Raw genomic sequence first — 63,704 nt, 5'->3', positions numbered from 1 at the left:
ACACAATATTGTGTCTTTTAGAGCTTAGCAGATATTTTATCACCACCCCAGGGAGCAAATGTAGCCTTTTCTACAATTTGTTGTTAGTATATGAGCAGTCCACCACTGATAGTCTGCAATATTGTCTTCATTCACCCACACTTTCCCTCCTAATTATTTTGCTGCTGTCAACGATGTTGTAACCAACTGCTTGAATACTAACTGTGTGTCCAAACAGATTTCTGCTGCGAGTGATTCATTTGGTAAATATAGGGAATGACAGCACTGACTTTCAATTTGGGCTCAGCTATTTAGCAGTCTAGTTGGAACACACAAACACATAAACACATGAAACACACATAAACACACACACACACACACACACACACACACACACACACACACACACACACACACACACACACACACACACACACACACACACACACACACACACACACACACACACACACACACACACACACACACACACACACACACACACACACACACACACACACACACAGCTGTCAGTGGTTTGGGTGTTCAGAGAAGACATTCAAATGCTGCAGTGCATACATGTAGGATATGAATTTGCAGCGTGCAAACATGGCATGACATGAAACTGTGGTGTGTATATAGGTCATATCATAGGTGGTACAGCGTTTGAACTGCCTCAAGTCTTATTGCGCCAATGTATCAGTAGATGAGACCTGCTTTAGTTCGACAGCCCGAAAGGCTCCCCAGATGGTAAACAGAAAAATAAGATTATGCCTCGACCATTCCAGATTGTTATTGTCCTCTAAAGGCTGTTGGTTCTTGGTGTTTTTGTGGGGCTGAGCTACAGTCAGAACCAACTTAAGTCTCAATGTCGTATTTACACCTTGAGATCTGTTTCTGAGAAATCCTGCCCAACACAGAAAACTATATGTTTACTGAAGAGACGCATGTTAGAGAGAACAGACCACAGGTATACGTGCATGCATGTGTGTGTGCACAATCTTCGCCTGAGTGCACGTGCATGGGTGTAATGTTTGTTTGTGAAGGGGAAAAGTGTCACCGGGTGCCTTAGCCCCGCCACAAACGCGACTCCTCCTGACATCTGTGAGTCAATTAGCTGACTGAAGAGAAAACATCCCTGCCCCCTCTCTCCCACACCCTCCCTTCCCTCCATGCATCCCTTCCTCCACAAAACAACCCCAACCAACAATCCATCCAGCCAGTTAGGTAGTGCAGCTAGCAGCTCCTGTCTGCCCTGCCTGGTGTGAGGCACTGGGGGAGGGGCGCTAGTCACGGCCAGGGGGTGGGAGGGTAGTGGGGGTGATGAGGTTGGATGTCAAGAATGTGGCTCATGGTCTGCTCTTTTGTGTGTTTTGTGCAAGATGAATAGGCCCATGGCAGGCTGGGGTGCTAGCCGTCCGCAGTGCTCCGTTGACTTGTGTGTTAGAAAAGCCTGAAGGCCCTGTCCTGTCCCTCTTGAAACAAGACAGACGGATAATGAAGGCTGCTGGGTGAACAACTTAAACGCCCACTACGTATAGACATAACTATTTCAATGTGTGATTTCCTCCATGGGTCACTCTCGTCTCCCTATTACGTATGTAGCTTCATTATCTCTCCTTTCTTCTGTCTACCTCTATCGCTCTGTCCATGCCTCCCAGAGCCCCATATCAGGTTAGTTATTGTTTGCTAAGCTGGTGTGGGGGCTGTTCTTCTTATGCCTCGTGCATCCTATATTCCCTTCCCCTCTGGTCCCCAATGCCCTCCACGTCCTCAGGCTTCTGCTATGGAAATATGCTTCAGTCACATTGCTAATTATTTAAGAGTCGTCACCTCATTAACAGTGCTGGGAGATAATGAATGATTAATAGGTCATTCTTCACATCGTCACCGTGTTCTCCCACTCTCTCTGACTTCCTCCTTCCATATTGCTACTTGTTTGACAGGTTTTGCAGACTCTTGTTGTCCATCTAGTCTGTATGTCCTCCGCACTGCTGTGCTAAGTATGTACGTTCCTGGAGGTAGCTGGGAACGTCATCAGTGGCTGTAAGGCAGGAAGTGCAGCGAAGGGGACATGATTGGTGTTTGTGTCGACAATGATCCCTCAGGCTAGTAAATGCTGGAGAATGGTGTTGCTTAGAAATGCAGGCGGTGGGCTAGTGGTGCTGACTGTAAATGACTGACATTGCTTGGTAATGAGCCAAACTTGGAAACATGAAACCAGGGAGTCAACTCCAGTCCTATTTGTATAGCTTGCATGAAGTCAGCGTTGGGGTGTGTAAGCACCTGCAGGCACTAATACTGCTTATCATGTCTCCGCTATCATATTAACTATGCTGGGAATTCTCAGCTGGAGTAAGGAAGTTGTTTCAGTTGTTATCTCTAGCCTCAGACATCCCTGCATGCTCTCGACTTTCTCAGCTAACATGGACTTTGCATTTATTGCAGTTACAGTTCTTGATTTTTGTTTTACGCAAAACAAACACATTGCGTTCTCTCACTGGATTGTTTCATAAGAAACATCTGTACTTTGTAACTTGGCGTTAACATGGTTGAGTAAATATCATGTGACTGAAAGTGCTTTGAGTGGAAGAATGCTGTCCATTTAATGAGGAATAAAGTGATCTATCTTAGTTAATGGCATCTGTTTTCTTCCCAAAGTATGTTTATCTGTGGTATCCCACAAGGAAGTTGCCTTGGACCATTATTTTTTTAATAATTCCTCCAAATGATCCGTCCCTTGGCCATTTAAAATGCACATATTTTTGGGAATGATACAGCCACCCCTGAGGTATCCATTTCACAAACTTCTGGAAGCCGGATGCATGATATATATCAAGGGGTGGAAAACAATACATTTGTATTAAATGTGATTATATGTACGACAAGACAGAGGAAGAAACCTAAAATGGGCAGTGCTCAAATTAAAGAGGTTACAGAAATTAAACTATTGGGAGTTACAACATAAAACAATGTTTAATGTGCAGCTCATTTTACAGATATTACTGTAAGACTGATGAAAATGGATGCAATATTTGGACAGAATAGGAGTTTTTCCCTTAAGACATTATTATGTTAATATGTCACAATCTAATTGACAGTCACATTAATTATTACTGTGCATATGGGGCAGTGCAGCTCAGAGAGAAATGAGTAGAATGCAGATCACATTAAACGAAGCAGCTAATATGTTATTATGGTGTGGGAAAGGATTTAATGAACAGCGCGAGACAAAAGTCTATTGCAATAATTTCCAAAATGTAAGAGTTTAAAGAGTTAGTCGGTGTCACAGACAAACTGTTATAGGATATAAAATATAAAATAAATGTATAATATACTACCAAAAACTGAGTTTTATTTTCAGAACCTTTAAATTATGGAGTTCATTCATACCATTTTTAAATAATTTAATCTATCATATTAAGGCAGTTGGATTGTTGATTGCAATATCCTATTATTGAAAGGACATTTTCATATAGGTTTGTATTGGTTGAGTATTAGTTTTGTATGTAAGCACATTTAGATGAATAGATTATAGAATATGAATTATTGTATGCTAAAATATTTTTAATAATAGTAATGTAATAATGAGGACTCTTGAAAGATAATCCATTTATATAAAAGAAACCAAAAGAAAGTACCATGTACTAGTTTCTCTGCAACACTGTGGCCAATGAAAACCAAAGAGGAATTTTACCAAGTTGAGTCAACTCTTGGATCTTCCTTATTTGTAGTTTGTCAGAAGTTATATAGAGATCTACCCATCACGAATGTTCAAGATGCTCTAATGAAGTGCATCACCGGCAAACAGTGACATACAAAAGCTGTATTAAAAGGCCACATGTTAATTAAGCCTCACATGGAGCAGGCACAAAAGTTGCTGCAAAGTTGCTTTAAAGTGGCACATTCCCACCACCCCCATCCAACCAAATCACTACTTTCACTCAAGCCTCACCCCCACTTGTGGCCTCAGGTCTGTGAGTGGCAGTTACCAAGTTTCTCCCCCTCTCTTTCAAAGTCCCTCACCCACTTCTCCAGCACAGTTTGTTTGAGTCAAACCCTCCCCCGTTAGCCTTGACTCAGGCTTATTGCCTCCTCTCAGCTGCTCGGCCTAACAGAGACAGTTGATTGGTGGCTGAGGCGGAGAAGGAAGCCTTGGGAGTATTTATAGAGAGTCTCTCATTTACCAGAACAATAACAACCCTCCCCCACACCAGGAGAGAGGCAGACTGACTTTTGGTTTCACATCTCAAATGTGCATATTAGGACACATGTTGTGTTGACTGAGGTGACTCTCCATTCATGTTGATGCTGTGCAGCAATTATAAAAGAGAAGGTAAAAGTCTGAGTGATGAGAAATATCGAGAGAACCAGCTCCTGGGATGTTTTAAAAACGAATTCACCATGTCATTTGTAATCATAACCTAAGTGACCCCTTTTATTCTTTAATTCAATACATTTAAATCATTAGAAGTCGTTTGGAGTACTTATAATTCAATTTAACATGATGTGTCCCAAAACACAAACACATTAAAAACACATACAGTGTGTGTCTATTTTAACAGTTGAGTACACCAATCCAATGATGCAAGTGAAACCAATTTATTTTAAGGATGTGGCAGCACTTCCTGAGTACTCAGCCTTATGTCTGTACCAGTCATTGACAGTAGTTACTGGTAGAGAAAGTGTAGGGTGGATTAGTCAAGTAGGTAGGATGGAGTCAGCTGGTTTTAGTTGATGGTGACAGAGATTACAAATAAATTGGATGTTTAGTTCAGTGTCCCCTTGCAAGAGTATTACTGTAACACATGAGCTGCCCATCGTTCTGTCCATCTAATCTTCTGTAGACATAGTCATCATTACAGACTGCAGAGCCAAGAACAAGTTCAAACCGATTAGCAATTATATTATGAAGAAACAACGCTTGGTATAAAGCTTTGCAGGAAGTACTAATATTGCAATGTACATGTATTATAAACAAGATGGAGCACTTCCCATAGGTTTCTTCCACTTTGCCCCTTTAATTGCAAGGTTTCTTTGGGAGATTTTCCCTGTGCATTGTGAGGGTCTACGGAAAGAGGGTGTCATAAGCTGTGCACACTTTAAAGTCCCCTGAGACAAATGTGTAATTTGCTTATTGGGCTGAATAAATACAATTTCATTGATTGATTGATTGATTGATTGTCCAACAGGGAGCCACCAGAATGTGTTTGCTGACGAGCTGCCACATTGAAGAACATGTTCCGCCATTTTCTTGTTCTTTGGTTTTAGGTGTTAAGCTTTTAAAAGCATGATACTTTATATGCCACCTTACAGAACCAGGGATGAAGCTGGTAGTATATGACTGATTCTGCCGGCAGTTCCTCTGTGCAGAACATCATACTTCCACTCCACTCCACTCCAGTGAGTGCCTTTGCTCCAGGGGGGCTCTAAACACACTTCAAGACCCTGGTGAGGAGCAATAAACATTGGCCTCGTCATCTCTACAGATTGTCGGTTCCCTTGAAGTCTGGCGTACAGCGCCTGGAAGCAGGAGCTGGATTTTTGTGATCCTTATTGTAACTTCTTAACTGCTAGAAGGTTGCTGGAGTTAGTAACGTTGTCTCAGTCGATGGGAATGAAATGGAGTGCCGAGGCAGATGACGCACAGACAGATTAGGCTGAGTTGTGCATAGTCCTGACGAAGCAGATATTAGCTCAATTGTTGTCTGCTCTCAGTATTTAAGAGTCAAGAGGAGCTCATGCAAGGTAGGATAGCTCTAAGAACACAAATAAGTGCTGTTTGGCTAATATTTTTGGGATAATTTAGACTGTGTTTGGAGCATGAAATCAGCGTGAAATTGACCTATCATGCAACTGCAGCATTTTTTATTGCATTTTATTACAGCCTGGCACAGGGGCGTGTCCAAGCTGGGAATGGAAGCAACACTTCCAGCCTTTTGCTCCTATAAACACAGTCGCATGAACTCTGTCTTGCTCTTTATCCCGGGAATAAAAAAAACACATTCACACAAAAGTCAATAAATGGCTCAAGGCAAGGTGTGTGGAGGCAAACCATAGACCACAGCCAGAGATGTGAAACATAACATACAGAAAGACAGCCTTTAAGGGATAAGACTGCAGTATCCACCGTCTAATTACAACAACGCAAGGCTGTTCAATGGATATATAATTACAAAATGCATATCTTCCACTACAATCATGGCTGATTGCGATGTCATGCAAATATATCTTGGGTTTTAAACAGTCGCAGTGATGTGATTGTTGAGCTTCAGAAGGTTTGGGCACATTGTAGCTGCGCTCTCTAATGCAATGACACCATTAGTAGCTTTTGGCCCTGGGATAAAAATAAAGTCTGCTTTGATGCATTTTAAAATGCTTGTTTGTCATATTGTCTCAGATTGCAGAAACCTTGCAAAGACCACACGCTCCACTAAAAGAGTGCTCATCAGAAACTTATGTTGATTGTGTGTTTTCTTTGGACAGTCAGGCAGGGTGAGTTTCTCCGTACCCACACCTAGGAGAGGCTCATTAGCACTAGATTAAAGTGGCTGGACAATGTCAAACAATGACAAACGCCTGCCAGTGGTTGCTCATTTATAGTTGAATTCCCAGGACAATGGATTGGCTTGCTCTCCCAAAGTGGTTCTATTCATTTGCAATTGCAGGCAAGAGACTGTTGTCCTGAAGTGGGCAATCAAGAGACTTGTGCATCTGCAGAGTGGAGGCACACAGAAACATGCCTGCATCCACAGTCAATGCACGTAAACGGGCCGAACACACACCCATGCACAGCAGTAGTTACACTGCCGCTGCAGCCTCTGTGGCCTAGAATAGCACACAGGCCACATTCCTCTGCCCTCCCTCTACCGCCTCTCTGGGGCGAACACTCAGCAGACCGGTGGGTCACATGGACCAACAATGATCTCGGAGGTGAAGTGTACATTCACATACCAGGGCAACACTCTCGCTACACATAGGCCACAGAGATAAGTAGGTGCAGACAAGTTGGAAACATGGATTTCTACACTAATGTTATGCTGTCTAACACACACTGGCAGATATGAGCAAGCATTTTGAATTCTACATATGCATGAAAACATATACTGTATATTACATAACAATATAATATATCTATCTGATATATTTTATATATCAATGTATGTAAGTATCTATGTATCAGTGCACATATTTATCTATCTGTCTATGTATGTAGGCTATCTATGTATGTATCTATTTCTATGTATGTATGTATGTATCTATCTATCTAAAATGAATACAAGTTAATGACTGCCCTTGTATTCACACTACATTCAACCACAGGAGCAGCAGATACTTATGAAGACAAACAAGACGTCCAAATATTCTTTCAAAAAGAAACAGTGGGGAGGAGGGTATTTAAATTGGCTACTGTGTCACAGTTCTCCAACAGCCCCTGTTTTTCTACGCCCATGCACAATTCTATTAAGTAGGGGCCAATAGGAACAAAGAAGAGGCAGGACCGAGGCTCCACCTCTCCCCGACTGCCTTCCTCTGAGCTTTTTAGATGTACATAATCCCTGAGTTGACCCAGAAAATAGGCAGTCGTTTCAAGATCTGATGCGGCAGTCTTTGTGCACACCGTCCCCGCTTGAGCATGAAGCGTAACCCTGTGGAATATATACTGTAATTCAGAGGAGAAGAGGAACACAGTTTAAATAAACGGAGCCGAAGCAAAGTCGCGTAACTTTGTGAAAACGTAGCGGACACGGGTAAGTGATTTTTAACGGATGCATTTGTAGGAGAATTGGGCTTTTGGTCTGTGGTGGTCTCCGGGGCTGCTGCTCCATTGTTTGCATTGCCTTGTTTTAAATTCGCGACTAAACAGATGAATAGTGTTAAGCTACAGGGAACATGATGATTGAATACAAAGATTTAAACCAATCGTTTAGAAGCAATCGTAAAAAAAACGAAACCTTTGTTGGATTCGGTGCCCTGTTAGAAATGTGGTGATTCAGCTGTTGGGGAGATGTTGCATGATGTCAGTGTTCTTTGTTGCAACCTTACGTGCGTAAAATGTAACAGATTTTTCCGCCTCAGCTGACATGCAACAAAGATTAGGTTTTAAGCAATGCATTACACGATGCATGTATTTTCCTCCGTTTTGTCGATCCCGTCGTGCATGAATTATCTGGTTTGAAAAATGCACCCAAACAATGTATGTTAACCTGTTATTCCGACCTGGGCGTTCATTCTTTGGCACAAAGACGTGAGATTGTTAAGAAGACTAAACCAACGAGTTAGGTTCTCAGTAGTCGCCAATTGGCACAACAATAGTGCATATATCTTTTTCCGGAAGCGTTTAGTTGGACTTGTGACATTACATGGAAAATATTATCGTTTTCAATGAAGACGAATTGTGTGGTCACTATAGGAAGTGGGAATAAAATTGGTTTGACCCACAGCAATGTAACATTTCCTGCACATCTCACACATGGTACTATTAATACGATTATGTATGTGCTAGTGTTCTAGTAATACTGGTTCACATGGTCAGCTGCTAATGCTACATCAGTCATGATCCAGTAGCCGCCCCCTTTACTGCTTCAGAACATCTTCCACTAACAGCTTCTCCTCTCTGTTCCTAGACAGGAGGCATGGCAGACCATCTGATGATGCCCATGAACCACAACTCAGCAGGCGCTAGTATCCACGGTTACAGGATGGGCATGAATGGCGGCCTGCAGGCAGGTCACCAGCAGCATGCCACCCAGCAGGGCATGCGGGCGATGCCCAACGGCCAGATGATGCACTACGGCGGCGCCCAGGCCAACATGGAGACGGCCATGAGGCAGCGGCAGGGCATGGTGGCTGGACCCATGAACGGACAGCTGAACGGGGCCCAGATGGGGCACCACCAGATGACCTCTGGTAACATGATGTATAACGGTCAACCCCAGCAACATCACCCTCAGCAGCAGCATCACATGCATCCACAGCAGCACCCACAGCAACAACAGCATCCACAACAGCACCAGCAACAGGCCCAGCACCCACAACAGCAGCAGCAGCACCCACAACAACAACAACAACAACAACAACCACAACAACCACCACCACCACAACAGCAGCAGCAGCAGGCGCCGCATCCACAGCAGCAGGCACACCCGCAGCAGCAGCAACAGTTCATGAATGGAGGGTTAACGTCCCAGCAACTCATGGCCAGCATGCAGCTGCAAAAACTAAACACCCAGTACCATGGGCACCCACTGGGACCTATGGGTGGGAACCACATGGGGCCTACGACCCAGTACCGCATGAACCCGGCCCAGCTGGCTAACATGCAGCACATGGCCGGACCCGCTTTGGCCCTAAACGGCATGGACGCAGATATGATTGACGAGGAGGTTCTGACCTCGCTGGTCATGGAGCTGGGCTTGGATCGGGTCCAAGAGCTGCCAGAACTCTTCCTTGGCCAGAATGAGTTTGACTTTATTTCAGACTTTGTCAGCAAACAGCAGCCCAGCACTGTCAGTTGCTGAGAGGAACTGAGTAACGAAGGAGCACATATGGAGACAGAAGAGTGAGAATTGTCCAGGATGGACGCAGAGTGCTTATCACTTTTTATTTAGTGAACACCTCCCTGTACAGCCAAGCCCAGTTGGGTCACAGGGTGCACAGAAGAGAACTCTGGATATCCACAGGGAACACACAGTGCTCGAGTCTCACATGTGCGAGTGGCCAGAGGGCGGTTGGCTTCAGACAGAGCTCCACCTCTCCCATTTCCTGGACATGAATGTAACAAAGAAATGCTGAAATTCTTTAAAGCCACTCTGAACAATGCTATGACACTGTGTAGCCTCCTAGCCCGGACTCCAAGACAGTTTAACAGTAAAAGGGTGTATTTATTTATTCCTGTCTGAGAAAACTGATATAAAGAACAGCCACCATCTCCAGTTTGGGAACCAGGTGGTCTAAAAAAATAATTCTGAGAGTCGGATGGGGGAGAACATTTAAATGAAGTTCTCAGCTCAAGTTTGTGTTCCCATTCTATTTGGCATAGTATTTAAATGAGCTCAGATGGCAAGGTCATCTAAAAAAAGAGCCTGCATTTTATCACAAGTCAGACACAATGGAAGTACAAAGCTAACTCATTTGAATGGGAGCCTCATCCCTATTTTAAAAATGGTTCACTTTTGGTTAAGTGCTGCCTTTTTTAGATGTGATGTTCTCTATGAAATCTACTGCTTTTTCTGTATGAAGCTGTATAACTCCAACATGTCCACACTGTTGTGTTCTATTGGAGATGTAGAACCGCCTTAATCGCGCAGATTCTTATTTATTGGTTGTTTATATTGTCCCCTTTTTTTGTGGTCAAGATGGGGGGATGGTCTCTGTGAAGGGGGTTTGAGGATCAATAAAGATGGCCTGGATAGAAATGTGGCCTGCTTTTCCATTCATTGCACAGTTCTTCCCCCGGGCAGTGGAGCGCTAGCTAAGTGCTTAAGTTAACCTGCGGGTGAAGGGAAACCTCAGTTTCTTTCTGGGGAAATGTTTATACAGCTACAATATTAATGCTATTTGAAAAGGATATATATATCTACTCCACATCTCCCGGTGTTCCAATATCTTTTCCTTAACTTGTTATTTCCACTATTAATGTCACTGATAGGAACGTGATTGACACACAGCGATAATGACTGACGGTTAGCAAGCTGTATTATATGTCACATCTCAGGTAAAAACAGTCAAATATGCTTACAACATTTTATCCTGCTGCTTATCTAAGCAAATGCCATGCGCTGACATTATAGGTTGCAAGATAGCCGGTTTAATGGCAAGATATTCATTCAAAGGTTGGTGGGCTCACAAAAGCAGGATTTGAATAACACTGGTTCCTCTACAGCACCACAAACATTTGTTTCTTTTTCTGTGTGTAAAGAGTAATGTGTGTGTGTGGATGGGGGAGGTGAAATGACCAAAGAATGCCTACCTTGATGGGGGTTTAACTGACTTAAAGCTTGTAAGCCCCGACTCAAAGACAGTACTGCTTTTTCCCTTCTCCCCCAGTGAATGGTCAGAGAATTGGCTTTAAATAATAATACTGTAATTCAAATTCAGAAAAAACTCCAGTCTCAGCTACAGATATTTGAAGGAGAAAAAACAATTTTGTTCATATAATTGCATTCATTATGAAATGAGGGTAAAGAGAATCTCTGTGGTGGATGACTTAGTTGGATTGTTATGTGCCTGCGGGCTATGAAAATGCTTGATTGAGGTCATGTTGGGAATGTCATCACCGTGTCTAGCTTTTCACATTGTCAACAAAGGCATCTTTAGTGAGTAACGCGGGGAAAATGAGAGCACGGCTAGAAATAGGAACTACCGATTGCTCAATTTTTGAGTCGACTCTGCCCTTAAAGCAGCCTCAACTCTTCATTTATCCAATTGTGTGATGTGCTCAATTGGAAACACGGCATGATGGATGATCCAAACTGAAATACTAGGGCCTGAATACTGTGGGCTTGTTTCAAGTAACTAGCTTAAGGGTGTGTGTGTGTGGATTTTCTTGGCTTTGCACTGTCAAGAGAATAGCTCATAAGTAGGCCAACAGCCTTGGCACACTGCTTAGTAACGGTTGCAGGTCCATTGCTCAGTGCCAATCTGGTGAGATGGTCTTCTGGTGTGTGGCACATGGGGCATGTTGGCACGCTGTCAGAACTCTGTCGCCTCATATATCTCATAATTGTACGCTGCACTGGGAGCTCCTTGTTTAGCCCCAATTAAATGCAGAGGTTTTGTTTTCTTGATTGTGACTCCATAGACGAATGGTTAACTTTGCTAAACAGCCCTGTTTGCTATCCCAATCCCTTGTTATGACTGCCGCCCGCCTCACAGAGGCCAGTCTAGACGCATGCTAAGCAGGGTGGGACACTCGGAGACGTTTACAGTTACTTCTGCTCTTCTTACTCTCTTGTTTTTCAGCCCACCCACATCAACTGCTCAATGCAACACTGTCTTCCTGTGGCAGCTTGCCGGTTTCTCCATATAAGTCAGAGACCAAAAGCCACATTCTGAAAGAGAGGCAAAGTGAAAGAGACAAGAAATACAGAGATGCCGAGAGAGAATGTTAGGATCTCCCTGGTTTACGATTTAGAAATTAGGTGGTGGGTTTTTCCCACAACACTTTTATGATTCCATTTAAAACCCTTCAATAAAACATCAAGCGAGGTATGCTAAATACACTTTTCTGAACTGTATTAGTCTATGCATTGAGCGCTGTCTAGTGGTTTTTTGTCCAGCTGGTGCGATGCCTGAGCTCGTGGTAACTCGGGCCCTAGCGCCAGTGATGGATAGGTGGTCATTTTGGTGTTGTCACGCATGGCCAGGTCTTCAAATGCACACACACATCCGCACACAACCTGATCAAACAGGCTAACAGGGATACCTCAATATCAGTGTGGAGTCAGGGCGAGATAAAGGATTCATGTCTCATCTCTGGTCAATGTGATCCTTACACCATACATTATCCATGTAGATAACGGTGGATCCATTATTTAAAATCAAATTAGTACATTTGGAAATGACTACATACTAAAGATGTGCTGGAAATGTGTCATCTTGAAAGTGAAGAGTGAGACTGAACTGTGTGCTATTTCTGAGATGCAAAAAAAAAAAGACCAAGAATCCCCAAGTGTGAATGACCTGATGGTGAGTACAAAGTGAGAGGAAAACTTGAGTTTCCAAGATGAGTTATTTATTGACAACAAGGGGCATGTCTCCATCTCTGTGTGAAGATTGTGTGAAGAGGGTACAGGTTTGAGCTTGTCTGCTTTAACAAGAGATTTTGGAGGTTTTTGGCACGTTTTGTAGAAACCTTGTGAATGTTTGTATGTGTAGTGGTGTATGAGTATATGTGTGCTGACAGGGGGCAAATAAACATCAGCTCCCTCAGGGCAGGGTTCATCCAGTGGACACGTTGCTCATGCCGAACTTCCTGATTTTCTCGCTGAACAGTCACCTCGTTTCTCCATCTGACATGAAGTCATATGGTTCCCTCCCTTAGCCTCATCTTCCCATCATAAAGCACTATCATATAAAAAGATATGTGAATGCAACAGGCTTGGAAAACATCAGTTGTTGCACTGTGATTCTGCTCCGGGGCTTTTTAGTAAAGCTCAGCATCTTCGAAGCAACTTTCCCTTTTTTCACACAAGGGAAAAACCATATAAACACATCACACTCTTTTCTCAGCATATTTTAGCAGCGTCTCTGTAATTGTTTGGTTTTCCATATGAAATCCTGCTGAGGAGGCTTGAAATGCCGCCATGTACCTCGTGAATGCAGTCTCCAGAGGTGAGTTGCTGATTTTGGCATGTCGGGGCAGGTGACACACAGGTTGCTTAGTGACTGGCAACTCCTCCTCCGGCCCCCCCTCCCCAAATCTGAGGTTGAATGGTTTGCCAGCGCTTTGAAGTAGAAGGAGGGGGTGTAAATAATTTATTTTCCTGCACACAGCTGACACTTCTCCGTCGAGCCGGCTCAAACACATCGAGGTGTCCCAACAATGTCTAACGCTGGTAAATATTTAAGGGTTGTGTGATTTGCACAGTGGAGCCAAACTGAGCAGAGCTGCGGTTTCGCAACAGTGGCACAAAGTTAACCTTTGTGCCAGCACATACCCAGGAGAGATGAACTTGCAACACAAACCTTTTTGTCTTTTAATTTGTTAGTTTTTCAACTGCAAGGATTAGCAGATGGAAATCATGCAATTGTAACTGATTCAGTCATAGAAATTAGATCAAATAAACTCTCAGTTTTAAGAGATAATAACAAAACTTGTGCAATGTAAATAAATCCAAATCCAAAGCAAATACAACCCATTCGAAGCTTACATTTCTTTGATAATGTGTCAGCAAGATATCTTTGCCATGACACTGTACACGTCAATAGAATGTAGAGGTGAATCTGGCAGTCTTAATAACATTCAGGTTCATGTTATTGCGCTCACCTCTTGTACTCACAATTTGATTTGACTTGGCCTGGTTTATTGTGAGCAGGGATATACTGTGGGGAGAGTTACAGGTTTGTAGCTTGGAATAATGGGAAACAGTATTAGCACAGACCATGTTCAGTACACAGTGTCTTTGTGAGCGGGGTTTTAAGCCTGCGTGCTAATCTGGTGACAGTGGCAAGCACATGCTACCAAAGACAGAGTAACAGGCTATAGGCTGGGGGTGGAATTAATACAAGAGAGCAGTTCTTGTGAGGCTTTGTGTTATCCTGCAGCCGGGGAAATATCCATATATTCTAATATCAACGTGTTAATGCCAAGGAAAATCATGCATGTCATATTCATCCATGTATTTAGTTTTGATGTGTTTATATGTGATCCGTGCATATTTCTCTGCACTCTGCACTCGTGGATAGATAATACCCGTGCTGTCGTGTGACCAACATTTTCCTGGTAGGAAAATCCTGACATTATCCGGCCCACACCATCTGTAGGCACGAGGCTGGCTGGGTGAGCGTGTTGGGGTGAGGGCTGTCAAGACAACTGTCTTAGCAGATATTATCTCCCAGTCAAAAGTCTCTGGAGACAAGCAAGCAGAGCAGGTCAGCAGCCTCATTTATACAAGGTAATGATTTAAGAATTTCTAAAAATATGTAGCTAGACATGGCTGTCAGTGTTATGAGGATATCAAAACATATTTTGGGTTTAAAGGTGGCTTTCCCTGAGATGTTAGGCTTCCTCAGAGGTGTGCTTTTCATTTTTCAATTCCTCATTATTTGGTTATTTGAACCAGATGCTTAGTTCTACTGGTGACAAATACAAAACAATGTAGTCCAAAATGTTGTGTGGAGCTCACTAGAGTTAACGTCTATTATAATATATAAAATGAATGCAAATAAATAAATAAACCTTACAGTAACAGTTTGATTATATCCATGGTCCTCACAATACTGTACTATCATCTACAAAAGAACAACCTGACAAAGAAATTAAAAGACACCATGTTGTGCTCCGAGGCACGAGGCCAGCAGGACCCTCACCCCAAGGCAACTCAACTGTCAGCCCAAAGGCATGCTGGGTATTCTGGTGAGATCTGGAGATAAAGTGGCTGGCGAGCATCTTATTTTTCTATTGCTTCTCCTAAACTGTGCCCACACTTGCCTGCAGAGTGCAAAATGCCAGGCTTGTTCTGCAGACAAAACGGTATTTCTCTGCATAACACGACAGCTTCAGGTGTCACGTTATGGGAAGGCATTAATTCTGCAGAAATCAAGACCTAAGAAAGTCGTTTTTTTCTAACAGTTATGAGTGATCTGCAGGCCCGCAAAACTCCCATTTCATACCGAAACTGTCTCTCTGCTCGACATGCTGTACGGCTGCTGGGGCGAAGACAGTGGATGCAGATGACTGCTCAGCATTGTTGGTAAATATCAAGGGGAGAATTCCCCCAAAGTCCCCAGTATCACTGTGTGTCATAACAACAAAAATAATCTATCACTCAGAGAACTCAGCCAGTCATGTTGAATATACAATACTAACAGGCCTGCTGCCATATCAGCCACACAAGAATGGCACCTGATAAAAAATCACACTATAGTGTTAGATGCCTAAGTAAAAGCTCCCTTCACAAACACAATATGCAGCACAAGGAGCTGTGATTTCTATAAATAGCGCTGGCTTCACGCACAACACTTTGGCTACCATTAGGCCTACACATCAACAAGCACAGGCATCAGCCACGAGCTGTGAGCCTGTCACATGTGCCTGAGCAGAACACACAAACACAGCACAGATTGTGAGTGTGTGTCATATGCTCGCACACAGACAAGTGCATTCATACTCATCCATGTCAGTTAGAAGCACTGGGTTTGGTCCCTGCAATTGGGCGAGATGTTTTACTGTTTTCACTAGGAGGATGTGGTAAGATTTTCAGTTTAATGCCGAGTCGCTTCAGTACACACAAATCATTTTTTTTCGCCCACAAGCCTATTAGCCCACTCATGTACTGACAGGAACAATGACAGCAATATTTACCAGAAACAGCATGGACAATAGGCTGACATAATCAGAGAACAGAGGGGTTTCAACTCATGGAAAATACATACAATTACTAGAAAGCAATTCAGGAGAAATGCTGACAAAAGAGCAACAACAAGATAAGAAATCTTAACGTGATGTTAAAATATCTCTCAGATTATCATGCAGAGTCTACCAGATGGAGATATGGCCACCCATGGCAGTGCATCAGTGAGTCCCAAGGAGAAACAGCAAGGAGACACGACTGCCAAGAGATACACGAGGCTGTGGTGCCCCCTGCTGGTGAGCCATTGGAACTACATGGAATATAGTTGGCGCTAAATTGACTATTCTTCTAATTGTAGTTCAGAATGTAATAATATCTCAGAATTAAAGCCATATATATACATTTTACAGCCTTAAAAGACCAGACTTTTAACACCACATGTGTATGAGGCATATAATCAGTTTGCCACGGGATAAAAAGGACAAATATAAAACTTTAGTAATAAATAAAATGACGTGATCAATTTCTCTACTGTAAACAATACAACTAAATGTTATCACAAATAGTGGCTTTGCAGAACAAATAAACTAGATGAAATGAACCAAGATTTGAATTATTATATATTTATTGAACAATGTTAAGCATGATAGGGCTCTCCATGTAGGAACTCTAATAATATAGTATAAAAATTAAAAAAGTACAAATAACAAAGACAAGACAAGGCATCGTAAACAACATCCAGAATAAGAATTAATAAACAGATTTCTTCATGGCAGTATTTTCAGAATAGTGTTTTTCTTTTACTTTTATAGCATTGGTTGCAAAATGTTTCCTCAAATTGAGGAGTTAACCATAAGCATTCCCAACTATTGGGATGAGTATCGTTTTTTCTTGTCTTCCTTTTAGCATTTCTGACACAAACCGTTGAAAAAGGCAACAATTAAAGTTGATAAATCCATGAAGTACAAAATATGAAATGTTCAGAATAAAATGTAACATTATAGAAAATGGCCCAAAAAACTTGTACAGTTAACATGGCCATAGAGGACTTTTCAAGTTAAACTGAAATGCGAAACAGATGGCGGACAAGTGTGTGATCCTACGTATCCCATGCTGCCTTAGGGCTGGATTGTGCTACACAAAATAAACATTCCTCATTGGATGAGGTCAGTACAGGGTTTGTAATACCAGATATGGTCGTGTGATGGAGCTTGCTACATGTAAATGGTCAGTATAGGAAGTGCATGATATACTGATCCTAGAACAGGATGATTCAGTCCATTGGGAGCTGGTCAACTGACCGCCTCAACCCCGTTTGAGTTTGTCGATGTGGAAGAGGAGTTTTAGAGAGGGGCCGAGCTTTAAGCCCATGTACTTCATCATCATGTCGCTGCGGAGCAACAGGAGCGCTTTGCCGTCAATCTCCTGCAGCAGAGAGAGGGGGGGGGGGGGGCATTTTTATTATTTAAGGTAACAAAGAGAAAGTTAAGTTGTGCTAATGTACGAACCAACATCAATGACTGGTATAATAAAACTAAAACAAAATATATAGGTTTTTTTTAAGTTATGAGAGAATACATACATGTTTTCTGAAGAGGTCAGCATGTGGTGCCAGCACTGGGTCGATCTCTCTGATGTACTGCATCACTTCCTCCACGGTCCACAGGTTGGGGTCCTGACCGCTCGGCCTGGGGCTCTCCCGAAAACTGCCTGAGCCTGAAAGTACAAAAGAGCAAACTGAAAATGACTATTATCAAAATGAATGACCTGAACTGTAAATGCCAACTCCACATGACACAGAATTGTATTTAAAGTGAAAAATCCACTGTTACACACTAATATTATCCATATGTATCTTTATCTAAAGATATAGTAATACAAGTAATTCTAGCTGCTCTGCAAGCTTATAATCCAAAAGTGTAATTCATCTTGTAAAGATACAACTCTTGCAGCAACAAAATGTTATTACTATTAGTCACCTCCTATGAAGATGAGACACAAATGTTCAAGTGCAGTATTATCAGCCTCAAAAACTGTATTGGTTAAAGCCTACTTACAGTTCAGTCTGATTTTAGGATTTTTGGACAGGGCGCATATACGCAGCCCCCCCATTTCATTTCTATAGGGTCTGTCCAGCGACGCAGCAGAGGTGCCAAAGTAGAGGAATCCACCCAAAAAATGCAGTGTCGTCATCCGGCAAAGTGCAATGTTGACGAATTCAATATGAGCAAGTGCACAATGCTGGTAAATTATTTTGTAGCATGGCTGCCATATTTCAACAGTTTACCTCGCAATCTTTTGCAAGTGTTGCTGGGTTAACTTTGCAGCGTTGTGAAATCCTTTGAATATTTCATTATTTTTGTATTTATTTGGTGTCTGACAGCCTTCAAACTCATCTTTCAAGTCCCCTGCCTTTTTGTTGTAAATACCAGGACTATGTTTGGTGTGGTCGTACCATTCAGGAGTGATACAAACGCTGCACTGAAGAACTCAAATGGGGTTCAACAGCGACTATTGCTCCTGAATCGGCGTCTCTTCCTACCTGTAGAGTTGTTGTGAAGCAGCAGCTTGGAGGGAGACCGCAGGCCGGGCGTTTGTACCGTGGAGTTTGGAGAGAGAGGGCTCTTCTTTAAGTGCTCTGATGATCCAACGCTGTTCTCCATGAAGGACTCACCTGGGGACACAGAAGGGTCACAGTGAGATCAAATGAACACATAAAGACTTAAACGTTACTATAACGGGGCACTATCATAACAAAAGGGGCCCCCAGCCTAAAACACCAGACCTCTGAAGTTGCAGTTTACATCAGTGTGTGTCCAGATTACTAAAACGTTTATATTAAGACGTTATTAAAAGGAATAAAGTTGATTTTTTGCTGAACATGTGTGTTACTTATTTGAAGTTTTAGTATAGTATGTATATGTTTGTTCTTAAGTTTGCCTTTTTATTACATTTAAGCAATTGTTTGAACATTGATCTTGAGTTCTATATAAAATTGTGATTTTTAACATTATTTAAAGTGGACCTATCATGCTATATTATAATAATATAGTGTAGGACCATACCTATATAAGGCATATTTATACTTTTTTTTTTTCAAAATACCAAACAGATCATGCATTTTAGCCATGCCTCATTTCGAAAATTTTTAGCTCTGTTTTTGCAAGGGCTGATTCTGTGAGAACAGCACCACCTACAGGCCTGGCATATGTACTACAGCGTCTCTAGCGCTTTCGAACGGCAATGGCCGTGGCTGTCTCCTCCTGATTGGTGGAGTTGGCCCAATAGCCGTAGCGCCACCGTCCTGACGTCAGGACAGTGTTCAAATCTGGATCAGTTTTTATCAGATCCGTTGCAGCCCCTTTTTTAGAGATTTGGGTATGGAGGAAAATAGAGAGGGTTGTGTTTTCTGACACTTGGTGAGTTCCCTGGAACACAGGGGACACATATTCATGTATAAAAGACGTACAAAAGTGCATTTTGCATGATAGGTCCCCTTTAAGTAGCCGGGTATTTTGCCTCTTCCTGCAATGTTTATCATTTGTTATCTGTTATATCTATTTTCAAATTGTGCAAAACCATAACAAAAAAGAAGAAAAACATTTCCATTGAGGAACATCCTGTCTCTACTTTATCATTATTATTTTTGCAGACGTACAAAACAACTCTCTCTCGGAGCTCTATATCAGAACAACCATTGAACAGCAGCTCAATGTCCTGCTTGTCGTCCAGGGAGAGGAAGTAAACAAGGGTGGACTCGTACGAAAAGTACCTCTGGGTCCAAATGTGTTCACATGCTTGGCTAATAAAGCTTAAAGAACATCATCAGCTGTAGCCGTGACAGTGGACAATGCTTCAAATATGGGTGTATGTCCATCCAAAAAAGCTAACATTCTTAAAAGTGGGTTTTTCACACAAATAATCAACTTGGCAGCAGCAGAAGAAGAAATGTACAATCAAAACAGTTTCAAGATGTGCACGTACACTTAGACATAATAACCTCTATGTTGAAAATGATGATGATATCATAGTGACCTTCGGGAAACAAAATGTCATCATTTAATTGTCTCCCATTAGACATTTGTGTGAGATTTTGGCATAATTAGAGTTCTTTTTTGAGTTCACATTTGACTCGACCTTTGAACATCAGAATAACATTTGTTCATCATTTAGTCTAATTAGACTCAAGGGACAAATTCCCTCAAGACCTTTTTGAGATATCATGTCAGGGATGGGACAGGGCGGACACATCATGCTGGCGCGGACACAAAATAATAAAATCTAACAACAGTGATTTAAAAGCACAATGGGCCTTATTCTCATGATATCGATCACAGAGAAATGCCTGGAACTGTAGGGAAGTATAACATTGATTTTAGTATGTTCTGGAGAAGTGGAAGAGCCTTTTAAGGGAACTCTTTTACATAAATCTCTTTTAATGTTCCATTAACTTAATTAAAATCGAAGGAAATCGGAAGAAGATGAAATGATTAACCTCCTGCCCAGAACGTAATACGACTCGCTCCTGAGCCAAAAGCTTCTTCTGATTTACTGCCGCCTTTTATATGATTACATAAGGCTTTACTAGACAACTCGGAGCAGTCGATTACTAGAAGTAAATGTCCCACATAAAAGGCGGAGCAGCATTAGAGTTTATAGCAACTGATTATAGAAGCAAACACTATACACAGCAGGCGAGAGCTTTAAGCGAACTTCCCTTTTTTTTACTCACAAATAAACAACATAGGAAAAAAAAAATGATACAAAAGCATTTTTCTTTTTAAACAAGACAACATGACTAGCAAGGAGTCAGATCTGGGCACTGGTCATATCTCAGAGCGAATGTTGTGGTGCACTACAGCTCATCATCTAATATAAAGGTGAAATAATGCACTACTGTTCTAATAGTAGAATTAAAGACAATTTATTTCTTATTAGGGGTGAGCAATAACTACAACTGTGTGGCAGAAACATCGTTTTATGTCCAGATTAGGGTAGCCCATTTCCGGTAAATTTCCATGGGAAGTTAAGCTGGGGAATTTTGGAAATATTCCATATTTGTGGGTTTTTCTCCAGATGTTTTTCCTTGTACGATGTGAGGGTCTACGGACAGAGGGTGTCGTTTTCACATACTGATATTCTGCACAAACTGTGCTGTTGTATTTGCTGTAAAGTGTCTTTACTGTAGGGTATTTTTATTATATGTACAGCACTTTGGCTCGAACAAAAATCGTTTAAAAATGTGCTATATAAATAAAACTTGATTTGATTTTTGAAATAAATAAATACATTTAAGTTTTCCGCACTCTCGCGGGAATATCTCCGCGAGCGAGCTTAAGTTTCACTTTCGATTGCATGATATAGCCCAGCGCAACACCTTCGTCACACATGTTGCCACTTGCTTGTACCATTTCCAGGCGATTTGTAATCTGTTCTAGAAAAACGTTTTTGGATATTTGGGGAGTTAGGTGTCCGTGGTATGAAAAAGTTTGAGAAACACTATACTATACGAATACATTTGTATGTGATATTTGCAATTTAAACATTAAATAAATATATTACCCCATAATATCATCAAAATGTATTTCACTTTGTGTAGTCCACAGGCTCAAATGTGTGGCTTCATTTGTCTTGTGCTTTGGGCTCAAAAGTGTGATCACGTCTTCTAGAAATCATGTGTGCATGTGATGGAGGAATGCACAGTGCCTGTAGGGGGTGTGGTCTCAATAGCCATGCAGTAAGCAGTGTGCTATGTGCATGTGATTGAGGAATGGCATGGATATTCAAGTGTACTTGAATGGCATCGGTTTGTTTTAGTCAAGATTATGCTAAAATATACTTTCCCCAACTATATTTAAGTTCCCTACGAGGAGCCAACCTTCAATTTAGAAACTTCCCAGTTTATTCCCATGGAAAGTTTCCATCTTTGAAAATGTCCAGAATTTTGCAACCCTAATCCAGATATGCAAGTATCTTTCAGTAGCTCTGTGTGGCAGGAATGAGGCCCAGGGTGGATATTAAGGAAAATGCATGACAATAAAAAAGTGACATACCATCAGTGGAGTGCCGGGGGGTTTTGGGCAGTTTCTGAGGCAGAGGGCTGTTGAAGTCCTGGAGGAAGCGCTTAGTGCCTCGACCCGGGCCCGTCGTTAGGTTGTCCCCAAAACTCCTCCTCTCTAAAGAAGATAGAGCCACGTGTGAAACATTTAGAAAGGACAAAGGTGGACCACATTTCATATGATATGATGGCAGTGTAAAAAACACAAATGTTTCTATTTTTGGTACAGAAATAAGGAACAAGAGGGAATTTAGTTTGTGTCAATGAATACTTTGACATGTAAAGGCCCTGACACACCAAACTGACACCAAAGAACACGTCCCGACGGACCCGACTGTTGTGTCGCCTCACGTCTCCTTGGCCAAAAAGTCGCACTGGAACACACCGCAAAGACTTCAGCCGACGGCCAAGTAGCACGTACGCACTGCGCATGCGTAAGGGGCAATAACTCTCCTTACCAGCAGGCGGCGGTAGTGTGTATTCGTCCTTCAAAAGAGGCAACTGGAAGACAGACTGTGTGATATATACAAATAACAAATAGCGTGCATTCCATTTTCACTCTCGTCCATCACAGACTGTTTCACAGAATGTTTCACATAACGACTTATAATGGTGGGAGGCGTGTGGGGCGTTGGTGTTCGGATCAGGGGGTCACAGGTTCAAACCCCACTGCAGTCAGCATGTCGTTGTGTCCCTGGGCAAGACACTTCACCCCAAATTGCTCCTGTGGGGATTGCCCACAGTATTGATTATGTAAGTCGCTTTGGATAAAAGCATCTAACAAGTGACATGTAATGTAATGTCATCGAAAACATGTTTAGTGCGGTACTGGAAAATGAAAAATAATAGCCTTCTTCACTTCTGTTTCGCTTCTCATGCACTGATTCGCTAAGCTGAATAGCCAATCAGAGTGATTTATTTTGCCGACAGCCTCCCAATTCAGGAAGTTGTCGGCACGGCCGAAAAGACACGACGGAGCAGGACACACCAATCTGAGTAGCGCGACAGGACGCTCATCGGCGGCCGAAATCGGTTCGGTGTGTCAGGGCCTTAACATGTTCAAGCATTGTTCATGAATTACATAGATGACTTAAAGGGGACCTATCATGCAAAATGCACTTTTGTACGTCTTTTATACATGAATATGTGTCCCCGGTGTTCCAGGGAACTCACCAAGTGTCAGAAAACACAACCCTCTCTATTTTCCTCCATACCCAAATCTCTAAAAAAGGGGCTGCAACGGATCTGATAAAAACTGATCCAGATTTGAACACGTTACTGACGTCAGGACAGTGGCGCTACGGCTATTGGGCCAACTCCACCAATCAGGAGGAGACAGCCACGGCCATTGCCGTTCGAAAGCGCTGGAGACGCTGTAGTACATATGCCAGGCCTGTAGATGGTGCTGTTCTGCCCTTATCTGCCCTTACAAACACAGAGCTAAAAAATGTCAAATTGAGCAAAATGAGGCATGGCTAAAATGCATGATCTGTTTGGTATTTTGCACAAAAAAAAGTATAAATATGCCTTATATAGGTATGGTCCTACACTATATTATTCAAATATAGCATGATAGGTCCACTTTAAGGAAATGAAAACACATCAGCAAGAAGACACACTGTAACAGTTTAACCCTCAACATGATCACACTAGTACTACATCATTTATTACAAACAAGCATTATGGCAATGAACAGCATATTAATTGCAACCTTGTTTTCTCTACTCCAATAAAGAACCTCTTTGTGAGCACACTTACAAAATAACTGGTAGCCAAACAGATGTACTTTATGTCTTATTTATCTTATCTAAATTCTAGGCATGGCAGACACGTTGTGCCTTTTGTAGAGCAGTGTAGAACATACTGTGCAGACACTCGGGGGGGGGGGGGGGGGGGGGGGGGAGTCACATGGTGCCCTTCCCTCTCGAGTATTTACAAGATTTGTGTCTTAGAAGGTTACTGCCAACAACTCCCCATGAGTGAGGCAGGCGATAGTTTATTTTTTCTTCAGGGAATTTGTGTTTTTTAAGAACTTACGAACACTTAGGGTGCCTCAAAGTTTTTTTTAGAGAAGAATATATATTTTGTCTACAACTGTTTTATTCTTATATTCTTGTCAACTTTAACAATATGTACACTAACAATCTGGAAAATATTTTTCTTTCCAGCATACTAAAACTGAAACTCCAGGTATCTGATCCGTTTCCATAAATGACGACAACATTCTCAACAAAGCTGCTGTAAATGAAATGATGTGTGTGTAAAGTCACGATGAGAGAGCAGGGCACTGACCGGCGGTGTGTGTGTGTGTGTCGTAGTGCAGGCCTCCTCTGGCCACAGGCTGGCTGCCAAACAGAGCGTCGCAGTGCAGGTTGTGGCAGAGTTTCTCCAGGAAGCGGAGGACGTAGGTGACGCTGCTGACCGTGGGAAGGGTCAGGGTGTGCTGCTGCTTCTCAAAGTAAGCTGCACAGGGAGAGAGGATCAGATGATGTTCAATAAAATGTACAGCAGTATTCATTTAGTTAACAAGAACTATGACTACATATGTTCATGACCTTTTGTTACAAGGACATTTGACACAGGACTAAAACTAACTGAAACTAAATGCTGAAACCGTTTTGTTTTACATGAAACTAATTGTTAAAAGAAACATGTTTGCTGATGTGAGTGTGAGCTTTAAAGACATTTTTTTCAGACCTCAACAAACAATGACAATGGAACAAATGCTCCATATGCTCTGGTTGTATTTAGGTGGGGGATATTTGACTAACTTCAGGTAATTAAACAAAGATGAGATAACCACAATTTAAAAAAGTAAACAATTAGGCCTTTTCAAATGCTTTTTCATAGGGACTATTTCTAGAAGCAAGAGAGTGAGAGAGAAAAATGATATTATTTATTAAATTGAGAGTTTGATCCCCACCCGAAATGACTTCCCCCCCGTGCCCAGACTTGAGGCAGGAGAAGACGGTGCCCTGGTTGTGGGCCGAGTCCACGCAGGCCTGAACACACTGCTGGAGGACCGAGGAGGCCCGGCCCGGCCCAAAGTGATCGGGGAGCTGCTGGATACGCCGCGGGTCCAGATGGGGGCCCGCTTTGCCGTACTTGTTAAGGTACACACAAACTGTGGAGGGAAGCACAAAGCAGAAGAGTCAATGATGAAGGTTATGTGACTTGTTCCACGACGCATTTTACTGACTGTCCTTTACTTTTATTTTTTATTCTAACCTTTTTTATATTACCATATTTTATTCAATATGCTCCTTGGATAACTTTATATTTTTATCTTTTTTATTTTATTTTCTCCTCATAGCATTGTGAAGCACCTTGAGATGACGTTGTTTTTAAAGTGTGCTATATAAATGAAATGTATTATTATTATTACTATGGCTTGTTTTATTATTCATAAGACCTTATTCTGTGGTGGAAACAACTCTACATTGTCTGTGGTTAAACATTTGCAACCAACTTATGTGGCCTTTTTGTGATGTTTTACAATCACACTCACATAGTAAACCGTTGGACAGTGTCAGTTTGTTACTATGGAAACAGAATGTTCATAGCAGAGTAACATAGCAACGGTTGTCCCTCTAGTTTTTCAGCTGTGTTAATAAATGACAAACATGTTGTGTGGTTAAAAAACAAGTGGTTTGTCTGTACTCTATACTCACTGCTATTTGTGAGTGACAGCTTTACAAACAGCCAGGACATCCCAGGCATAAATAATAATATGCTTTATGTCCAGGTGTGTGGGTGTTGTGTACCTGTGGGGGCCTGTAGTGCAGAGTTGGGGATGGTGGCGTTGTCCAGAGGCACAGTGCTGGTGTCGGGCTCTGGGGTGCTGGTGGTGGGAGACGTGGGGACCGGATTAGGGACCACCCGGGGTTTCCTCTGGAGACAAACACACACATTTATATAACATTTGGGTTTTTGCTGGTTCGATACCATCTGTACATTTGTGTAATGTCTTTAATAGCTCATTATATAGCATCATTTCAAAACAAAGGGCCTACCGGTGAATGTGACATGGTGTTTTGTCAGTAAACAAAAGAAAGACAGTCATGACTCTGCCAAGTATTACCATTCATTTGTCTTCAGTACATTATTTGAACCTGATGAGTGAGGCTGCCTGTTTTGCCAGCATGAAACATTTGTTGTGGACAGCCGCTTTGTTTTTGTAATAATATATTGTTGCCTTTAAAATGGAAACCAGCTCAATCTGCTTTAACTGAAGAAAGAAAAAGGTGGCAAACAGGATGCCTTCATGCTTTTTAATCTAACACACAACCAACAAGTTTGATCCACCCTTTTAAAAATGTGCTTAGGATTTTGAAACATATTCCCTAAAAAGGGGCTCGCTAGTCTTATTGGTAGAAAAGGTAACAAAACAAAACGGTAAGGTAACAACAAAGAGGAAAGCAGGATGTGGCGAGGAGAGATAATAAAATATCCCAAGAGACTTTTAAAGTACTAATAAACTGTCACTGGTAAACACATCCTGCTAACCCCTGAAATGCTAATGAGTGTTTTCAAGAATAAATATCTCTTTTTGATATTCTGTGTTTCAGTGTGTGTGTACCTTGCTGCCAGGCTTGGGCCCTCTTTTCTTTGGGATTTTGACGGGTTCTTCGGCCTGAGTCTGGGCCTGCTGCAGAGCGATCCTCTGGGCCCAGTTAGCAGGCAGGCGGCCCCTGGTTCTCCCGGGGCCCGTCACTGGCCTTCCTGGACCGGCCATGGCATCTTCCAGCCAGCCTGCTCTCTTCGCCCAGCCCAGCTGAAAAACAAAAAGAAGAGACAAAGAGTCAAGTGGGGTAACTTTCCTTGCTGGGATACTACACAATGACACAAGGTCAGACATGTTGAACAGAGGCCCATCAGAAGATAGCATAATCACAGAAATAAGCAATCATTTTTGAACGTCAGTCAGTCTTTGGTTCCCTAAACTCGTTTTATTTTACCTCCAATATTAAGCTCTGTAGAAACAAATACATACATAATTATGACAACTTTGCCCCTGAGATTTCTGCAGACACTTGAATACAGTAGAATGGAATTGATGCGATCACCACATTGAAAAATGACCATGTTTTATAATCTCTTAAACAAATTTCAATAATCCACAGACCTCACTTTGAACAGACATGGTCCTATCAGAATCAAATAAAAAGTCTAGCATTGACGTCGGTGTATCGGGGGAAAAGGCGGAAATCTTATGCACAGATACCACAAAACCTGAGAATATAAAATCAAAGCTATCTGCAGGACTAGATTGACATCATTTATATAAATGCAATAAATGTGTTTTTTTTAAATCAAGATAAACTGACCATGCCATGATCAATAAAGATAATCGTCTGTCCCTGATGGTCCCTCTTCACCTCCTCATGCCTACCTTACTGCCAGGCTTGGGCCCTCTCTTCTTGGGGATCTTGATGGGCTCCAGGACTTTGACAGGCTGGAGGCTCTGCGGCCCCAGCGCCGGGCCCTTCTGGTTCCACAGCGCCGTCACCTTGGTTTTCCTGCGGCCTGGCTTTCGTCCTCTCTGACCTGGAGGCCTGCCCACTGTGGGCGGGGGGTGCATGGCCGGGCTCTCCACACTCCCGTCTGTCAATGGCCCGAGGCTCTTAGGCAACACTAGCGCACGGGCAGAGATGGACAAATACACAGAAAGAAGGGGAGATGAGTAAAAAGCTGTGGCTTAACAGTGAAATATAACAAATGAACAACTATAGCTCCAGGCTACCCATTTAATCACAGGGGGTGCACAGTAATGTAATAATGTTTGAACAGTCAGAGTAGTTATTTTCACATTAAAAGCATTTGTGATCCTAGAACAGAATATTCTCCACATAATAAGTCATTTAAAACCTACATGATGTGGTTATGTGATGTGAATGGCAGCTCCTAACACCAACACACAGCAGTGTGAGTCATGTACCCGACTGCTCACTCATCCATGGAGCCTTTACGCTGTTGGCTACAGTCCCCGCTGACTTTAGCTGCAGCCAACCAAGAAGAAAGTGGTGTCATGCACACACATTATACACTCTCCATGCATGTGGCTCATCAGGTATTAGCATTACTCACCTAGGATAAAAATACTTCTGTCTAATGCAGACTAAAACATGTACAACTTCATTTCATAATCTGTAGCATTTAGTTATTAAAAAAATACAGCACCGTTCAATGCAAAAACCTGAGCTAAAGCAGCAGAGAAAGTCCACCATTTCCTTACTTGGTGGTTATAAGCAAGAGGTCACAAAGCTACTCCTCTCAGACGGTGAGAGTGCTTCACAGAGAGAGAGGAGAGGGTGAGAGGTGACATCACGAGGTGCATGCTCCACTTCGCTCCTGAAGATTGCTCATTCTTTGAATTTTAATCTGCCAGTGAACTCAAAGGGTTTATTTGGCCTTTTTTCTGCATATAAATAAGGTCAGAGAAGTCAGACTCTTGAGAAATTCTCTGCAATATAATTTCTCTTCATGGGAGTCAGGTTAAAGGAGGGGAAAATAATAGATGCAACACTTACAGCGATACTTTGTTTTGCGGTAAGACATCAATACACTGCTTAGAGTAATTATGGTAATTTATCTCGCAATACTAAAGGTTGGTTTATCTACATAACGGAAAAGAAACATGTTTCCCACTATTTCCCATTCTAATGGTATCTATTTATGCATTTAGTTTAGGTTGTACTGCTCTGGATGGACAGAAAACACAACATGTAAAGAAGTACTATGCTGGATATCTGGTGGAAAACCATATATTCTTTCAGTATTATATTTAAAAAAATCTTACAAACACACACTACCTGGATAAACTGTGATCTGTAACTACCACAAAAAGTATAAGGCAGATGGAAAACTAAAAACTGAAAGAACACAGGCTGAAAGGTGAAGGGAAAAAATCTGTTTGAAAGAAAGAAAATCTTTTTTTCTGGCATACCTTCAACCTCCTGCTGGAATGAAAATGAGAAGAAATGTGTGAACGCCTTAAGCGCCTGAGGAATAAACCCTAATAAAGAAGTACGCTGCTGACAGCTAAGAGACGGTCTTAAGATGTATCTCTCACACTCCCACCCATGCACACACACCCTGCCTATCTTGACGGGAAACATTTCACAAATCACATTAACCACTGAGGGAACATGCACATGGAAATATCATTTAGAGCCGGGCCTGCTCTAAATACATCAAAATAGCCAAATAAATAAAGCCAACACAGCTGGACAAACCCCAGGAATGTGTGCATTAAAACAACAGCCACATAGAAGACTTCTCATGCACCTGACACACACACACACACACACACACACCCACACACACACACACACACACACACACACACACACACACACACACACACCACACACACACACACACACACACACACACACACACACACACACACACACACACACACACACACACACACACACACACACACACACACACACACACACACACACACACACACACACACACACACACACACACACACACACACACACACACACACACACACACACACACACACAACACACACACACACACACACACACACACACACACACACACACACACACACACACACACACACACACACACACACACACACACACACACACACAGAGATTTACGAGTGCAGCAGCCACATTCATTAACACAGGCCTTGGCCCGAGGAGCTTTATTTATTAAACACACTCTCACACGGGACCACCAATCAATGCAAAGCTCAGTCCTCGGGGCTACTGCAACTTTTCATAAGGGAGAGAAAAACAAGACACCTGATTGACCCTAAACAGATTGGTTGAACCTTAGATAATGTGTTTAAAAGGTTCCAGCTCGAGGTTACATGTTCATTGATCAGTGCTTGTAAATACAGCCAAACAAACACGAGGCAAACCCTTTTTTTTCTCTCTCCTGTGAGTGCACCGAGTTCATTGAGTTCACAAACTGTTTCCAGCTTCTCATTACAGGAAGATATCTACTGAAAAGCGTCAAATCTATCACTCCGACTGCATTTCTGTAATTCCGTTCATCTTTACTCACCTCTCGTGCCCAAAAAAAAGTCAAAAGTGTGCGGTAGTCTGCACAGCTGTCCTCAGATTCACCCTCTCCTCCTGCCCTGTCCTCCTCTCCCACTCTTCCTCTGCCTTTGCTCCTCCTATTTTGTATTTCTTCTTCTTCTCTCCTCCCACCATCTGCTAACAATGTAAACAATCCTCCTCTCACGGCATACGTCTGTCTTTTCTCTTGGTTTCTGTCCCCTCTCTTAACTAAATTCCCTCCTAAGTGTCTAATCAGAAGCTGTTAGCCGGGGTGCCAGCGAGAGGCCTGTGGAGGGAAACCCGGGCTCCTTTCAACCACGTCAGGGCCCGGCTCTGCCAACTGGGGGGGTGCCAGGCCTTCATAAAACACCAGAAGGCTACAAAGGCATGTCCTGCATCCCTTACATCCCTCCTTCCTTTTCCACTCCTTTAGATACTATGAACTCTAACTGAGGAGTACAGCTGACCTTCTGGCTGATAACCCCTGTATCCACTTTCTTCCTTTTATGTTTCCTGTATGACAAATTGCTTCCTCTGATTCCTCGTGAGGAGACATTATTCATGGCAACTTCCTGCTTTAGGAGACACTAACTGGGGAAAAGAAAAATCCTTGTTTGCTAAATGAGAAAAGACTGACAGTGGGAAAATGACTGGTGTGCATACTGCAACTTTTTACAAACTAGACATCATTTTATTAGATACTGGAAGCAGAGTTTGCAAACAGAGTTATAATTATATCCGCAGAGAGCTCACAGCATTAGCAATAAAAAATAGCAAACTCATGTAAATGACTTGATCAATTGTTGCTAATGATGCCTTCAGGCAGATGATGATCTTCCGTTACACAGCAGGACCAAACAAACCCATAAATACTATGAAAAGCAGAACTCCAGCTCAATATATTGAAGAAAGCGCCTCATTATTGTGGCAAAAATGTACAAGCAAAGAAGGAAAACAAATCAAATAAATACCACTCAAGGGTGTCCAAAAATAAGAACCAAAAGTGATTTTAAAGTGCTTCTTCTTAAAATATATCAGCATGAGTTTTGAAAATACACTGACTGTAATGCAATCAAAAGGAAGTGTAAATATAATACCCGTTTTGTTGACTTAAAAAGGTCATGGATGTGCCAATGTAACTATGATAATTACATATTCCATATATAAATATATGAAATATGAAAATGTCTTACAAACTAACTTATTGGAATGTGTGTGTCCAACTCCGTATACTAATTCATCTCATTTTAAAGTAGCATTAGACACCTTCTTGTGCTTTACCTTATCATCGTGAAGTAAATGCTGATTGCACAATCTAACGGCTGTAGAATAATGACACCATCTGCGTTTCAATTGGTTCCCTGCAAGCCTCGCTTACAATATGCAGACCTATCTGCCATAGGGTTGCAATCTCACAGGAAAACAAAGGCTTGATTTATGGCACACAAAGAATGAGTATAGCACTTGGGATGTGTCTTAATTATGAAAGTAATAAAACAGCAATACAAGGCTCCGTAGTCTGAACCGATACAGCAGAATCACAACGACACTCCATCCGTTCTTACCTTCACAATAAAAGCCCTACACATATACACTGCATCACTGCGTACCAGAGAGCATTTTGCTACGAGGCAACTCAACCAAATAGCTAACAATAGTTATCCCAAAGTAGTAGTGGTGATTGTGGAAACTTTTCCTGAAAAAGAAAAAAGCTCCATACAAGGAGGAGGCAGGAAGGCGACAACGGGATAAAATGCTCCTTCTACTAAGCTAGATAATGAGGTAACACAATTTGCCTACTTGGGTAATGTTGTCCTTTCTGTTTTGAAAGACCCTGCACACCAATAAAGGTATTTCATGTTAACCACAATGATTGGATCTCTGCTCATGTGAAAGTTGGTGAAACCTATGAAGGTCGTTTTTTTTCTGTGAATGCTGATCTTGACATACCAATTGGAATAGTACAAGTATAAGTTGTATCTGGAGAGACAAGGACATGTCAATTTGTACACTCTCACTAAGAAAAAGACATCCAATCAGGACAACAAGTAAAAACCATGAGTAGGTGGACCATGAATGTTTGTGTCTTTAAAGGACCAGTCTTCCTAAACTACCAACCTACGCTTCAAAACCACCTGTTTTGTGTGTTTCAGCCTCCTTAGCAATACAGTGAAAACGATTTTTGCTGAGATATAACACCCTTTTTTCACAAAACATCCAGCCATCTATTGAAAGATACAGACCTTTGGTTCCAGGCGACTGCAGGTTGTCCCCTGTGAGGGCGCACCAGCCCACGGGGAAGATGTCCCTCGAGTCGTAGCGGCAGTAGTAATCGAAGGCTCCGCGCCAACCATCGAAGGTGACCAGCACCTCCACACCACGCAGCGCACCAGCTGTCGCCGGGCAGATGAAGTGGGGATTTTTGCGGTCAACCGCCTCCAGCTTCATGCCCACCTGGAAGGAGTTCTGCTCCGGGGCGGGAGGCTCCTGCTGGGGAACATGAAGAGAACGACAGGGGGTCAGGTATGAAGTTGGCATGTGTGCATTTATTTGTACCAGGTAAGTGCAGGTAAATCTACTAAATGCTGGTGAATTGTTGTTAAGAGAGTACAATCTTACTAAGAATAAGTAATGAAACATGCTTGTGTTCCCCTTTATATGGGACAGCAAGTTGTTTTTAGAGTGTATTGAGATTGTGAGCCATGCACAGGTACCTTGTGAAAGATGCGCGAGGGCGCCATCTCCGCTCCATTTAGTGTTTTCAAAAGGAACATGGGCCAAGAGGACGCATTGAGACGAAAACCTGCATCAGATAACAAATGTTGTCATTTCTACAAAATCGTAAAATCTAAATATTATATGATAAACATGGTGAGATTGAAGAAACAAATCATGGGAACACAAATAATCACTCTGTCAAGTGAATACAAATGACCTGCAACCATTTTCATAATTGATTGATTTGTTATTTCAGTCATCATTCAAGCCAAAACTCTGGTTCCAGCTTCATGTGAACATGGTGATGCTTTTCTGTGTTTTGTATTACCGTAATATAAATATATTTTTAGAGTTTGGGACTGCTGGTCGGTCAAAACACATCTTAGGAAATTAAATTGACTTGAAATTAAAATCTAATGAGTTTTTAGCACATTTGGACATTTACTAGACTAAATTATGAATCAAGAAAATAATTAGCAGATTCATAAATAATGAAAGAGTAATTAGTTGCAGCCCTACAGATATATAGGCAGACAAACAGAGTGTTTGTGTCTTTTCCCGTGGGGTTTTGATACGGAAATGACCTAGATAAGAGGCTTTCTACGTTGTGTCAGGAAGTTATTTATAGTCAACAACATGACACATTGACTTTTCGGTGCTGTTAGTCACTGACACCTAGTGGACCCAAAATGAAAAAGAGACACTGTGTCCGTAGAAAGCATTTGTCTGTGTCTTTACCAAGCGGGGGCTGCAGCATGCCTCCGCTCTTTTCACAGTTGCCGATTGGCTGGATCTCTGAGGAGTCCACGAGGCGCCAGAAGTCGTTCTTGTTGTCCGACCCGTCGAGGCGCAGCCGCAGCCGCGAGCCCGTCAGGCCCACCACTGTGGCGATGCAGGTGGACGTGGTGTTTCGGGGGTCCTGGGCCTCCAGCTTCATCCCGGCCTTGAACTCGTTTAGTGGAGGTGTGAGGCTCTAGATGGTGATGACAGACAAGTTGGAGAGTGTCAACATATTAACAGCAGTGGAGAAATAACTGAGTTGAAGATATGCTAAGAAATAGTTTTGAGTTGAGAGTGCACATTTAAATCTTGCTCACCTGTCTGAAGCAAGAAGAGGGAGCGCTCGAGGCCCCTGTCTCTTTAAGGTATTTGTCCCAACTAAAATGTCCTGAAGAACAAAAACATCAGAATGTAAACGTTGTGTAAATGTGTTTTTCCAGTCGTGATAAGCTGCATAAATGTTCAGGTTTTTATTCATTTTGACTTGAATTGTACATGTTTTGTAAACCTCAACACAAAATGCCAAAGACACGCAAGGCTTAACATCTATTATCCACATTTGTAGCAAACTTTGTCTTGATGATTAATGAAAAATGTTGAGGCAAATCCCTTGGCACTATTTTCCCGTTGGAATTGCTCAAAAGTGCCTTCATATATCACCGGCTGCTGTGGGTTATTTACCTTGGTACTGTGAGGGCACCCGGGAGGGCCGTCCACTCCGGGCATGCTTGATCCTTCTGGCATCTTTCCACTCTAAAGCTACAGGAGCCGAGACAGATAGAATAAGCTCTAAACTACGGGTGATTTTCACATCAGTCAGTACCTTGCAATACAAGCCCCCAGTCCCTGCTCCAAACACTGACTGTGATAACAGGACTATTACAAGATCATATATGAATCTGCCTGCACAGTAAAAACACAGGGGTTGTTTTGTATGCTATACTTCAACTTCCCAAGCAGGCTTCTATGAATATTGTTTGTTACAAATCATACTGAGCGTGGTGTGATCAATTCTTACCTTTCTGTGGCACAGGTTTCCTCATGCTCCAACAATACTGACCAAGCTCACAACACAACAGTGGCCTCCACTCTATAGGAAGAAAAAGGCACAAAAATAACTTAGAGCTTTAAATAAAGTAAATAAGTTGCTAATGTGACCATTTTATTGTAGATTAAGCTGGTAAAAATATACAGGCCACACAGCATCTTAAAAAAAAAGCAGCTCACGCACTATATATAGTTTATCCCTAAAGGTGTAACACAAATGTATGCATTTAAAAAGACCATCATCCCTTAGACCTCACTTGTATGTTGGTTCATTTAACTTCATTTCAAAGGCAAGAGCTGGAATAAGCTCAATGTATAGTACTGTCAGGCAGATTGTATTTCTCCAACCTCAAACCTACTCAAAGGGGTTGCTGTTTAAATTGTTCTGAAGGCATCGTAAAACTTATATACGAGACCCAGCAGGCTTTAATATATTGTGCGTTTATAGTTAAAAGCTTATTTTGAGTGAATGGAAGATTTAACCACCCGTATTCATGTCAATAATGAGTTTTATTTGTATATCTCAAAGGGATTAGGTACTCGGCATCTAATTTATACTGTACATTTGTTTAAAAATGAAGGGTCTGTTTTGTTGTTATATCAGAAAGTAACTTTGAAAATCTAACTATTTGTAGGCTTGATCCCACCAATAAACATGCAGGAGCATTCAGAGCCAAGGATAGGCTCCTACGTGTTAACTGTACTGCATTTCTAAGGGAAACCAGAGCGCTGCCCCTGTTATCTTTGTAGCTCGCTGGCCTACTCTCCAGGCAGGGGGTCGTCATGGGAGGCAAAGCCGAGGCAAGTTCAACAAAGAAACCAGAGAGTACGCCGACAATGTACTACATATGGATTTAATCAGCTTTTTCACACTTTAAGGATTCACTTAAATATCCAAATGCAATACAAGCTCCTTGCTGTGCTAACTGCATGTTCAGGCAGTAATTGATATAAACGAAGGGGACCAAATATTGGAAACACCTCGTAATAAAACAGCAGCACAAACTATAGCCTCTAAATCACTACGATATTAACCATATATATATATATATATATATCACCAACTGCCTCAAACATGTGTGTGTATCACTGAGCTCAAATTGCTTGTATTTGTATTACACACAACGTTGATTAAAATATACCATGTCGTAATCTCATTTAAAATAAAAATATAATATTGGGTTTATAAGAAGATAAAGCTTTACTAGGCAGAATATCAACCACTGGATAAGAGCAACATGTTTTAAGGCTCACTTACTCCTAATGTAACCTTAACCAACTTTACCAACCAGACACAACATCCAGGTCAACAGGTCAGACTGAACAAGTGCTTCAAGTAATAGTCTTTCTAGTCCCACAGTTCAGTGGAATTGATTTGACATGAAGTAAATCAAAAATAGACCACAACTAAGATTAGATTTACGTTTATGATAAGGCAGAAACAAACTAACTAACAGAGAAGATGCGAGGGCTTTTTAAACATTTCCAAACAAGTTTTGATATGTAAAATATAGCGACAAAAATAACATTTAAAGTGTCTGATACTTCAATTCACGAGTGAAAGAAATTGTGCAAGTGTTTAAAACATGCACAAGCCAGTACTGACACACACAGTAACGTTATAGCGACACTTGTCCGCTTAACATTTACAGAGGCATTATAATTAAAGTCGCAAAGAAATTCGCCCAACAAAGCAACAGAGAACTGACAAAGTAACTTGGTGCTCATATAAACATTACCTACCTTAAAACTTCATAACCGTTTCGCAGTGTTTCTCCTCCCCGGATGATTTCCTCTTCAATGGAAGTGCGCCTTTTTCCTCCGCCAAGGGGGGGTGGCGTCCAAATGAAAGCGGCCCGGTCCCTGCGTGTTTCCGTCTGGGTAAAGTGACAGGACTGGCGTTAGAGAGCAGCAGGCACTCCTCCCTCCTGTTGCTGACCCACTGAGTGTTTACAACTCAACACCCAGCTTGTGCCACTTCTCTGTCATCTACACGGGACGCTGTTGCCATTTATAGCCACAAACATCGCGTCTCACATGGAAGAAATGTGTTGTGCTCCATTCAAAACACAAAGCCAACACATGGGACCCCCACCGCCCTCTCCTGGGGTGCATTTGCATTCGGGTTAGATGCTCATTTACGTGACAGAATTGCTATTTCAGGAGGCAAACACTGCACTGAGGATAGACTTTAAGGTATAAAGCATTAACAATGAATGAAAACAAACCATGCATGCAAAGTGCAGTCGTGCAGACACCACTTCCAGCATGCTATGCTACGCACTGCAACACAGATACATGCCCACTGCCCGGGATGCTACGTTAGCATGCTAGGTGGCTCGTTAGCTCCTGATTATAAATATTAGCATTAGCAGAAAGGGAGCAGAGTACTAGCATACAAGAGGCTAACCAGTGGAAATCTGGGCGCAATGCTGAAGCCGAGGCTAAAAGAGGACGTGCTCGATGTATCCGAGGATGTTTACCTTGCTTTGTAACGTGTGTGTTTGTTTCTGATGTGGATTTAGCGCTTGTCCGCCATATTTTCTCTCCCTACACGATGAGGAGGGGGTGTTTTGCCAACATTTCTCGTTGGGCAGTCAGTCACACAGGCGGGCAGGATGGAGGATGGAGAGAGGGTTAAAATACGACCCCTGGCGGAAGGAGAAGATGGGAGAAAGACAGCCATGAAACAATAACAATATGAAACACATTATAAATATATAAAATATCCTTATGTAAAAAATAAACACTTCTAACAACCTGCACTTAAATGTATTACTTGCACCCTAATGTAGGCTACCTACTTTGGACTTGCACTTCCAATTCACATGTTTATGTATTTAACATATTCATAATAATAAATGTAATTTTAAAATCACTTAATTTCCTACATTCTTTATTTGTTAATATCGTGATCCTTGTATTAACTATTTTCTTTTCTTTCCTGTGTTTGACTCTTAGTACTGTTGCTGCTTTGACACCTGAATCTCCCTACAGGGATTAATACATGATCTTATCTTATCCCAATTATATAGTATCTCTTACATGCAGTACCAAAACATATAATGCATGTACACAGTAGGCCTATGCACACTGTGATGTACAGTAGCCTACTATTTGCCCAATTTAAATTGTGCTAATTTATTAGCAGGCTGTATTTGTGATAGTTACAATTAGTTAACAATCTTTAGTTTTGATGCAGTTTGGCCACTGATTGTGTGTGAATACAGATTTATATAAATAACACATACGAAAACATCCTGAGCATTATGAAGGTGGGATTTATCGCAGTCTGTTATTATGTATTATGCTGAATTAGTTTAAGATAGGTGAACCAACTGTCAATTGAGTGGCATTACTAATATAATAATACATTACTAATTTGTATTATAAGTCAAGCTTACGGCCTGCTAATGAATACATGTTACGTAGTTAAAGGCTATTGCACAAATTGTACTGCATAGAACAGCAAATGTAATATCGCAAACAAACATGTCCAAGAACCTAAACAAGCGGCACTGAGACGGCTATTGCTAGTAATAATGCAGCAAATGTATTGTAATGTATTTGTCATTGTTTTTATGCAGCTCTTTAATTTAAAATAAAGTCTCATGAATAAAACGTTTTTATTTTACCACATTATGTTAATAGTCATGATCATTAATTAATCGCAAGAATATAAAAACAAGAAAAATAGGAATGTAATTTTGGTAAACATTATTATTGCAGCAGAATACTGCTCTAGTTTCATTTAAACTGCTCTAGTTTTTGGTGTTTGAATACAAATGTGGGGTATTTGCCTTGAGCATAACATGAATACAATGTGATTATCAGTACACACAAAGCTTTACTTATTAACCACTATCTGTTCCAGTTAATATTATCATAACATTGTTAACAGAATCATAGCAGCTTCACTACAAATAGAGAAATTTAATATCTCAAACAATGTATCATCCATGCTCCCAGAACTAAATCAGAGCAAAGTACCACAGAAATACAGTTTGCCTGCAGAAGTGTAATAAACCTGGCACAGTACAATGAGTCTAAAGATACTCCAGATAAATTGTGTAGGTGTGAAAATTAGAAATAGGGGCCATTTAGTAATGCCATGCCAATTACGTCTGGGTAGCAACTGTAACTGTGTGATTTGGAGAAACCCCCAGCAGTTCAATTGTGTGTAATGGTCACCTGGCAGCACTGCTAATGCCCATTTCAGCCTACGCTGGGCAGGCCATGGCCCAATGGCCCCCTGCACCCAAGGCAATTATGTTTGGTTTCACACGGTGAAAAGGGTTAATTGGCAGTGCCCACGCGCCTGATTGGACCTGTTTCACGCCTGTCAGCCTTCATCGCATCAAAGGAAGCCCCAGTCCACCAGGCACCATTATTAGAACACACACAAACACACACACCTCATGGTATCGCACTGTACTCAGACTCTATACTTAAGTGTTCTTGTACATACTGTGTGTTGAGAAATAAACACACATGCATATGGCCTGTGCATGCACTATGAACACACACACACACACTTGAAAGAACAATGAAAAAAACAACATACATGTATAGACACACACTCAAGAGAGAAAATAAGAGACATAAGGTTGTTCACAGTTGCATGCATCCAGGCATTATGCAAATCACTTTCTGGTTATCCTAACTAATATCACTAGGGGTCAGTGTTGGTTTATACAAAGCAGGGCAAGATCATTCTGCCACTTTCCTCTCTGTGAATATATTTCATCATGATTATATTGTGCTTTCCTCTGAGCACAGCACCGTACCACTTATCATTTTGCCCTCACGATCCTCTTTAAACTCTAAGACTTTAATTCTAATTATGGATCTTATTTTCAATAAATATGAAATGTTATAATGTAAAAATCTTGGGCTTTGTTTCCATTTCATACAGTTCTGTGTTAGATGTATTTGAGGATGAATCAAATTGTAGTTTCTTCCTGCGTTGCTGTAATTACAGGCAAACCAAGTGTTGTGCAGTGGAGCCATGCCTACTGTATATTGTGTGCCCGTCTGTTTGTCAGGACCTCCATGTGGTTCTAGTTTTTTATTAATACGGCTTCAACCACTGAGCTCCCAGCAGTCTATTAAAGTCATTCAGCCATTATACAAGCCAGTTTGAGTAGCAAATAACAACAGTGACAATGTCTCCCATCCAACAGTCTGCTCTGGTCTAAGTCATACTTTTCAAATGTTCACAGTGGGTATACAGGAAAAACATTAGCAACACACTTCAGTTCTTCTGCAACACTTGCAAAGCGCTTTTATGAACGAAGGATCATGAGTGATCTCCACTGATCAGATAAAAACATCATAAACATAAAGAACTGAACTTATAAGGAAAATAAATTATAAGATTTGTTTGCAAATGCACCTGATAGGTATAATCAGACGAAATGTCACAAAGGAATATTCTTCTTATGTCACAAATGCACAAAGAGCCTGTACGCGTACACTTCCAGACGGACTTCTGTTTCAATCCAAATGTAATTCTTTGTATTAGTGCTTGCTTTTCTTTTCTGGCAACGGTCTCAGCTTGTGCTTTGTTTGAAGGGACTTGCTCATTTCGTTTTATCGCACTAATTGATTCTGGCTCTGGCTGCCGATATGTTTTTGGGTTTGCAAACATGTTGCTGTAGGTGTCCACTAGCCAAATGCATGGCTCCACTGCCGAGGTCTGTTTTTGCACATGCATACAGTACAGCAAGGATCTTTTCCCACTGTGCCTCCTTGTCACTTTCAGCACTCTGGCACGCTCCAACAAAGTCGTCCCTCTCACACACAAATACCCAGACACACACAGGCATACATACACACACACACACACACACACACACACACACACACACACACACACACACAGGCATACATACACACACACACACACACACACACACACACACACACACACACACACACACACACACACACACACACACACACACACACACACACACACACACACACACACACACACACACACACACACACACACACACACACACACACACACACACACACACACAGTGAGAGTCAGATTGCGTGCCTGTGCCTCAGAGGACTATGTGCTTGTTCCACAGACGAGGACATGCATGCGCACACACACACTTCCACATCTCTGCTGGCATCCTGGGAGGGACGTGCAAGAGAGAGAGCAAGAGCATATGTTGGATAGACGTTTGTTGAGGGGGGATATTTCTCTTTGGATGTTGTCTTACAAGCTCTGACGGCGTGGCGCAGAAAGAAGGAATTTTTTTCCGTCCAATTTATTAATCCTTTTAGGCAATGTTCTCTGTTCAGAAATGCAAATTGAATCAATCTGAGGCTGACTTTAAGACTTTTCAAGTGGGATTTAATTAGAAGCCAGGGCCTGCAGTTTTTAATGAGAGAGGGGGTGGAGAGACGGAGAAAGAGAGAGAAATGGGGAGGGAGAGTGGGTTGCGGTTTTGATCTGGGGGTCCTGCTGGAGAAAGGATACACAAACACCCACAACATAAACGCACACACTCTCATGCACGCACACAAATGCACCCTGTAGAGCCGAGTATGAGGCGGATGCTCGCTGCTTGGTTTTTCTCTGCTTCCCCCATCTCCGTCTTGTGAGAGTTCAACCAGAGATCTTGTTACTTCAGTATACATCTCAAACCCTCACAATCTCGGAATAGATGGAGTGAAGCTTCATGCCGCCTCAGACCATAGGTACATAACTGATAGCTCTGAGGTGGCAGGGCATGTAAAAAAACATGAATGTGAAGCTGCTCTTTGCAGAAAAAACACACATACATGGTTGCTCAATGTTGCAGTCTTTTGAGACCACTTCAAGATTAACCAATGTCTATTTGAGCACCCACATCACAGATAGAAATGAAAGCTATTCCATCAAAGAGTGATTTTTAGCTCCTCAGATTCCTTTATTTGATTTTAATTAAAGGCCTGATGAAGAGCTCTATATTATTTCACAAAGAACCAAGACTGAAACTGTCCATCATGCTATGTACCCAAAATCTGTTCCTTTTTCTTTCTTGTCCATGTAATCTTTCGTTTAACCCCTAAGATATATCTGAAGGAGTTATTTTTACTTACTTCTCGTTATTTGTACAGTTATAGAATTTCTCGTCACTCCCTTTAAATGATTTTAGCAGACAGCCCTTCCCTCAAGAGAAAAAAAACTGCTCCTTGGATTTATCAGAGATTTCACTGCCATTTTGCTATCACGTGCTACGTCTGATACATTTTGGGGAAATATGGTGCTGTTAAAAAGGGTGAAGTCGCCCTGTGGTGTTGGGATGTGGTTTGAGAGCTCACGCTCGCCTCTCTACAGTAACTCTGCCATCTCTCCCCTCACTGTTTCCTGTCACCCTCTCAAATTGGGGCCAAGGCTGGAGAGCTCTGGCATGTTTTCGTGGCTGTGTGACATCTCACAGCCCTTATGCTTGATTTTTATCACTTTCTAATATTTTTTTGTGTTGGCATCCATCAGGAGAAGGAAAGGGAGGGGATGGGTTTGACTATTTTGTGCTTCTGACTTGACCATGTTTTTACTTTGAAAGAGTTGTTCATAATAAGCTACGCTTTGTCTATGTTTATTCAACTTTGCCAAGCTTAATAAAAGGTAGGAATAAACACAAAAATGATATGCATGAAAGCAACAATTTTGGATGCCAGCCGAGTTGATGTACAGTATTAAAGGAAAAGTGCACGGAGGGAAAAGATGTGAAGAGATGACTTTTAGGCTGCCACGGAGAGACATGAATTCACCAATTAAAATGAGAAGTCTAGTGTGTGCCTCGCAAAATGCTTGACGTCTAGTTGATACTGTCAATGTTTAAATAATACTAATTAATCTCCATTATTGAAACATGTAATTAATCTCCCTCTCAACCTCTCTGGCTGTCTCTCTGTCTCCTTCTCGTTCACATTTAATGGAACATGAAAGGGAAAACCCAAAGAGCAAATGCGGTGTTGTGGTCCTCGCCGGGGAGCGCACATCAGAGGAGAAGACAGGCAAAGAGACAGACGGGTGGACATGTTTTGACAAACAGACAGTTGGTCCAGAACTCCTCCCCATCTACCACTGTGTGCCTCCTCTCCCTCTCTGTGTCTTTGAACTCGGGCCTTCATTAACAATCTGCTGATTAACGGGCTTGGGAACACGGGGGGTAGACAGATCGGGAGAGGGGGGTTTGGAGGGGGAAGAGAGAGAGAGGGAATATGATTTTTATACAAGTTATACAAGTATGTTCACAGTGAGGGAATGTTCAGACCGACATCGCGTTGTGGAAAAATGCGGCCCCCTCGTTTATTTCAGCAAGACCACTGGGGTTTCTAAAGCAACCAATGCAAAGGCAAAACAAAAACATCCATGCAGGATTATATCTCTTTGATTTGCAAAAACTGTGAGCACATGGTTCATGAACTGCAAACAGAAACACTGACCTTCATGCCAATGTTCAGCCTCCTAGGGCTAGACCTGAGGCTGCCTATGGGTGGGGGAAATATTTGTGGATGGATCGACCAATGGAGCAAGAGATCAAGCTTCTGGTCGCAGCTGAAACGGTTGAAGCTTGATTCACTTTTGCCACAACACTATGCAAGTCATCCAGCAACGCAATTTGGGGCCCAATCAATAACTGTAATGCCACACACGGGTATATGACTTTGTAAAGCTAACGTAATATTTCCAACTCATGAACTTTGACATGAAGGATCAACAAATCTATTAAAAAGTCTAAATCCTTGCTCGTAGTGTTATATGCTCCTTGAATGGTATTCCCAAAGTCCTTCCCATAACCTCATAACAAATATTTGGACTGCCCTTAAAAGATGAGACGATGCAAAACAAAACTATTTACTCTACTAAAACTGCATTATACATGTCCCTTAGAAGTGTATATAAACGTTGGACCTAAACTTAAATGGACCTTAATGCAAGTGCACATTCCTGTTAGATTAGTAACATGAGATGCGGTGGGATAACATGATAAAATGTCTTTGTGATAACTTTCCAGAGTTGTCAAATCTTCAAGGTATTATAGTGGCTTAGTTTACTCTATAGGGACTTGGATTGGGAACTGAAGGGTCGGCGGTTGAAGTCAGAAAACATCTTCATTCTGCAGCCTCTCTATAGAAATGTGCGTGTTTGTGCATATCTGTATTTCTATGCATGTCTGTATTTGCACTGTGTGAATTCAACAGAGTAAAAAACTGAATTTCCCCTTGGGGGTTAATAAAGGGCCATCTTCTTCTTCATCTAAACTATTGTGCAGTCAATTGGCATCTGATGAACCTGAGAAAATCACATCTATCATGTATCAAATGTCATATGAACCGGTGCTTATAGCGACACACCATCACCACCAATGTTCTGTTTGTCTGTCCGTATGAAGAGTTGGCCACTTTTACACTCCGTCCATACTAAGCTGATGGATGATGGGTGTTTTTTTTTAATGTGGATAAATCTGAAAAATAAAGAACAAGTAAGAGCAGCAGCAAAGATAAGAGGATAACAAGGTGTATTCATAAATAGTAAAGGGGATGACAGAGGGCAGAAGAGGTATGGAGGTTTAATCACTTGAGAGTGAGCGGAGAGGCTCTCTCTTTTTGAGGCAGAAAGTTGTGCTGATGGGCAGACAGACAGCGAGAGAGAGCGTCTGATGGACAGGGAGAGAGAGACAGACTGACAAAGGGAGAGAGCGAGGGATTGGGCCTGTTCTGAATTAATGACTGCTCTCATCAGAAGCTGAATGTTCTCCCGCTCTCCCCTCGGAACCAAGCTGGCAAATAAAAAGAAAGTCAGCCCAACGAATAATGAATACACAAATAAATATATAAGCCAATAAATAAATGAATAAACGTGACAGAACTCCTGAAAGACAGATTATGATTGATGTACAGTCGGCTCCGTGGATTTGTGCGTGTGTGAGTGACTTCTTCTCAAAAAGCATTTTTACTTTTGTGTTTTATGGTTATGCATGGGTATGTATCCACGCTGCATGCGGTTTGCTGTGTGCTACTTTGGGGCTGTAAACATGCATGTTTTGATTGTGTGCTTCCCGCTGTGCACATACGTGTAATGAGTGTGTGTTCGCTGGTGTCCATGTTTCGGTGTCCATGTGACTGCGACTTTGTGGTTGTGTGAGTTTGTTTGTTGCTATTGACTTGCATGTGGGTTTGTGGATGCGGCTTTGAGATGGTGTGTGTGAATGTATCCATTTTTATTAGTGTGAGTTGTGCGTGTGTTAGTGGGGGGCTCTCTGGTGAGTCTCCTTAACATCAAACAGCTGGAAGTAATAAAATATTTAGGAAGCGCTGGGAGTCTGTGAATATTAATACTGCCTTTTCCTTCTGTCTCTCAAATCTCCCCTCTTTTTTTTTTTTTTACTCCCCCCCCCCCCTCCGCCCTCACTCACCCAGCCTCTATCTGCTACATCTCTCAGCTTTTCCCGTCCCTCCTTGCTTCTCTGGTCCGGACTCATGCTCTAACCCTCCCCAACTCTCTAACTCCAGTCTCTTTGACCTGGGAATTACAGTCACTTAATTGTCACCCGTCCTAAAGCACTGATGGTGATGGAGAAGAAGAGAACATGTGACCTTTGCCATTCCTGACTTGCTAGTGGCAATATCCTCTCACTGTGTCACATCTCCTCTGAGCCACCAGGAAGCAGAGTTCACCACGCTGAATACAGCAAAGTCAGACATGAGCGTGGACCAAGAGGCAGACAGACTCCTGAACAAGGAGACAAAGGACCTATCGACCCGACCACCATGGACACCTGCAGCATTTTGACAGGATTATGTTCAACATATGTCTTCTGTACTAATATTGCTAAAGCCAGGTTCCAGGATTCAAAGGTTTTATTGTCATTTGCACAAATCTACAGTGTAAACATGGCAATGAAATTCTTCTGACCTGAGCTCCTCCAACAATCCAACATATATAATAAAATACAACAATTAGGAGCATCTAAATGTTGTGAATGCTTACTTTAAAGACAGTGGGAGAAATTCCACTATTTTTTAGCATAGAAAACCTTAAGTAATTGGTACGATCTATGGAGTGCTGAGTGCACAATCAGAATAATTATACATTTTAATTGTTTCATTATGATCAATTAATTCATTGATACATTGAGAAAAGCAATTATAACGAATTTAACTTAATAAGAATTGGATTTATGCATTAGATAAGACAATTAATTATTCATTTTCCCAAAGTACAATAAAAACATGTTTTTGAAATCGAAATGCAACATTTATTGTAAAGACTTTATTTCGTATCGTTTCATCAACAGCATTTATACTTGTGAGTTTTGTCCAGCCCACAGAGTATGATGACACAATTATTAAAGTAATTATGAACATCACACATTGTAATTATTCCAATGATTATGTTTTACATTGCATGTATAACTATAACTTAAGAAAGATTTGTTTCAGAGTCTCACTGTTTTTCATTTGCTTCTCAGAGATGGATACAGTTTTAAAAGATCTATTAAAGGTAGGGTAGGTACGTTTGAGAAACCGGCTCGAGATACACTTTTTGTTATATTCCATGGAATGCTCTTAACATCCCGATAGCAATGAATATCTTAAGTGCTTTGACAAAAAATCCATAAAAAAATGTCATCTGTGGAAGCCGTAATACTGTAAAAAGCACGACCAATAAAATAACTGGATGGCCTACCTGCCTGTCAGCCTTCCATCTGTGCACAAACTTATCTCGTGCCCTCATTGGTCATGTGCGCGTTCGTGTGTGTTGGAGGAGGGGCTCTGTAAGGAAGTGGCAGATTTTCTCCGGTTGTGTATTTTCAAATTCTAGCGATCTCGAGCCGGTTTCTCAAACTTACCTACCTCACCTTTAAATAGGAAACATGCTATCTTTTTTTTATCAAAATATTTTTGTTTTGGCTATGATTGGCTTTGGTTTTAAAGTAGACATTTAGGGTAACTATTTGAAGAAACGATGCAGCTTGAATTGCAAATTTACATTTTACAATTCCTAAATGTTTTTTTTTTATCTCCACTACAACTGGGCTAGAAGGTGTGTATACCAAGGGTTGTGACTTTAAGTATTGTGTAAATTGGCTGTCACATTAACATATATAATTGATATGATTTACAAATGTATTTAGTGAAAAATAGCCACTTAAAAATCTACGCAAACTTCATGATGAACACATTTTATTTCCTATGGACCCTAAACAATAAACATCCCCTGTAATGTTGTAATTAGAAAACTTTTATAAGAAGCAAAAAAATCAGGAAATGCTGTGTTTTCATCAGCATTAACTAAACACGACTCCTCTTCAGCAGAAAGCGAAATATTCAAATACATTCGATATCTTAAAAGTACAAACAGCAGGGACCCAGGAGAGAAACTAAACATCAAACCACGGAGATTCAGTTAGAAGCTACAAAAGTAATGAGAGCTGAACACACAGACTTTTAAAAACGTCTTTCTCTTTGCCTGATCTTCTGAACCACTTAAGTTTAGCATCGCACGCTTGTTTGATGGGAAGAAGGGGTTGTCTAAGGATTGGCTGTGGTTCGGGAAACGTCACCACAAACCCCCTTGGAGATGGTCCATCTCGGGCAGGACTAGGCGCCCTAACACTAGTAAAGGAAACGCAAATTAGCATGGTTTGACTCGGCACAGAAAAAGTGCCAATTGCAAACAGGAGATGTAAAAGTCTGAGGATAAGGTCGGTCTTTACAACACTCATTTACACAAGGTTAGACGCCACAGCAAACACACAAACGAGTCCAACAGGAAGCAGACTTCCGCAGAAGGTTGTGAAAACAAGGTCACGTTGAGCTGCCATCCCAAGGCTGCCATGGTCTTTGTCCATTCTTGCAAAAAAGCGTATGTGTCTGTGTCAAGAGGAGCGTGCAAGGAAACAAAGTAATTACACTGCTTAGTGCATGGCCATTAAGGAGAAACACACAGAACATGCTTTAAGACAAGAAACACAGTCAGACGTAGAGCCAGGCAGACAGGAAGGCAGGTTCACTGAGAGGAACACGGACAGAGAGGCAGACTGACAGTGAGACAGGCTTTGGGCAGCCAGACAAAGAGGTGTAGTCATACTGAAGGACAGGCAGATAGGAGGGCTGGCTTCTGTCAGCATCAGTGACAACAGCAGCAGCAATGTAATTATAGGCTCTCTGATTAAAATCAATCTCATTTCTGCCACTCACAACACACTCTGACTGCTGAAAAGATCTCTGCCTCGCTGACACCTCAGCCTGGGGAGAAACAGGGAGGCCGTCAAGGTGGGCCGATGGACAAGAATGGGAACATGTTGAGTTTTTGTTCAGCAACGCTCACCTATCATTAGTGCAATAAAACCGTTTCTATGCGTTGTCTTTAGACAAGACTTTGTTACACTGATAGGTATAGATAGATAGTCAGATAGGTGGAGCAATTTCTTTGATGTTTTGTCGTGGAAAAGGCTGATCATGATAGATAGAAAGACAGGAAAGGTGTGAGAAATCAACAGATGTGCGACATTTACAAAGATCGGACACTGTATGTGGCCACAACTTGTATGACTGGGGGTGTTTCTCAATCGCGAGTACGCTTGCTTGGTAGCACATGTCTGCCGAGCATCTTGCTTCAGAAGCGAGTCAAGAATACTTCCTGGCATTCGGAAAACGAAGAGTGGAACACGCTAGCAAGTGTGCAGGTGTGCGTCATATGAGAGGCCCCGCCTTACATCTTCTGCCACAGATTTGGGGAAATTGGTCCGTGCGCAAAGCATTGTGGGGATTTTAAGACCGCGGAGTCTATTCGTGTGCAGCCTCGATATTTCTCCAAACGGAGTACGCCGGGCTCGGTAGATTTCCAAGTATGCTGGAGATTGGAACAGTACTTCGGCGGCACTCGATGACATAGTATGCTTGAAATAGTGGCTCTGAAGCAGATTGAGAAACACCCTGGGATCCCACATTTTTAAATTGTCATGAGTGCCGTTTGATTGCACAGTGTGGCATCTGAAGCACATACTGTATACTCTGTCAGAATTTGCTGTCAAAGGGTCAATAGTTTCAAAAAACACCTTTTAGATGCAGTCATACGATGACCTGTGTCCCATCATTCCTAACTTTCCAGACAATCCAACATTTACACCCACTTTGAACTTCTATCCCTAGCTCTTTTTTTTCCATTCTTGACAAAACCTTTCTGTCACTTTCCATGTAAACAACTAAGTGAAGCACAATGAATGCCTTCAAGGAGAAACCTGTCTGAAAATGAGTGCTGTTATCCCCATATTTATACAATATCGCGTCTCCTCTCTGTGACAGCTAGCCTTTCCCTCAACCTCCTAGTGTTGCAACTCATTATAGGTTTAAAAGAATAATCTTTGACTTTGTTGTGTAAACATGTTGTATGTTGAGCTCTGTTGAAACCGAAGCAACCCTTACTGGCATTCCCCATTATCCCCTCTCATGTCCCTTTTCAACCAATGCAGTTCCTGGTCCAGTTATAAGAGTACGATTGCAAACCATTTTTCCCATTGCCAGCCCCTGAGAAATTGGTTCAACTTGAGCACCAACTACTGAGCAACAACGGTTCATGACGACTTTGACAAAGAGTAGAGTTTTTGGAGAGGTCATGCTCGCAAATAAATCTTATATAAATATAAGAGGGACATAAACAGAGCTCTCAAGGCCTGTGCCATTGTTGTTATGGTGACGTGATCGGGCTTTAAATTGGTTGAAAAGCAAACAGTTCTCTTCTGTTGAAGAGTTGAACCTCATATTGTTCACTTGCCCCGACGCAAGGCTCGGACAGATCTCACTTTAGTGGAAAGGAGTATCAGAGGTGTCGAGAGTTTAGGGTTTTGATGTCGATCAATGAGGTCAACCGGGATCAGAGTGGAATTGCCTTAAAACTCTACAGCGGCAGAGTGCAATACACAGAATATTTCTCAAATTGCTTTACTGAGTGTCTACACCAAGAGCCAACCTGTTAAGCCCCGAGCCTGTTTTTCAGGTTTCAGGCTCGAAAATGACATGCCCAAAACAAATGACTACAACTTCACTTCTAAAAGGGTTATATGAATAATTTTTTTTATCAAAGCAAGGTTACATCTGTGAGTTGGATGTAGAAGTGTCAGAATCAATATAGATTTTTCTCAGTCAGAGTAAATTCAGATGGAACATAGTAAAAAAAGGTAAATTCTTACCTCCGCCTAAAGAAAAAACATTACTTATAGTGAAAACCACCCTTGAATGATGGGATGGTAGACTAAAAGCTTTAGGAATCCAAACTATAACATATAATAAGTACCCTGTATCAAGATTGAGGCAAAACAAGTTAAATTTGACCTTTTTAGAGAGGTTTAGCAAAAAGAAGTTCCAGGCGGAATAAGCTTTCGGCACATTTGGGTACATCTGGTTCCATCAGTGCCATTTGACCTTTTTCAGGTACCAGACTATAAAAAGTATGTATTACATTGAATTATCACCATAGGTATTCATTTCATCCAAAGAAAAAAAATGAAAATAATTTTTTTTTATAAAACATTAAAAATTAATTTTTGTGAAAAAAAAAAAGACCTGCCGACGGGGGCTTTGGGGCTTAACAGGTTAAGAAGTATATTTGCAAAGGTGTGTCATATATTAACGGAAGGTAGGCTTAAAAAGAGAGTCTCAGTCTGTGTCTCAGAAAGAGGGTGAATACAGGTATATTCAGACAGAAGGTGAGACAAGACACAGGGCCACGTGGGCGATTTATGTGTACTTCAAATATTTCTGTGTATTTATTTAATTATTTATAGTGGCACTGCGTTTCTTTGTCATTATAGATGAACTCACTGCAGTTTATTTAAGAGTAAAAGCATCAATTTCAATTAATCCGTCAGCAACTGACACCTCTGACAGAAGATGGTAGTCTTGAGTTGAAACATAGATTATTTATTAAAATAATAAAGTAATATTAACTTTATCATTTTGACAGACCTCAATGGGAATGATGTGAAAGTGCAGTGTCGTTTCTTCCACCACTCAGTTTGCCAGCACACGATTATCCTAGAAAAAAGCAACATCTTCTCCTTTGTGACCAAGGATCATGCCGATTGATTTTAATTCAGGCTTTTCCAAAGTTGACACAGCAATTGGAGAAGCAGACAAAAACACCACTCGGTGTATTTTGGATATGTGCAGGTGAAAGGAAATCTAGCTGTCTGTTCAAACTGCCAGAGGTTTGGTAAGTTTAAGGGAAAGTATCATGAACAACTGGCTACAATACGATACGATAAGAAAATACTTTATTATCAGCTCAAATCTGAAAGTGTTCTTGCATCACAGCACTTGCTACATTAACAAGGAGAAATACAAAAACAAGTAACAAGGAAAGAGACCTTAAACAAAACATGAACACAAAATGCTCAAGACCCTCTAATGCAGTGGTTCTCAACCTGTGGTACGCGTACCACTGTTTGTTTGTTTTTTAGACAAAATCTCATTTAAAATGCTGACCTGGCCAAGAAGGCAGCAACGTTACACGTTATTACACATAACACAGACATATAAAATACAGAAAACACAACTAAGTAAACAAAAAGACGAAAAGCAGTCCCTACATTGTGCACATTTGGGACAGTAAGGTACACTACTTGTTACTGCGAGAGCAGCTGGTGGTAAGGACCTCAGAAGTGCCATCAGTTTGAGGCTTGATTGAATAACATTAATTACAAAATAAATCATACTATCAAAATACTACAACGAATGAAAATAAGCTTGAGATCATTGAAACTGTGGTTTAAATAAGTTCTAATAGGCTATTGTTGTTTTTAGATTTAGAAAAACAATTTTTTTCTAAATGTATTTCTGGCGTTGCTAATGACGACCATACTACCCGCGAACGATTAGCGAACGTTGCAAGCAAGCTAAAGAAAGAAGAAAGCTGAATGATGTTGTGAGAGAGGTACAGAGGAGAATATTACCAGCGAAAGTGAACAAGTGAATGAGGAGGAGGACAGTCATCAACCGAGCGCAAGCGCAGGCTCCGCCAGCAACGCAAAAGTGATATGCACAGTCACAACACTGTGATGGAGGAGAGAAGTGACTCAGGAAGAAGGCATTTGCGCAAAGAATGGAGAGAAGGCTGTGACCGAGGTCAAAAGCTGAAAAAGCACACACTTGTCCTTAATTGTTACAGCAAACATCAGCAGACTGAAGATGAGCTATTAGCCCTTAGGCTCATCTGCTCCTGGAGGCTTTCATTATTATTGTGGAACTGAATTCCCAATAGGACATTTTCTGTTACAATATAGGTTGTTGCAGGAGGCCTACATTCACACTTTGGTATAGGAAATGACATGTGTGTACAGTTGTCATTCGTTGTGTGAGAATAAGTTATTATTTGGTCCTTTATATTCTCACTTGTGGTGTGTGAGTGAGTGTGTGAGTGAGTGAGTGAGTGAGTGAGAGAGAGAGTGAGAGAGAGAGAGAGACTGCCCTTTGTACATGTAGCTGTGGCTGACAATAAATAATGTTCTTATGAATACATTTGCCTCCGAGTCCTGCATGAACTGTGCATAGACTGTATTTTAACATTGGTCATATGGTGGTACTTGGAGAGCCAACTATTTTCTCAGGTGGTACTTGGTGTAAAAAGGTTGAGAACCACTGCTCTAATGTACATTTGACCTGGGATTTAACCCTGCATTTAATTTAAGGATTGACTGGTGCGGGGGGGAAAAAAGCAGAAATAAAAGTATGAACCTGAAGCATGATATGTAACCTTTCAATAGAAAATAATGTTTTGAATGTCTATCTTATGAAAACATTACAATACTGCTATCTTAATCGGATTTAAAATCTTTATACATGCCCTAATTTCCTTGGTAAATATGTACAAAGTGGTCAAAATGGACCTGTGCCATTGCCCAAGATGCTAATTAATACAAATATTGAATGCTCATATACCTAGAGCATGGGTCGGCAACAGGCCCGCCAGTAATAATATTTGGCCCGGGAAATTATTTTGAGAATAAAAATAAAATATTATTTTCGGACCGACAGTCGCACATATAGGCCATAATGTCCGGATAGAGAATCTACCTACACCTGAAGAATGCTTATTGTACTTGTATCCAAGTTGAGAGTGAATGACACACAGCACAGGCACAATCTGGCAGCGGGGTGCACTGACGCTGATAGTGGATCAATAAGTAGGTGGACAGCGCGTGGTGCTGAAATAGCCAACAGGACGTGATGTGTGTGGTTTGAAAAAAACACCAGCTCACTAAATCATTCAAACGTAATGTTTACTTAGGATATGTGAACAGTAACAAAGTTCAGTCAAAACATTGACAACAAAATCGGAGAAGCCGCTTGATCATGGAGGGCGAGGGGCGGTGCATATGCTGCCACCCTGAGTTGGCAGCTTTGTTTTGAAAGCAAAGTATTGGCTCGTCGGACATTTATAAAAGAAAATCCCTAATGTCCGAGTGCAAGGGAATGCAGCACAAGACGCGAGCCTTGTAACCCCTCCCCCGGCCCTGGCGCGAGCATGGAAATGTGATCGATGGCGATTTCATTTGAACGGGACGGCGCAAAACGAGAAGCAATTTAAAAGATAAGTCAGTTAAAATACAGATAATAGCCCTGGCTTTTAACATGGGACTGACATGGGGCTAGAGAGGACGAGCCTCCCTTTGGGCAGGTCTGGCCAGAGGCTCTGGCCTTTGATTATGTTCTGGCCCGCCATCTAGTGGCTCAGAAAATTGCCGACCCCTGACCTAGAGGGTTACAGTTTCATAAAACAGACTATTTCCCAGCTAAGGAGAGAAAGACACGTAAAAAGTACAAGCGAGACAAAACAGAGACAAGCACACAGTGGGATAAGTGGAGAAAAGACAGATTGACAGAGAGAGAGAGAGACAGAGGGGAAAGGCGTCAGTGTGGAGAGGATTTATGAGTGGGGCCTGTCTGTTGGCTGTGGGCCTGGTCCCTCTGTGGTCCACTCCTCTGTAATATTCACCGCTCCTCAGGCTCCCATGTGTCTGCCTGTGGCTGCAATGTACACACATGCACAACCTTGCACGCACACGAATACTGTACAAACAGGAGTCGATGCGTGCACATATAGACTGCTCACCCCAGAGGAATCCAGTCACTGTACAATTACCCTTCTGCCGTGTCATTGGACAGTTAACATCTGCTCCCGCTTTTGTCTTTTTCTCAGTCCCCACCTCCTTGTGTCTGTTCGTCTCAGTGTGCTTATTATCCAGACTGTCCACCTGACCCTATACGTGCAGACATCAGGGCCTGAAACGCCACAGACCGCGAGTCAGATCATCTGACTGTCAATTCATTTAACTGGAATTTCCAAAACAAGCCGCTTTATTTCAGTTTGGACCAAGATGAGCGAGCAACAATGTTTGACAGATCACAAAAGAAACTCAGACTCAGTACACAATTAAGTCGAAGACCTGTATGTCAAGGGAATGGGAAGGAGGTTTTAAAGAGGCCCGATTATGCTTTTTGGGGGTTTCCCTTTCCTGTAGTGTGTTATATGGGTTTTTCTGCATGTCAATGGTCTGCAAAGGCTAAAATCCCATCGTTCCCTCCAGAGGGAGTTTCTGTCTCACACACTATGGCTGAAATGCCTCCATTGGACTCCTTTGTTTACTTCCATAATATAGCGACATCCCTATGTAACACTTGCACTTCTTTTGGCTGGCGCTCCAACACATTGTACGTGATCGGCTAAAGGGGCGGGACATCTCTAAGCGGTCACCAATCACAACAGAGCAGGCCAGCTAACCAATCAGAGCAGACTGGGCTCTGGTTTCAGACAGAGGGTGAAAAGAGGTGCTGCAGCACAGGCAGCATGAGACAAATAAAGAGCTTTTTGAACATGAAAGCATGGAGACATGTCACAGCAGAGGAACATAGCAGAAATATGACCCCGAAAATGAGCTTAATATGTCCTCTTTAAAGGTTAAACACTCACACCCAACACTTGTAAAGGTATGAAAGAAACAGCCATGGACAGCACATGTTTACTTTCTTTAATGTTCAGCCCGAAGAAGCCTTACTGAGCTTCACGAGGCATATAGTTGAAAGCCAAACATGTTTTATTTATTCCAAATGAAGACCAACGATGTTTACAACTTGACATGCTTCTAATGGTGTGTTTTACCTGCAAATAGCTGCCACAGCGTGACTGTGGGCTGTCAGAGGTGCAAACACACTGTCAAAATACAGTTTTAAAAAAGATTACCACACACACACACACACACACACACACACACACACACACACACACACACACACACACACACACACACACACACACACACACACACACACACACACACACACACACACACACACACACATTCCCTTTTGAGGATCTGTAAGGTCACAGACTGCAGAGCGAGAGAGCGTCAGGCCTTTATTGACAGTGTTAAGTGTAACTGAGACCATGTGCTAGACATATTCATGTTGCACTGAGGGGGGGGGGGGGGGGGGGGGGGGGCTGAATGGGGATTCCTCTGCCGCAGCCCTGATCAATAAGCCCACAGCAGTCTGCTAGGCCGATCAGAGCAGAGGCCAATGAGACCAAAGATGGATGAAGGGAGAAATAAGAGAGAAGTGTGGAAGAAAGAAAGGAGAAGTGAAAGAGGGTGAGGGTCCAGGAGAGAAGAGAAGAGTATATCTGTGAGTTTTTGAGATGTAGGCTAGTGAATGTGAGTGTGCGTCCACACGTTCAAAGGGAGTGCATGAGGGATTTGACAATAAGAAAGGCAGGGGGAAAGAGAAAATCAAAACATCAGTGGCATCAACACAACAAAAGGAAGAAAAAAGTCAGAGGGACAACAGAAGTAAAAAAAACAGGACAGAAAGGATGAAGACACTTTGGAAATAGCCCATATAAATCATGTGTATGTGAGACTTCCTCTCAGTGGTGTGTGTCCCAACAGCTACCTCTTGAACCTCTCTCTGCCCTGGACACTGGAAGATAGACACAGTCTTTTTGTTAGAAGTCTGAGACAGTCATTTCATTTTAATGCTAATATTATGCAACAGTGTTTTAAAGCAGAGGTAGGCCACACTGTGACCACCACAGCGTAATGCATCTTTTATGAATTGGGAAAACAATAATATTAATCGAAAAATAGCAGAAACACTATTGTATAACTGTATATTAATGAGTAAGTATTGTTAAGGTTGTCGTCTCCTAATAAATTAATCAGATTAATCTGGGTTTACCACAGTTTCCTGGAGGAAATCCTACAAGGAATATAACGCACGTATACATCATTTGATTACATAACCATTTTTTGTGTAACCTCACCAACATCAACTCATTCATTTGTAAGGTTCAGAGGTCATTTAGGTTTATTTAATGTTGGTCCAGAATGCAACCATTTCAAATGCTTTCAATCGCCCCAAATATGTATCAACTCAGGAAAGTTGACTTGCAGGAAAATAAGAGAAAAATACATTTTAAAGGGGACCTATCAAGCAAAATGCACTTGTGTACGTCTTTTATACATGAATATGTGTCCCCGGTGTTCCAGGGAACTCACCAAGTGTCAGAAAACACAACCCTCTCTATTTTCCTCCATACCCAAATCTCTAAAAAAGGGGCTGCAACGGATCTGATAAAAACTGATCCAGATTTGAACACTGTCCTGACGTCAGGAAAGTGGCGCTACGGCTATTGGGCCAACTCCACCAATCAGGAGGAGACAGCCACGGCCATTGCCGTTCAAAAGCGCTGGAGACGCTGTAGTACATATGCCAGGCCTCTAGATGGTGCTGTTGCTCACAGAATCAACCCTTGCAAAAACAGGGCTAAAAAAGTGTAAATTGAGCGAAATGAGGCATGGCTAAAATGCATGATCTGCAAGTATAAATATGCCTTATATAGGTATGGTCCTACACTATATTATTAAAATATAGCATGATAGGTCCACTTTAAGTTTATGTGTGTGTAGTACTTTTTTAACTTCTAACTAAATCTCTGTGGAGTAGAGTTTCACTACTGTTTGTAATGTGCTTTATTTGACCAATTCATGCTCTGTTTTTAGCTCTATAGGGGTACTGTTAAGTTACTGCAAATGAAAACCTAGCATTTGTGTGTGTGTGTGTGTGTGTGTGTGTGTGGGAAGCTGGGTTCACTTATGTAACAACCACAAGACACAGACAGTGGGAGGTTGAATTAGGAATTACAAATCGAGAAAGAGAGTAATAAAAAGAGACAATGAGACAGAAGGGAACCACATACATTTTTTTACAGATACATAAAAGAATACTCCACTTGGTTCTCACAACTACCACAACTCAAGTAGATGTCCGTGAGGATTTAACTGACGTTGATTCGCTCAGACACACAGACAGACACACAGACAGGCAGACAGACAGACAGACAGACAGACAGACAGACAGACAGACAGACAGACAGACAGACAGACAGACAGACAGACAGACAGACAGACAGACAGACAGACAGACAGACAGACAGACAGACAGACAGACAGACACACAGACACACAGACAGACAGACAGATGAGAGTCTGTGCTCAGAAGTGACCTTCTGTGATCCCTGCAACTTCCAAACAGCATCAGGAAAGAGTGTTGCTCTGGACGCCAGCCGGGCTGTCGCCATAGGGACCCGATTCAAAGAGCCCGCGGCCAAACCATCTGAAAATGTGGAAGGGGGGGGATTTGAAGATGCAAGGCACAGAGAGAGTCTGGATTTAGAGCTTAAACCCCCCAAATTAGCGCTATCATCCAGCCCGCTAATCAAAGCCCCCAGTTCCTATTTACTTTCCCTGTGTTTGTCTCCATGTGTTTTTTTTAGTTATCTACATTTCTCTCCTTCCGTTGCTGTCTTTGAAGTCGTTTTAAGTGAGATGAGAATCCCAAATTTTCTCTCAGAGTTGACGTCTGTCTCTGGCTCTCTTTCTCTCCCTCTGTGTCTTGTTTCCCCCTTTAGCTCACAGAGAAGAATTCAAAGTGTACTCTTAATGGCTTACATGTGTTTCGATTAAGAAGCTGGCATGCACTTCCCATTTTAATGGGCTTTAGTGCTCTTAGTTCACTGCTGGGCTAGGTTATGTGGTGGGGATTTTGGAGGTAAGGGCTTTTAATTGCCAGGCTATGGCAGGAATGTGGTTAGTCAGATGGCAGGAATGTGGAATGGCAGACATATTTGTTCTGCCTTTGAGACACATATGTGGGCACAGGTGCTCAAACGATATGGGCACTGCATAATGAGATCAAACACACTTCTTTAAAAATGGTTATCCTCCGTCAAATTCAAGTGCAGGATTTCAAACTAGCAGGATGAGCATCACTGCTGCTTGTTTAGCTGGCAGGACACACAGCCTTGAGACAGAAAAGTGGCATCTCGACAGAGGCATCCAGTCCCTGCATGATAAATGACACCTGTACAGCAAGCATTCAGCGTTTCACCCTCGCCAGTGATCACTGAACAAATCGCACAGTGAAACATGACTGAGTTTGTGCAAATTGTGAAGTTAGTTTGACTGACTGTAGCTACATTTCTAAAACTGTTGAAAAAGATTGGGAATTATAAACGTCTCCAACGTAACATCTAACTTGTTTACATGACTGAGTTTGTGTAAATTGTGAAGTTAGTTTGATAGACTGTAGCTACATTTCTAAAACTGTTGAAAAAGATTGGGAATTATAAACTTCTCCGACGTAACATCTAACTTGTTTACATGGGGGCCCTATTTATTTGTCTCATACTGCCTGTGCTGCAGCACCTCTGTCTGAAGCGCGAGTCTAACATAGTGATCTCATCATGTTACAGAAGTAAACCAAGGAGTGTAGGCGTTTGAGGAGTGTGTGGGAGACGAACTAATTGTGTCCTTTGCAGACGACTTATATAACACACTACAGGAAAGGGAAAACCCAAAAAAGCATGATAGGGCCTCTTTAAGTTATCGTCCAACCCTATGTATAAAAATGGTAATAAAAAAACAGGCTATAAGGCACAGAAATAAATACTGTAAAACATATTTGTACCTACATAATGCTGCTGCTGGTTTATTGACTAGACATCCAGCAGTGAAAGAAACTTTAAACCCACCAGTTACATTTTTGTACATTTATTTTCTTTTGAACTTCTTTCTACTTCCTTTCTTGTTTCATTTCATGTGTGAATCAATTTCACATTATTACATTTCTTCCATACAACACAGCAATATACTGTGTATACAAACCTGCAGTACTCAAGGACAGCCCGCTCTCTAACTGTGTCTCTGTGTTTTCTCTCTCCCTCTGTAAAATACTTTGCAGTCCAAAACCACCCTGCGGTTGAAGAAGAAAAAGAAAAAAAATGCACTGGGTGTAAAATGATCCCAGCCTTGTAAAATTAGAAAAGGGGAGGACGAAAAATGAGCGCACCCAATGTGGCATGTGAACTAATGACGGGTTGGTGGGGTGTTGGTTTTGGCGGAGCGATGGCTGTGATGCAATCATCACCTTTGGTCCAGCGTACGGTTAAAGTGGGCCCGGCCCCCGGCAGTTTGCGGCGTGCCCACAGGGTCAGGCCAGGTCATGTGTGTGGGTGCTCGGTGGATGGGGGCAGGAACAGGGCGGAGAGTTAAGGGAGTAATAGGAAGAAGGAGGCGGAAAAGAGGAGGGGGCGTTAATAGTGAGAGCGTTGAGAAGAACTAAGGAGACAAGGGTGGACAAATGAATGGAGGGGAGGAAATGGAAGGAGCACATAAACACATACACACACATACACACACACACATACACACACTCACAACCACTCCAAGTCACCCTATTATTATCATTATGCAAGTGTGACTGCAAATGGTCCCCCTGAGCAACAACGGGACTGAGCAATGAGCCCATAAACAGATATGGGCTATGGTGAAGCAGGGTTGGCATTTTTGATGAGGCAGCAGCAGCCACACACACACACACACACACACACACACACACACACACAGTCCCTCACACTCACACACTCACACACACACACATACAGTACACTCCTCTTTCCCTTCGACCTCTGCTCTCCGAGTGAAGGCAGTGCGAGCACACAGGCTGCCGGAGGGACTGAGCGACAGTGCGCCCAGCTGCATGCCAACTGCGCCCGCGGGCTGCCCTAACCCATGCACCCAAGGGAGCAAACAGCCTCTACCGCTCTCTATATCACCATCACTCCCTTTCCGTCTCTTGTCCTCCCTCTCAGCCTCTCGCTGTCCTTCTCCATCTCCCAATTGTAGTTAATCTCTCTCCTTTCTCCTGCTGCCCGCTCTCTGGTTCTCTTCCTTTCTCCACCCTATCCTTCTCTCCCTCTCACTCTTACTGCCAGTCCTGGAGAGTGAGTGACAGGCTGTGAATTGCTCTGAGGCTATACCCAGATAAAAGGCAAGGAATTCACATAAGCACACACACACACACCCACACACACAGACACACACAGACACACACATCACTGGGAATCACATTCACTGTCACATAGATAGACACAAGTCCTGCCATCCTCGTGTTGGTGAGAGCAATACACACTCAATACACCGAATGTAGAGTGACAATCTCTTTGTCCAGCCCCCCACACTAAAATGAATGTGTGCTTGGTCAGTCGCTGTAATGGTGGCCAGCATTCATCCGTGTGTATGCATGTGTGTGTGTGTGTGTGTGAGAGAGATAGAGAAAAGAAGGCGTGGGTGTGAGACTGAGAGAAACAGGGAGAAAGAAAGACAGATTGAGAAAGAGAGAGGGTGTGTGTGCATGACGTGCATATGTGTGTTTGTATGAGTGTGTGAGAGGGAGAGATATTGCGTCTCAGTGTGCGGTGTCAGGTCTGGCTGTGTGAGCTGACACTGATTATAGTCTTCACAGCTCACTCCCATCACAGGCAACTATAGCCATGGCCAAAGCCCTATATTTTCAAAAAGTTGCAACACTGTGCAGGATCCAGAATTGCTTTTATGCCTCCAGCAGTTCGGCCACTGGCTTCCCGGAATGAAATTTAAAAGCCATACCGTCCAACTGCCATTGCCATTAAAATAGAGCATCCAGACATAATGGGATGGTTTTTAGTTGTGACTAAAATGTGGCTTTACCTGGTCAGATTTGTAATCTTGTTTACTTATTCTATGATTGGTATTCTTGATTTAAAGTGGATTTTATTCAGTGAACAGCTTCCAGTGGGTTAGACTTCTGTTGGAATAAAAAAGGGGTTTTGAACACAAAAAAATCCCCAAAAGTATAAAGAAATATACCCGATGTCATTCTGTGGATCGATTACAAATAAAAAGAGTTCAAGTGATTGTTTTTGCCACAACCAAATTGATAAATAAAAAAGATTGTTTTGGTATTAAGTGTCGTATGGGTACTATCTCACATTTCTAAATAATAACCCAGCACCACCATAGGGATGGGCATTTGTTGACAAATGTACCGGCTATGGTAGATTGGCATGGGTTTTCCTTTGTCTCCCCTTTAAACGTTAGTGGTATGCTCCATTGATCGGGCACAGAGACAGTGGGAACAAAAGGCTGTAGATATGGTAACGTTTCATATGGATGTCTGTGAGATGAGAATTTATTCAGAGTTGTCTTTTTTGTTGGAACTATAAACCAAGATGTGTTTGGTGAGTATTATTGTGTTTCTGTTGAGATAACATTTTGTAATGCTCCACATGTTGGTCAGTTGGATACTTTTAATACAATGTCCAACCCTGCCACTCGTAATACAGGAGTCCATCCAACCCAACAGTTGTCCGTGTAAAACAGTTCTGGCCTGCTCTTTTTTTCCACAAATGCTCCTGTCGTTCATGCCAAATGATAAGACTGAACGTACAATTACTGTAACGAGCCTTCTGTCTTACCCTGTGCACACCAATGACGTGGAAGCATTCAGAAAAGCAAACAGTGACACCGATGCTTCATCTTAGCTGCTAACATGTAAAGGCTACCAAACCATGAGACTCATCTCAGTGTGGACCCTTTTTTTCCTTTTCATGTGCTGTCTTTTTTCAGTGTCATTGACTGCTTTAAGCCAGATATAAAAAGCAATGCATGGCCAACGGAGCGCATAATGGGCAGATTTGAGTAACGTGTCAGTGCAGAAGAGTGAAAAAGAGGAGAGAGGCGGACAGGGAGGGAGAGGAGAAGGGAGATGGAGAGATTGAAGCAGAGAAGAGGGGTAAGAGAGACAGATCGAGGCAGAGGGGTGGCGACCTGTGCCCTATCCTACAGCAGAGGTAGCCGCCCTGGCATCTGCAGGCACAGCAGGCATCGGATGACATGCTACACGACTCACAGGCTGTGACTGGAGTAGATTGGACCGGCACATTCATGCTGAGTCGGGGTGGAGAGACTCCGCTGTCACATCGAGTGACTCTCAGTCAAACGACAACTGACGATAAAATAAGTGGACGTCCAGTCTGAATCAGTCTGAATCACACCACTGAAGTGAACTATGAGCCAAATCCAGGCAGGTTCGGTTAAAAACCTCGAGATGCAACAGAATCGAGAATCCGACCACTTATCGCTCCTCCCCTCAACCTGACTCACCCGGACTCGTTTGAAGCCGACGTGACCGGCGCTGCGGACCCCATTCAGAACCCTCGCTCTGAGGCTAATTCTCCACCCTGTCATGTGTACACCATGAGCGTAGTTGACTCCAGCTGATGTGTGCTGACATGTAAGTGCCCATAGTGTGAATGTTGAATCCGGCACTGTGCTTCCATCATCCATGTGTAAACTCCACGCTGTGTGTGTTTACAGGGTGGAGATGATGTAACTGGGATTCAGCAGAGGTCAAGCGTTGTCCATATATAATTATAATTATGCGGCTTCAAGTAGGGAAGCCGCATAATGTAATAAGTGCATTAATGTGGCAATAATGTTTTCAAAGATCAACACATGTAAACGCCTTAGGCTTACATTAATACTTTGTACATCACGATGCTACAGTATATGGTAGGAATAACTCATTCTAAATGCCTATGCTCATTTGGCATTGACTTCCATCACAGATCATCTGTTATTACAGCCTCCTTTCGCCTGATAATAAACATGTGAAGGCTCAAAATACTATAGTTCACAGACCCCACCCAACCTTGATTTGAACTTTTAGACATTATTTGTCTTTCTTTGATGAAAATACTCATTCATAACAAAAATAGAGACTCCACTATTGTCAAAAATGTGTTTTAAAGATAGGGCCAGAAAGGAAGTTAGTAATAATACAGTAGAGGTAGTAATTGAACTAGGGCTGTGCAATTAATCGTATTTTAATCGCAATTACGATTTTGGCCTGCCACAATTACGAAAACAACATAATCGTAAAAAACGATTATTTTGCTTTGCTTGGTTGTGACATATTTGATCTAATTTATTTTAGTCTTAATTTATTTGTATTTATCATATTTACATATGTTTAGTAGCTTGTTGAAGTGCGCTCCAAAATATTTGTTGATCTTGTTTATTGGTATTTATTATTTTGATATTATTTATTTAAATGTAAATATAAATGTATCATTTAATTTATTTTTTGTATTGGTTTTTCAGTTGAATTATACGTTCAGGGTAATCAACAGTTAAAAAGATACTGTTCAAATTATTATTTGTATTTGTTTTAAAGTTCAATAAATTGATGTTTTCAAAGTCAATGAATAATCGTATTTAATAATCGTGATATCAATTATTGACCCAAATAATCGTGATTATGATTTTTGCCATAATCGCACAGCCCTAAATTGAACTATATATGAGATCAACAAAAAGGCAGAAGAAAAATAAACTGTAGTATTTCCAGGTATCCAACATGTAGCAGCATCTTCTGGTTAGAGCGTGCACAATGCCAAATCCAAGATTTTTACTTTAAGTGAGGGAACATTTGTTCTTGTCTGCTGTTCAAAACCTCCATTGCTGGCAACAAAGAGACCAGGCTTGGTGCTATGCCTACTTTCACACCTTTCCACACCTGGCCAGTCGTTCTAGAAAGCCTGAGTGACTGTCAAATGTTATGTTTTCGAGATTGAATTGAAATTTGGCAAAAGAGAGTGCATTA

General features: G+C 41.9%; 2 protein-coding genes across 3 annotated transcripts; one reads left to right on the top strand and one right to left on the bottom strand.

Annotated features, from left to right (window-relative positions):
• Positions 1–7,499: 7,499 nt before the first annotated feature.
• On the top strand, positions 7,500–10,412 carry cited4b (Cbp/p300-interacting transactivator, with Glu/Asp-rich carboxy-terminal domain, 4b). The gene is made up of 2 exons (XM_034120842.1): positions 7,500–7,730; positions 8,607–10,412. Exon 2 carries the CDS (start codon positions 8,616–8,618, stop codon positions 9,498–9,500), a length of 885 nt encoding a protein of 294 aa, XP_033976733.1. The 5' UTR covers positions 7,500–7,730; positions 8,607–8,615; the 3' UTR covers positions 9,501–10,412.
• A 6,206-nt stretch (positions 10,413–16,618) lies between these two features.
• On the bottom strand, positions 16,619–37,279 carry LOC117474338 (polycomb protein SCMH1). 2 transcript variants are annotated; one of them, XM_034120203.1, is made up of 17 exons: positions 37,133–37,279; positions 36,393–36,526; positions 34,621–34,692; positions 34,284–34,361; positions 33,920–33,990; positions 33,561–33,795; positions 32,819–32,907; positions 32,348–32,594; positions 27,446–27,687; positions 26,633–26,827; positions 25,818–25,944; positions 24,977–25,177; positions 24,346–24,516; positions 22,049–22,171; positions 18,538–18,669; positions 17,578–17,711; positions 16,619–17,420 (listed from the first exon to the last, which is right to left on the bottom strand). In XM_034120203.1, exons 3-17 carry the CDS (start codon positions 34,643–34,645, stop codon positions 17,301–17,303), a joined length of 2,190 nt encoding a protein of 729 aa, XP_033976094.1. In that variant the 5' UTR covers positions 34,646–34,692; positions 36,393–36,526; positions 37,133–37,279; the 3' UTR covers positions 16,619–17,300. The 2 variants fall into 2 exon arrangements, with proteins under 2 accessions (XP_033976094.1, XP_033976095.1); XM_034120204.1 differs by having other exon boundaries at positions 32,348–32,591.
• Positions 37,280–63,704: the final 26,425 nt, after the last annotated feature.

The sequence above is a fragment of the Trematomus bernacchii genome, unplaced genomic scaffold, assembly GCF_902827165.1.
Source record: "Trematomus bernacchii unplaced genomic scaffold, fTreBer1.1, whole genome shotgun sequence".
Taxonomy (NCBI): Eukaryota; Metazoa; Chordata; class Actinopteri; order Perciformes; family Nototheniidae; genus Trematomus; species Trematomus bernacchii.
Note: the sequence above shows the minus strand (reverse complement) of the source record. Positions and strands in the feature narration are given on the sequence as shown.

Excerpts from the sequence above, each read along its gene's own strand:
- LOC117474338 (XM_034120203.1), bottom strand. The coding sequence starts at position 34,645 with ATGAGGAAACCTGTGCCACAGAAAG. Across the intron at positions 24,517-24,976 it reads CGGGGGGGAAGTCATTTCGG|CTTACTTTGAGAAGCAGCAG; the intron begins GTGGGGATCAAA and ends CTCCCTGTGCAG. Across the intron at positions 18,670-22,048 it reads CCCCCGGCACTCCACTGATG|GTGAGTCCTTCATGGAGAAC; the intron begins GTATGTCACTTT and ends CTGTGTCCCCAG.
- cited4b (XM_034120842.1), top strand. The coding sequence starts at position 8,616 with ATGGCAGACCATCTGATGATGCCCATGAACCACAACTCAGCAGGCGCT.